Source organism: Pyrus communis, chromosome 13 (genome assembly GCF_963583255.1).
Source record: "Pyrus communis chromosome 13, drPyrComm1.1, whole genome shotgun sequence".
In the NCBI taxonomy this organism is placed as follows: domain Eukaryota; kingdom Viridiplantae; phylum Streptophyta; class Magnoliopsida; order Rosales; family Rosaceae; genus Pyrus; species Pyrus communis.
In genome coordinates this window covers 7879122-7951210 of record NC_084815.1, presented here as the reverse complement: position 1 = coordinate 7951210, position 72089 = coordinate 7879122, and the positions used below count along the sequence as shown (strand labels likewise).

Below are 72089 nucleotides of genomic sequence, written 5' to 3'. Positions count from 1 at the left end.
TTCCAAAAACGTACGGACCAACACACATACCCCTCAAACTGTGGTGGATCGAGGAAACCAAGGACACATTTGAGCTCGTGAGGTCGAGGGGAACACAACCGTAGCATTTTCAGGTGAGAAACACATCGTTTTCACGTCGATTCGACGATGTCCGTTTTGAGTACTGTTCATGCAAAATTTATACATTAAGTTTTTGGGTTTTCTGAGCTCGTAGTTGTGTTTGTGAGGTTCCCAGGAGCCTCGGAGTACTTCGTTGGACGAATTTGGACGTCGGGATCGTCCTGCTCGAAGTTGGCCGGTTTTGGAGAATTTGCACAGGTATAATCTCTTAGTTTTAGCCCTTAAAACTTGTTGGGACATGTTCTACTAGTCTAGGGCTTTCATTTGGTCCAAGAATCACGAAAAACGGTCGAGAAACGAGCGAGAAAACCCTAGTTGCAGGTTTTCCCAGTTTCCGGCGCCGGCGACGTCGCCGGCTTTCGAATGAAGAAGGCGACAGAATATTCCGTCAATTCTGACGGAATATTCCTAACGCCGTTAACGGATCCGGTTAGTTTTAACGGAATATTCTGTCAGTTTGACGGAATATTCCTGACGGCGTCTGTTGACACCGTCAGTGTGCCTGGCACGTGGCCGCGCGTGGGGGGCGCGTAGGTCCGTGCCTGTGCTGGCGCGTGGGGGCGCGTGCGGGGTCCAAAATTTTTTCTAAAAATATGGTTGTGACCCTGAGGTTGTGTAGAGCACGTGGGTATATTCATTTGTCCATTTTGAGCAATGTATGAGAAGTTATTACGAGAAACGGGTTATGTGCTTTAAAGTTAACGTTTTTATAGTTGTTTCGCATCTAGGTGACACGTACCCAGAGGACGAGCGTGCACACGCGAGACAGGGGGGCTACGACCCTTCTACATACCAGTGAGTGGGCTTTTGTTTTCCGTATATACCTATATACATTTATATTCCCAGAAATTGAATTAAAAAGGGTTATTTGCCTTATGCCATGCACTTTATTATTTATCGTTCATGCATCTTTGCATGCATTATTTGTGGCATACATATACATATGCATATGTCATATATATTTATATGTGGGTGCTGTGGAGGCATAGGTAAGTGCCAGGTAAGCGTTAATTAACGATTGCATTGCATAGTGTTTAGAGGTGCTTAGAGAGCTCATAACCTGCACCCCCGGTGTTAGTGCTCCCGCCCAGAGTAGGGCACAGTCCTTCACGTGTTGTTCACCTCCCGCACCATACGCTCAGCTTGGATCCAAGTTAGGTGCATAGGCCTGTCGTACAGACCACATTAGGTGGTTCCGACTCGTAGGTGACCCGCGATTATTCGCACAGCCTTCACGTGATCGTAGCACTAGAGCGTATATATGTATTACACCCAGGCCTGTCGTACAGACCACCTAGAGTGGTTCCGACTCGTGGGCAGGTTCAGTTGTTGAGTTTGAGATTGAGCTCTATATGCAGCCGTACAGGTCACGTTAGGTGACTCCGGCTGCCAGATGTTATGTTATTGATATGATTCATACCTGAGCACATACATTTCATTACGAGGTTTTGACATGGCATATCTTGAGCATGATTGGCATACCCTTGAGCATGTTGGGCATATCTATACATACGTACATATGTTTATTTCCTGGGAAGTATACAGGTTTTACGGTGAGGGGTTAGAATGTATTTTATGAAATGGTTTTCAAAGAGCTTTGTTTTTGCCCACTCACGCTTTTGTTTTGCGCCCCTCCAGGTTCTAGTTGCTTAGCCGTTGCGGTGGTTTCCCTTGAGAGCTTTCCGGCGTTCTGACAGACACTCCACATTGTAGGGTCGCCTTCGGGCGTACTACTGTTGTCGTTTTATTTGGACTGCTATAGACCTGCTCTGAATTTGTATAGCACTAACTAGCACTTATTCTAGTACTTGTATGCTAGTTTTTTTTTAATTATTCGTGCCTTTATATTACTACTTACTAGCTTCCGCACGTGCACATGGCTACGTCACCTTTGAGTGACGGCCAGCACGCTCCGATCTCGGTCGGGGTGTGTCAATTTATTTCACCAGATTATTTCAGATTAAACTAATTTTAGAGACTAAGCTAAATTGATTTTGAATAGACTCAAACTTGTAAAAAGAAATCATCAGACCATTTCCAAAAGAGATATCAAATTTTAAATATAAAATTTAAATTTGAAGCCTTATGTGGCAAATTGATCTTTTTTAAAATTTTATTCTCCAATCGATATATCAAATTTTTGTTACATTATTTACTTTTTATAGTTGTTTAGTATTTTTAAACAAAAGATAAGTATAAAAATTATGAAAAGCATTTATTAATTACTAAAAATAGATTTGAAGATGTTGTTAAATTTGACAGCAACTTCCTTTGCCTTTTCATGTCATGTCACATAAGAATTAACATTTAGGTTGGAAAACACTAATAATGTCTTCTTTTTTTTTTTTACCGTTATTACTGATGTAGACTTTTTAACATCTCCTATGAAGATGCTTTTGGATCACAGATTTGGAGGCAGCAGATTTTGATTTCCTTCTTCACGGCCTCACCAATTATTTGTGAAACTAGGGCTTCGCCGTAGAAGGCTTTGAGCCTTAAGCGGAACCAAGGCGGATCGGCGGCGGAGGCATCGTAAAGAGCTGTTACTTTCAGTCCCACAAGGTTTGCTTCGCCGCCTTGTTCGACTTGATGAGCGACGCCTTCTCCACCTTCAGCGATTCGATGTCATTTTGCTGCTTAATCGATCTTATGCTTAGTGCAACGAGCACACCCATCAAGGCCATGTTTATCACCGTATTGTTGCACACCGGGTTGTGGAGGGGGTTTGGGGAGGGGCTTTATGAGCTTTTGCCTGGGAAGCGAAGTAGATTTTGGTGAAGCGAAGCAGCGATGGTCTTAGCAATTCTTTGTTTTTTGGGGGTGGGTTTCGTTAAGACCGTCTAGCTAGTTGTTTAGTCAAAGCAAGTTTCTTCTAATGCCATTAAAGCTAGTTCATGCAAATAATAAACATGAAATTACATTAACATTTAGTCCAATCTATTAAATTAAGATTAGTTATTGCAAAGAAGCACACCTTAAAACACTTGTTTATCTTAACAAACAATATAAACGAGCCCTTTTGATTACCCAGATAGATTTGGAACAATTATCGGGAGCAATTTGTATTTTTTATTTTTAGGGACACTTTCAACTGATAATTTGAAGAATTAATTAATACAGAGAGGAAAACTTAAAATAATAAAAATAGTTGGAAGTGCAGCCAGCGCGTGTCAAATATAAGCATACACGAGCCTACAGCGAGTTTACTGCATATTCCACGTGCATATGCAGCTGTGTCGCATGGACGGAGACCTTATTTTTCTTCTTATTCATGGTTTACGGATTTGAATTATGTTTGAATTTAAATTGTGGGGATTTTAAAGATCTTTACATTCTAATTATTCGTCGTATATCGTATAGTTAAAAATTATTTGAATTTTTTATTTAAAATTCAACACAAATATTGTTGGAAAAAAACTGCTATATATTGTTGGAATTTAGTAGAGAGGTGTGTTTTTTCTGAGTGATGAATGCAATGCAAATGCATGTATATATAGTATGCATATGCATGTTCACAACAGCTATAAGATTGGGAGGTGACAGTTCGTTCAATAGGGATGTAGGACTTCATCTTTTTCTCAGTGTTTTACAACATTCTCAAACTTTACCCGAAATGAGTCTTTTAAACATAAAAAGGTTAATTAAATCCAAAATAATAATAATAATAAATTAAAAAATTAATTATTGAATTTCATTATTAGAGCCTGAGCCCCAAGATCCATCTTTTGATAACTAAATAAATATTAAAAGCAAAAGCCCAAACTCAAGACTCAAGCCCAATTTTCTTCTTAATAGTTCATCTTTCAAATCACTTGTTGGACTCGATGTTAGAAGATGTGTGAAACTTCACAACTTAACCAATGTAGGACAAATGAGATGAAAGGAAATTTCCACTAAAAAACTCCAACAATACATCGGATTTGAGGTGAAATTCCATTCAAACACTAACAAGTCGTTCTCGCACAACATAGTGCAATATATATACCTAAGTCCTTCATATCAAACTTCTTGTGAAGAAATGACTTTGCAAAACATAAAAACTCTTTTATTATTTTAAGGATCAAGTATCAAAAACCTCTAAACTTTTTAATATTATCTAAATCGGTCTAAACCTTTTGAAACAATCCAAATAAATGTTTAACCTATTGAAAATGTGACATCTGTTAAGCCCCGGTTAAATTTTTGTTAGATTAACTTGAGCTCACTTTGTCTCCAAAATCAATAGAACGTCATGGAAGCATAATAGCTTCCATCAACTAACAGTCACCACCAATCCTATCAAGCCATCACCTCCAAACGCAACACACTACCATCAACTACACGCTACTAACATTGAGAAGAAAGTCATGGAGGTTACTGAAATGGTATGGACTGCCATGATGCTGCCACTACCATCTTCACTACCCACAAAGAAGAATTGGAAGCTTTACCGGCCAAGAATTGTCAAATGAAGAACTTACATGAATAGAAACTTACATGAATAGAAACAAGCTGCTTGAAACCCTATCTGAATTCTTAACCCTTTTCTCTGTTAGGAAATTGCCCTCGTTGTATAATCTATGTTTGAAATTTAAATTAATTTTGCAGCAATTAATATTAATGTTGAGCATGACATACCCAGTTGGTGGATTTTGAATATAAAAATTGGGATGGGGTTTCAGTGGTCGTAAATTGAGTTTGGACATGATGGGGGCTTGATATTTCCCGATTTCATTTCATTTTTGTTTTCTATTTTATTTGTGAATTTATGTATTTATTCTTATTTTTTATCTTCATGTCTTTTTTGAAGTTAATTTAGTGTTCAACTAAGCTAAAAAGTGGGATCCATTGTTGTCACATGTATATTAATTGCCAAAAATAACTATTTTCTTAATCTTAGGGCTGAAATAGGACAAACCGGGCATGCACACCATTCGCAAAAGTGAAATGACAAAAATACCCACATATAAAATGTACAAACTCACAGGTGATGATGCCATTTTTCTTAAAGAGAGAGCCATGAACTCTGGATTTTTGGGTTAGCTTAAATTTGTAAGCATATCATGTTGAATATTTCAATATATATATCTATATATCTATATATATATATATATATATATATATATATATATATATGCGTGCGTTTTGCATTGGCAAAGAATAGAGTTGGGTTATTGCCCAACAATCATATCTCTTCAAATTTAAACATTGTATCTTTTTCATGTTTCCCGAAAAGACATGATTTATGGTCAACAAGTGTATTCCTTCTCCTAGCAAATATGACCATTAGGTAATTGGTGCTCTCCATTAGGTATACCCATTGAAATGCCTTATGGATAATGCTTTGTATATATTCAAATAGACATGACCTATTTGAACCAATATGACTTCAAAAGTTACGTACTTTCAATTAACTTGAATAGGTGCAATTCTCTCTATATATTAAAAACATTGGTAGAAGAGAAGATTCATTCAGAAATTTGTTATCTACACAATTTCCTTGCTCTCTTTACTCTCCATCACATTCATACAATTTCTTTCTAATTATTTCTAAGAGAATATAATTCGGTTTTGTTAATCGAATATTCCATACTTTGTTGTATCCTGGAACCGATTTGCCAAGAACCCTTTAGCAAATTCGTTCAAGTGGGAGCAAGTAACACTTTAAGGAAACGATTCAAGTCGTACCTCAAAGTCATCCTTCAGTTTATGTTGGAAGGACCATTGCTACAATTGAGATCCCTCAACTCATCAAAACATGTAGCGATGATCCTTTTCGTTAATTTTGTTAGTTTTGTCAAAATGCGTTATGTTAGAAGGACTATTACTACAATTGAGTTAAAGTTGAGGGACCATTGCTCCAATTGGGTTAAAATTGAGGGACCATTTCTTCAGTTGGATTAAAGTTGAGGGGCTATAGTTGCACATTTTGATGAGTTGAGGGACTGATGGTAATTAATTTTTAGTTGAGGGAACATTGCTCCAATTGAGTTAAAGTTAAGGGACCATTGCTACAATTTACTATAATCTCAACTGGGTCTCCATTATTTTCAAGTTTCTAATTGGAGGTGAAAAAACCAAAGAGAACCCATGAATCTTCTTCTGTTAGAGCTCGGTTTGCTGCCATTTCTGGAACTAGGTTCTTCATCTCATTGAAGATTAGCAACTAGGTTGGTGTGTTTTTGTCAGTGATGTTTCTTTCTCTCTCTCTCTCTCTCTCTCTCTCCCCCCTCTATGTTTCTCTTTCTACAAAATGAGAAATGAGGGTTGGAATTTCTAGTAACCATTTATATGGGAGGGCAATTTGGTAATTGTAAGTTTTAGAAAAATTCTATTTTTGTCCTATTGTTGCATATGGCGTGTGCATAGCCGGTTTGTCCTATTTCAGTCCTAAGATTATGAAAATGGATCATTTTTGGCAATTTTCCAAAATTAATTGGGGCTTAATGGATGTGACATTTTCAATAAGTTGGGTACTTGTTTGGAATGTTTAAAAAAAGTTATGACCATTTTTGAATGCACTAAAAGGTTGGGGAATTTTTAGGTACTTAATCCTTATTTTAATTAAGACTTAAATGTCAAAACGGTCCATATGTATGGCATTTGGCCAATTTAGTCCCCATGTTTTCAATTTGGCCAATTTAGTTCTCATGTTTATCTCTGTTAACCAATTAAGGACATTTCATTCGACCTTAGTTAAAAATAACCAATTAAGGACATTTCATCCGTCCTTAGTTAAAATTTATAAAAAAATTTGTAACCTATTACAAAAAAATATTTTCAATTAAAATATAAAGAAATATAATTTCAAAATGAAAAAAAAAAAAAAAAAAAAAAACCCAACCCACCTTGGCTTCTGTTTTGTCCTTGAAATTGAGAAACAAACTATGATTGAGAGCCATACATTACCATTTTTCTTCAAATTTACAGAAAAATGCAAATCAATGAGAAATAACAGATAAAACTTTCAATCTGTTTATTAAGGTGTGATATAGGAAAGAAAGGAGGAATTAGGAGAGGATAGAGCGTTAGGAAGGAGATTAATTTATCTTTTAATTTTTAATTTTATTTCATTTTTAAAGCAAATAGATAAAATTGTACATAAGTTTATAATAATTTATAATTTTTTTAATAGAGATTGGATGAAATGTCCTTAATTGACCAACAAAGATAAATACGAGAATCAAATAGTCCAAATTAAAAATAAGAGGACCGAATTAACCCAAAGATTAAAACACATGGACCATTGTGACATATAAGTCTTTAATTAATTATTGGGCCAGTTGGTTTGGGCTGGGTCTCTCTCTTTGTGGGCTCGGATCAAAACTCTGCATCCATCCGTTGTGGCCCGGCAAATCGAAAGGTCATAGTTCCCGCTCGTTCAAAAATTTCAAGTTTCACATTTCAAATCTGTACGGGGAGAAAAGGAAATAGTAAGAAAGCAGACAACCTCTCTCTCTCTCTCTCTCTCTCTCTCTGTCTCACTGTGAATCTGTGAACCAGTGAATGTGGTGAAATGGCTTCCGTCTTTGTGTTCCCCCCGAGCCTGAGAGCCTTGGAAGAAGAACAGGAAGACAACCGTATCCGCGCCCAGAACCCGATAGACATCGCCGCTCTTCGTCCCTCCGAATTCGAAGAGTTCGTCAAAGGTACCTCCCTTCCTCCCCCTCCCTCACGAAATTCAACTAAATCCATAGCATTTTCCAATTCCAACGCTCTCTTTTTGGTTCCCGAGAAAATTCACTAAATCTACAGTAAAGAAAAATTCCGAGTTCCAAATTATACTATTTCACTGTTGAATACATCTAAGTACTGTAGCCAAATCCTAAATTGAAATGCACAAGAAGGTGATTCCTCCCCTACACTTCTCTGGTTCAGTTAAGTTCGAATATTTAGCATTTGTTTGCCTCATTGGCGTAGAGGTTGACTTTACTGTTATGGAAACCCTAGAAAAACTAAAAATTTAGCTTTGGTGGCGATTGGTATTATTGAAATGGCAGAAATTGTAAAAATCTAAACTGTGTTTAAGAATGTTGAGCCAACGGTAATGGATTTTAGCATCTAAACTAACAAATTTACCGTTTGACAAAAAAAAAAAGGGGCAATGGATTTTAGCTGAATTCTGTGTTCATGAGCTGATTTATTTTTCGAGCACATATATTTTCTCTTGATTTTTAAGGAAAAAAAAAATAATCATTCTGTGTATCGTCTTACGGGATTTGAATTTTGTTTCTATTAGCTTTTTTTTTTTTTTTTTCCTTTCTTTTATTTATTGTTCTAAACTTTAAGTGCAATAGGGAAGTAGGACTGAAAATGTGCATATTTTGATCCCAACAAGTAATTTCATCTTATATGAAATAAATACTGTAATTACAAGAACAATTGAATACGAAAATATTAAACTTCTGGCATCCTCGGCTTTTGAAATTCATCTGTTAGTCGCAATTTTTTAATTTGTCTTTTGTTTTTGGTACCAACAGGCACATCTTTTGATCTCTCTGATAAAGAGCTATTTTGTATTGAAGAGCAAGATGTGTTCGACCGTGTGTACTCACTGATTCGGGGTTACAATATTCTACCCCCATCTTGTAAAGTTAATCTTCTAGAGAGTCTTCGGTCCAATCTCAGTGTTCTCCTCCCAAATGTTGATTCACTCTCGCGGGTTTCTCAAGGCCAGGATGATGTCACTCAAATGCCAGATCGGGTTGCATCACATCGCAATGCTTTTAAAATCTACACATTCTTTCTCCTTACTGTTGTTCTCAGTGAGGAGTCCAACATCACTTCCAACAACAATGTGAAGGTGTCACATTTCTCTGTATGTTATGCATACATAAAATTAAAATGTTATAGATATGTATCTTTGTAATTACAGTGGGTGTGATAGTACCAGTTTTTCGCCCAACAATATTCTGAAACCTTGTGCTCGGATTTAGGTGACAGCTAGTACCAGGAAGAAGCATCCTAAAAACACATGGAATTGGGAGCCACAAAGAGGTCGCATACTTAATTTGATTGCTAATTCATTAGAGATCAAGATTTCCTTGCTCTTTGGCTCATCAGGCCTGGAAGAAAATTATATTTCTTTCATTGCCAAGTAAGTTGGGTTACTACTACAATTCAATCAGGTTCAGTTTATCTCTTTTCTTTAGTGTTAACTATAAACTGATCTTTTCTGATTTGTGGTCTTGTAGAAATGCATTTTTGCTGTTTGAGAACGGCACACTTTTAAAAGACTCTGACACAAAAGATGCTCTGTGCCGTATAATTGGGGCTTGTGCAACGAAATACCAGTACATGGCACAATCATGTGCATCAATCATGCATCTACTTCACAAATATGATTTTGCTGCTACCCACATTGCCGATGCAGTGGCTAGGGCTGAGAAGAAGTATGCTGACGGAAGTCTAGCCAGCTCTCTTATAAGAGAGATAGGGAGGACAAATCCAAAAGACTACATCAAGGATACTGTTGGGGCTGAAAATGTTGGTCGGTTTTTGGTGGAACTTTCTGATCGGCTGCCTAAACTGATGTCTACCAACATTGGCCTTCTTGTCCCACATTTTGGTGGGGAATCTTATAAGATAAGGAATGCTCTTGCTGGTGTCTTGGGCAAGCTGGTTGCAAAGGCTTTTAAGGATGTTGAAGGTGAAATAAGTTCTAAATGTGTTCGTCTTAGAACCAAGCAAGCCATGTTGGATATTTTGCTTGAGCGGTGTCGAGATGTTTCAGCATATACTAGGAGTCGTGTTCTTCAGGTTTGGGCTGAACTATGCGAGGAACACTCTGTTTCAATTGGCTTGTGGAATGAGCTTGCAGAAGTTGCTGCTGGGAGGTTGGAGGATAAGAGTGCAATGGTTAGAAAATCTGCTCTAAATCTACTTATCATGATGTTGCAACATAACCCATTCGGCCCACAACTTCGAATAGCTTCCTTTGAAGCAACCTTACATCAGTACAAGAAAAAGCTGAAAGAGCTTGATCCAGATACCTCTTCAGAAGGTGATAAGAATAGGGTGCCATCTGATGATAATACCTCTGCGGATAGTGAGGTTGATGATGCAAATGCAGGTGTGAATAAGGTGCAGCAGGAGAGTTTATCTGATAGTTGCTTGCCTCATATGGAAGAAAATATAGTTCAAAAGGATGGCTCTGTGCCGGATGTAGGTAACATAGAGCAGACCAGGGCCTTGGTAGCCTCACTTGAGGCTGGGTTAAGATTTTCAAAGGGTATATCTGCCACAATCCCAACACTTGTTCAATTGATGGCATCATCTTCTGTCACTGATGTTGAGAATACAATACATTTGCTGATGAGGTGCAAACAGTTTCAAATTGATGCCTCAGAGGCATGTCTTCATAAGATGTTGCCACTGGTATGTTTTTCTTTTCCTTCATGCTCTAAAACTAACGATGCAATGTTTCATTTGGGTCAAAACTTTTCCTATCTGTTCAATCTTGAGTAATAACTCTGGATTTCATTGTTGACTAGTACATGAGCTAAATGTGTCTCGGCTCTTGTAGGTATTTTCTCAGGACAAATCCATCTATGAAGCTGTCGAAAATGCCTTCATCACAATTTACATAAAGAAAAACCCAGTAGAAACAGCCAAGAATCTTATGAATCTTGCGGTAGAATCAAATATTGGAGATCTAGCTGCTCTTGAGTTTATAGTTTCTGCCTTGGTGTCCAAAGGTGATATATCCACTGGTGTGGTACGTCCATCTTTCGACTCTCACTGTAGTCTTTTGTTTAAGTTTGTTGAAAGCTCCTAATTTTGTGAGTCAATGGAACATATTTCATATTTTGCATGCAAAGATCAGTTTGCCAAAATGGACTCTACTATGGATCTTAATTTATTGGTTTAAAGTTGAGAGTTGAGAGATGAGGTTTCCTTTCCCCCTCGCCATGTGGGTTTCTATAAACAGTTTGTAGTATGCTTGATATCATGATTGGTTCAGCTACATTTTCCCTGCCCGTATAAGTCTAAAAAAGCAAGCATATAAAGTTGAATCTGATTGTGATTACCACAGTTACAAGGTGTTTGTTTTTGCAGATATCAGCCTTATGGGATTTCTTTTGCTTCAACATAAGTGGAACTACTGCAGAGCAAAGCCGTGGTGCGTTGTCCGTCGTTTGCATGGCTGCAAAATCATCCACCGCAGTTCTTGGCTCTCATTTACAGGATATTATTGATATTGGGTTTGGTCGTTGGGCTAAAATGGAACCTCTGCTTGCTAGGACGGCGTGTATTGCTCTTCAGAGATTGTCCGTGGAAGATAGGAAAAAATTGTTGTCTAATAATGGACGGCGGGTTTTTGGTATTTTAGAGAGTTTGGTTACTGGGTTTGGGCTTCCAGCAAACATATGGTATGCTGCTGCTGATAAAGCCATAGCTGCTATATATGCAATTCATCCAACCCCGGAAACTTTAGCTTCCAATCTAGTGAAAAAATCCCTGAGTTCTGTTTTTGATTTTAGTGGAGGTGAGGAGTTGCAGGATCAAATCACTAGTGTTAGTACTGGCATGCTTACCACTGTTCAGGTCGGAAAACTTAGTAGATATCTCTTTGTCGTAAGCCATGTTGCCATGAACCAACTGGTATATATTGAATCCTGCCTTAAGAAGGTTCAGAAACAAAAAATTTGGAAAGAGAAGATGGATTCTGACCAGAATGCTAACAATACCCCAAAGGTGAGATTGGATATTAGATAAGCAACCGTCAATGACATTGGGTAGTTTATTATAAATCTTTCCGTATGTTTACTAATTGATCTGTGTTTAAAACTTTAAATATATTGTAATATTTTTCTTCTGTAATGCTATGATGCAGGAAAATGGTATCAATGCTGAGCTTGGCCTTGCAGCCTCTGAAGATGCAGTACTTGATACACTCTCTGAAAAGGCAGAAAAAGAAATAGTTGGTGGCGGTTCCACTGAAAAGAACTTGATAGGACACTGTGCACCATTCTTGTCAAAACTTTGTAGAAATTTTAGTTTGATGCAGAAGGTAATTCCCCTAATTTGAGTGATGAAATCCTTTATAATTCGGACAACAGCCTTCCCACCCAAAAAGAGAAAAATAAAAAGGTGGAATTAGCTTCTAGACCTTTCTTGAGGTGATTGAAAATATTAAATCATATATACATATATATATATATATTATGTTATATTTGAATTCCAAAAACTTAGGAGTGATGTCATGCATAAAGTTACAATAGTAATGTATGTGTGTACCCTGATATATCAACAGAAAAATTATTAAAAACTAATTCAGTAGATTGACTGACTACCATATCCTTTCAGTACCCGGAGCTACAAGTGTCTGCAATGCTTGCTTTATGTCGGTTTATGATTATTGATGCAAGTTTCTGGTGAGATCTGTCTCTCTGTCTCTATCTCTCCGTATGTGTGCAAGCATGTATTTAGAACATTTGAACATGGTCACTGACTTTCTGTGTAACTTGCAGTGATGCCAATCTCCAGCTTCTCTTTACAGTTGTGGAGAGTGCACCATCAGAAATCGTTCGTTCTAATTGTACTATTAGTCTTGGAGACTTGGCAGTTCGGTTCCCCAATCTGCTAGAACCATGGACAGAGAATATGTATTCCAGGTTAAAGGACGCTTCAGCTTCGGTTAGGAAGAATGCTGTTCTGGTGCTCTCACACCTTATACTAAATGACATGATGAAGGTTTGAGAGGCTGGGAAATGCTGCTTGTTCCCTTTTATTTTGTTATGATACAGGGCCTCTAATTATGTTTATTGTGTGTTCAGGTTAAAGGTTACATAAATGAAATGGCTATACGACTAGAAGATGAGGATGAGAGGATTTCAAATCTGGCTAAACTTTTTTTTAATGAGTTATCTAAGAAAGGTAAACTTTGGTATCCATCCGGTTACTTTGTTTTGGTACTATCATTTTTCTTCTAGTCTTCCTTCTTAATGAAATTAAACTTTTTTCTTCCCAAATATGCCTACAGGGAGCAATCCGATATATAATTTGCTTCCAGATATACTTGGAAAGTTATCCAACCAGAATTTGAAGAGAGAGTCTTTTTGCAACATCATGCAGTTTTTAATTGGTTCCATCAAGAAGGTACAATATATTTCAATTTGGTTCCTTTAGCAATTATTCATTTCCTATTAAGCTCTTATGTTATTTGCATACGCAGGACAAACAAATGGAAGCCCTTGTTGAAAAGCTTTGCAATAGGTTTAGTGGAGATACAGGTAACAATTCCTTTAATTTTCTCTTGTTGTCTCTGAAAAATATTATGGTTTGATAGATGTTTTATTTTGTCAATTCTGAATTTATGGCAGTCATGCAATTCATAGAGTCCCAATGACGTTTATTTGGGTTAAGCATTTACCATAGAGTAAAGTGTTACCTGATCATTACAAGTTTTCAGATTGACCTCATTGAGTGTTTTTGGTGAGACGGTTGTTTTCTGTTTATTGCTATAGTGATTTGTGAACCTGCTTTTGGTGTTTCTCCTTTGAGTAGTTTGCTTTGTTTAACAGAGCCATTGTTACTTACATATTGGTTCATCATCTATTGTGAGTTAATGGGAGAACACTGTTATAAGTTCATGTCTATTTGAGTCTTATTTCCACATGTTAAAAGTGATCCACGAAGGCTATTATCATTTATTTCCTAGTTTAGCTGATGCAGTTTGTTAAATGCAACATCATGCCTGGGATACAGAAGCTTTTTATCTGCCTTAAATCATGTTTGTGAATTTTCAGAGTCAATTTGTTCCTAATGTTGTCTTAAGAAAACAAGATTGGTTAATGCTTGATGTTTTCCATCTCTTAAATAATTCAAGTTAGAATCGGTCTTGAGCTAGTCTATTTCTGCAGATATCAGACAATGGGAATATATTTCTTATTGCCTCTCTCAGCTGACATTCACTGAAAAGGGAATGAAAAAGCTTATAGAGTCATTCAAGACGTATAAACAAGTCCTCTCGGAGGATTCTGTGATGGACCACTTTAGAAACATAATAAACAAGGTATCCGTTTATCCCCTCTTGTAGAAATTTTCAAATTTATATAGGCCAAAATGTGTATTCTGTTTTCTTACAGCTAATCTGAAACAGGCAAAGAAGTTTGCAAAACCAGAACTTAAATCGTGCATTGAGGAATTCGAGGATAAGCTGAATAAGTTACACTTGGAAAAGAAGGAACAAGAAGTGACAGCGAGAAATGCCGAAATTCATAAGCAAAAGATCAGCAGCATGGAAGGTTTTGGGGATACTGGGAAAGCTGGTGACGCTAGTTCAGAATCTGATATTACCGAAGGTTAGTGTAATCAACTTATGCTGAAGCCAGTTGTTAAAACCAATCAAATGTGGAAACATTACATGAGCTTGTGTTTACTAAAGAATTTTGTTTCACGCATGTGTTATGCTTCTGAGTTACTGTTAACCTTTTGGGTATTAGGTGTAGAAACCGACAGCGAAGTCATTGATTCATGTGTCGAAGGGATGACTGAGCATGTGAATGACGTCTCAAAATCTGTATCGTCTGAGTCAGAAGAACATTCTGGTGCTTCGAGTGAGTTGACAGAATCAGAACCAGGTGACGTTGAAGTTCAATCAGCAAAAACTAACATAAGAGGTAGTTTAAGGCTTTAGGCACCACAGCTTTTTGTAACGTTAATTGTGTACTGTGCATTTGCGCTAAACTGCTGATATATCACAGGAGCGTCGAAATCGAAAGCCAAGAAAAGCAACATGAAAGAGAAGGATGAACAAAGTAAGATTTCTTCATCCACAAGAAAAAATATGAGGTCAAAGTAAAGGTAAGAGTTGTAAAGAGTGGGTTGGGGTTAATCACGTTTAGCGAGTAGAAGCAAGAATCTGTTTTGCGGCTGAGTTGCTTCAAGTGTTTGTAATGTTTAACGGTAATATTTTGACTGCTTTTTACCACAATCAAGAAGAAAAACTGAAACCAAATATTGTATTGGTTTAAGGAGAAGAGTTATCCAAGTGGAGACTTGATTTTTGTTACGACCCAAGCTTACATTTGTTTTGCTTGTAAAGCTTTTGTTTAGTTATATAGTCCTGTCTCAATTAACACTGCTAGTTCTACGCTTATTTAGATGATTTAATTGTAATGTGGCATTTGAGAATAGGAGGTGATTTTCACGCTCTGTTTTAACTTCTCTAGAGCTTAAATAGAAGTGTATGAAGGCTAAAAAGGGTGTATATTTATCATTCTCTAGAGAAATTAAAGGATGACAGAATTCTTTTTTTTTTTTTTTTGGGTGTGGGATACTCAATCTGATTGCAAAACTTCTCTTGATTTAACAAGCGCTGTTTAATAATCATTTTGTTTTCTCGTGTTTTTAAGAGTGGAAACTTGTTTAGTAATTATTTTCATTATTTTAGAAAATTTTGGCTTTGGAAAGTTCAATTTGAATTAAAAGTTTTGAAATATAAATTTGAAACCTCGTTTTGATTTGATTTGTCGGAACATCATCAATCATTCCACCACTAAATTGTAGTATTTTTTTCTTTTCTCAAACTACTAAATTGTACCATTAAGTGACAAATTGTTAGGATCTATTGTTGATTTTACGATATTTTAATACTAAAAGTGTGAATTGATCACAGTACCCCAAGAGGCAAAGATGTTGACTTACGTTGACCATCATTTTGTGACACGTATGAGCTACTATTTTACCTTCTTCGTGTAGTACTTGTTTCTATAAACGCGTATACGCAAACAGAATCGAATTCAGAATGAGAATGAAGATTTATGGAATACGAATTTGGAAGATACTTTTGTAAAGTTACTATTTCCTATATTTTACTCATTACCTATTTTATTACTTATTATTTATATTATAATTATTATATTATTTTTTTAATATTTTTGGAGATTTTTGTAACTCATCAGGCCCACACCCCACTTAACTCTCCTCTCCCTCTCTTCTGCTTGTCATCTTCTTTCCCATTAATTGGGGGACTCTCGAACTCTCTCTTAGTCTCACTTTCAACTCTCTTTCTCCCTGTCACTGTGCACGCACGGTGCACAAATTTTCCAACCACCTCTGCCCAAACCAAAAGCACCACGAGCTTTGTCTCGTTCTCATGTGCTTAGAACACCCAACCTCACCTCGAAATTCTTTTCGGATCGAAACTCAAATGGGCCGTAATTTTTTCCAGTTATTTTCTAGCCAAATCACGACGAGTTAGCTATCGAGAAAGGTACCATTCTTTTCGTCTCATCGAGAGGCATGATTTTCACTTTTGAATTACCCAATTTTGTTGAGTATTGAAGAAGTTATATCTATTATAACTTTCTCCAGTTTCTGGCGACCTCCAACATTTTGCAGGCTTTTTCCAGCCATCGCAGGCCACCGTTTGGCTTCTAAATAGGTATAATCTTGTTCTATTCTTCTCTACCTTCGTTTTGATATATTATGGGTTGAATTTGGATGAAAAATGACAAAGATATGACCATTTGAAAATTTCCCAAAAAAATCAACGAATTTATCCAGTTTTTGATGAGTTTTCTGGTAAATCGGGTCGACCCGACCCGATAACAAAAATCCAAATCCAAATCCAAATCCGACACCAACCCGTTGATCCGTTGACCCGACCCAGATTCAATTCTCCTAAACTAATTTCGATGCCCTGAATCCATTTTTAGCATTTTTTTAGCAAAATTTTGAAGTTTTAACGTTGTTACTGGCTTGGTGTCTCGGTTGACTTTTTTGGGTTGACCGTTGATTTTTTACAAAATTTGTCCGGGACCATTCTTAGCATATTTCGACACGCTGATTTCGTATCCACCATCCATTTTTTCAAATTCGAACATTTTATTTGTGTTTTACTAATGGGTTCTAATATTATGCTTAGGTGCGATTACGAACGGAGACTCTGACTTTCCTAGCTCGAATGGATGTGATATCGCAAGTAACTGTGAGTGTGTCTTTTCTTTTAAATATTATATATATTATACTTAGTTTCCATATAGATTTAATAATGCATTTTCCATGTGATGCCATAATTAAATTAAAGTTATAAGAAGTATTGTAATGATGAGAATTTTGAGATCATTATAAATCTTACGAGATGCACATGTATGCATATTATTGCGGGATACCTTAATTATATTTATAGTCAAGAACAGTATTATATGGACTATCGATTTACCGTGGCATGATTATACTTACTACTCATCATACTTGCTTACACTGGTGTTTGTACTCACCCAGGGCCAGGGCTAGCCTTCACGTGTATGTTCACATTGCACCGATACGCTCACCTTGGATCCATGGTAGGTGACAGTCTTGTCCTAGATTGCTATAGGCAATTAGGACTCGTATGTGATGCGCATAACACTAGTCTTCACGTAATCGTAGTACTAGAGAGTATATCATTATTGCACCTAATCATGTTCATGTTAGAATACCTCTGCATGCACTCATGTGTCGGCATATGTTGGTGAGCACCAGATGTTATATGTTTATTTACGAAATATTGTAAAGTATTGCATTCTTAAGATATTACTATAGTAAGTATTTTCATACTATACATAGTATGCTATTTTTGGAAACTATACTTGTTTTACGGTGATGGGTTATTACATTTTCGAAAAGGTTTTGTAAAGCTTTATTTTTAGGCCTACTCACTCTTGTTCTTCACCCCTCCAAGTTTTAGTGGCAAAGCTTTCGTGTCAACGAGGATTCTTGGTAATTATTGATATAGGAGAATACTTCCAATGATATAATTCTTATTGTACTTTACTGTACTTTACTTATGCTCTGACATCACGTGTGAAATGGGTTCAATCCAGTTCACATATGCACTGTTGCATTAGTCACTTTTAGGTTTAAATTTGCTCATATTTTTCACCTCACTACACTTTATGACTTCATCACCTTTCTGGTGTCGCCCAACACAGCTCTATTCAGAGTCCAGGTGGACATTCTGAGTTGGAATGTGTCACAAATATTACATATTCTTACAAAAACCCTAAAATGCTTAATAGTTTGTAATTTGAATCGGTGTTAACCACTCATTTCGACCCACTCCATAAAGTAATTTTATAATTCGAACCATTTATTTTTTAATTTTTCATTCATAGATTATCATTATAAAATTCACTCATATCGGAGAATCTTTTAGCCGTTTAATCATTATTGTGAACATTTCATTATTTACTGACAATGCAGTGTTTGTCTATTTCTAAACTCCCAGTTAGAGAAATAAACATCTACCAATTCCAATGAAGTTTTACAGGGATAAAATAATCGGTTTGGATTATAATGTTGTGAAACAGGTCTAAATGAGTGATTAGAGCCATGTTAAATTACTAATTAATTAGCATTTGAGTGTTCTTGACTATTCTTATATATATGTATTAAATTACTAACCATTATTTTTATTGTTTTTATTTTTGTTTAAAATATTGTTTTCATTTTTATTTTTATTGTTTTCAATTATTAACTACATTTTTTCTTGATATTCCGGACCATTGATAGAGTTCGAGGTTAAACAATTTTGAGACTCGGTCATTTTTCTAGAGTCTGCAGATTTTTTTCAGACTCAATCTCTGCGTCTTGATCCGAACCAATTATTATTGTTTGCTGAGTCCAGCTTTTCACTTTTGGTTTTAGAATCAGAAGCATATCAGTTTTATCATGATGAAGAGGTTCCTCAGATCCATTTTTCTTTTCAGGATCAACATCATTGATAAAGGAGGCAGATTCTCTGGCCTCTCATTTCTTGTGTCCTCCTGTTTTATGTGATCACGATTAAGCCACATTAACATTTTATATTATTTTTTTTTATAGAGATAATAAGACAAAAATGAATAGTAATAAATATTGACATGGCTTAACCGTGACCATACAAACATGAGGGTATGGGAAGTGGGAGGGCAGAGAATCTGCCTCCATTGATAAAACCCATGTCTTGTTCTGCTCACAAATTTCTTGTTCTTACGTGGGAGGGCAGAGAATCTGCCTCCATTGATAAAACCCATGTCTTGTTCAGCTCACAAATTTCTTGTTCTTACTTCTTCACCATGTCATTCAGAGACATTTATCCTCTACCTTTAGAGTATTTCCAATGGGAGTCCCTACCACTATTTTTGAGTACTCGTTTAAAGACTTAAATGGAATCTTCGTCTCCTTAAGAAATTTTTTATTTTATTTTATAGTTTTATATGATAATTTGATTAGGTGCTGGAACTTTTTTTTTATTAATTTAACATTATGTTGTCGTAAAATATTTTGCGAACATTTTGACCAAAAAAAAAAAATTTCATATTTTGACGCCAAATTTTTTCTTAAAAAAAAGTAATTAGAATGGCTTCATTATTGGATTACGTCATGCCTATGCCATGACTTCATTATTAGATTATGTCATGCTTGTGTCATGATCAATTATTTCTGATCTAGATAAGATTTCAACTATTTGGAATCATTAGATTGGATTTTCTTATCTCAATCTCATCTGTTGGATTGTTATCTATTTTTTTATCCTCTCACTATACAAGTGAGGTCTCTCTCTTTCACATTTATGCTATTTTCTACATACATCTTTTAAACACTCAAATTACTCTTCCCAATTACCAAACTACAATGGCACAACAAGGGTATGATAGCTCATCCTCCAACGATGACAACCAAGCTATGGTGATGATGACGGCTATGCACGAGGAATGACAAAAATTTTAGAGGAAGACAGTGACAAATGCTAAACATAGAGGTACATCATCAAGCCGAAGAAGCTGGTCATGAACTTCTTATACGTCATTATTTCGATAACCCTCCTATGTATCCACCTGTTCATTTTTGAAGACGATTTCGCATGAGGCCATCACTGTTTAATATGACCCTTGAAGGAGCCGTTCAGTTCGACAATTTCTTTGATCAAAAACCTGATGCAGTGGGGAAACTTGGGTTCTCACCACAAGTAAAGTCGACAGCTGCTCTCCACCAGCTTTGGGGACGGGAGACCCGCCGATCTAAACTACGAATATTTAAATATTGCAGAAAGCACAGGTGCAGAGGCATTGGAACGGGCCTAAATACCTCCGCACACTAACGCCTGCTGACCTTTACAGGCTATTGGGGAAAGGACAACGACGAGGTTTCCTGACATGCTTAGAAGCTTAGATTGCATGTATTGGGAGTGGAAAATTTGTCTTGTGGCCCACCACGGTGCATACACTGGCGGCCACCATGGTTGCGCAACGATCATTCTCGAGGCTATGGCATCATTCGATACTTGGATATGGCATGCTAACTTTGGAATGCCAAGTTTACATAATGATATCAACGTACTTTACTCTTCACCTTTATTTAATAATATACTAGAGGGACATGCTCCAAGGGTTCTATTTTATGTTAACGGAAAAGAATATAGTCAGGGATGCTTCTATTTTATGTTAATGCAAAAGAATATAATCAGGAATACTATCTTCCAGATGGTATTTATCTGAAGTGGACCACCATGATCCAATCAATCACAGCCTATTGAGGAAAAGAAAAAATATGTTTCCATGAAACAAGAGACTAATTTATTATCGTTCATACGCCTAGGGCTCATTCATTCACTAAAAGAGCAGAAGAAGAATACACTTAATTTCATGCCTTGCCGCTTGTTGTGGCATTCATATATGTTATTTTTGACAGAAAATGAAAAAATTTACTAAAAAAAAGTTTCTCCGAAAGGATGTTGAGCGAGCATTCGACATCATTCAGACTCGTTTTGCAATTGTTAAGGGCCCTGGGTGAAAATGCCATTTGAATATGATATTTGAAATTATGCAAGCTTGTATTATTCCTCATAGTATGATCGTGGAGGAAGAGTGTGACGAAGATGGCCTTGATGATGAATATATTGTGAATGGTGCCCTAATTGAAATTGAACAAGATCGTTTAACTATTTATGAATATCTGCGTCGTCACAACGCTATCACAAATCCAGTTTGCCACATTGCTCTTTTAAATGATCTAGTTGAACACTTGTAGAACAGATGAGGAGTGGAGAATTAAATAATTTGCAAATCAATTTTTTATGCTTTCAATAAGTTACTAGAAATATCATTGTAATGTTATTAGTTAACTCTTGTTGATTAAGTAAATAGTTGATGTGTTTGTAATTTAAAATGAATAAAATAATTAGTAAATGCATCTGAATTGAGTTTGGTTGTTTGTTTGTTTCCCGAGAAAAAGAGGGAGGATAACAATGTGTGAGAAATGAAACAAGTAATTTACCTATCCATGATTTTATTTTTTATTTTTATTTAGAAAAATGGATAGTTGTGGACGTTCACATAGTAAAGCGTTTGGTTTCTTGCTTTGTTTTTTGGTTTCTCAATTTGATTAACATATTGGAAGATAAGAATGTGGGTTAATCAGAATCATATCCTTTTCTTTTATTGGAATTTGAAAATCATATATAAATATAAGGAAAATGGAAGATAACATGACATTAGCGTACTATTAATTAAAAGAAATACATTGATTTAATACCTAACTAATAAAACATTAAATTCATACTTAGCTTAAAAGAAATACATCATTACATAATTTAAGATGGCGGTGGTGCAGGGTGGTAGTCATCATCAAGTTTATAGTACGAGCTGCCCATTTTTCTTTTATTTCTGTTTTTGAGTATGCAATCCACACCTTTGAATCTAGACTCCTATGAGAAGTATCAGCCAACATCGTCTTCAAGTCAACCTTTTTCTCAAAACATTTTCTGAATTCTCTCATTTATTTAGCTACTTCGCTACCCTCATCCAGCTCATTTGCTTTTCTTTTTTGTTCTTTAGCCTTTTTGTGAGGTTTTGGATTTCGAGAGCAGTCTCTGATTCATCATCATCCCCGACAATATATGGAAACGCTTGAGATGGGGAGAATTGGGAACCATTTTGTTCGGCCACTTTGGTAAAGTTTCTGTAATCTCCCAACAATAATCCATGCGAAAATGATGGCCTACCTTCTCATGATACTTTTTTTTTTCATCATTTATCTATGCATGATTAAAAAAAAAAAAGTTTAAGTTAGTTCACAAAAACTGAAACAAGTAATTTGTGCAAGTAACTATTAAAAATATAATTTAATAAAAATATCACCTTATCGAAATCACTTATCCCACTTCTAGGTCTTTGATATATATTCGTGACATACTCGTTGAATTTGGTACACTTTGGATTGATTGTATTATACCATCAAGATCTAAGACTTTTACCACTTCGTTTTCCTCCTTTGCCAACCATGATCTCATTGAATACCTCGAAAATGCGTTCCCAAAAATTTATCAAGGCTTGGTCATTCCCAATAATAGGATCTTCACTAATGGCTATAAAAGCATGACATAAAGCAAATTTGAGCCTCACTTGAACCCGCCATTGATGAATAAAATAAATCAACAAACTAAGCAAAATAAATTATATAGAATTAGTGAATTGAACATAAAAGATGAAGTTGTGGTAAGTTTTGATTAAATGATTTGTTATTTATAGGGGTGAGAGAACAATATGAGAGTGACGGCTATTTAATTGGAGTCATGTTGCATAGCAGCACTCAGTTTGGTGGGTCACCTTTCCAATTAAATTGTACAATGGGTTCACCATTTTAGCCCCTATACAATCCCTATGTATGGGTACATATACCAAGTATCTGGTGAGTCCCTATACTTTAAGGACTCACATTCCGACTCATTGGAGATTCATTTTGTCTTAATATTTGTTTTATAATCACTTTATATGGTGATTGTCCCTATTTAGAGACTTCACTGGAGATGCTCTAAGGACTTCCAGTCTCTCTTTCAATTTATCAATTTTTTCTTTGTAGATTGCATTGGTTCCGCACATCTTATAGAACTTTTCCTGATTCCATTCCAGTTCATTCTTCTCCTTCTACAATCCCTTATTATGTTCTTACAATTCATTATTCTTCTCTTCCAAATGATTCTTCTGTTGTTCCAATTGATTAATCTTTTCCTTCAATTCGTTCTTCTCTTTTTTTCAATTGCTTATTCTCTTTTTCCAACTGCTTCTGCTTTTTCAAGTCTTACTTTTCCATTTTCAAAGTATCATTATCTTGAACAATTTTCCTACTTTCTTACGATTACGAGGTTCATTTGAATATGAAATCCACTCTTGGAAATACAAGTGTTCTGGAAGTGGTAAGTGTTGATTGCATTATTCAACATTTGAAGACAAAGTTTTGTCCTCATTTTCTAATACTCTGCAGTATTAGTTTGGCTTTGAGTCATCACTTATTGTCTTAATTCTCCTTCAGAATTCTCACATTCCTATTTTTTTTTTTTCACCCAGAAGTGGCTCAACAATCCATTCATAGAATGTTTGATGCCTTATTGTCTTGATCACCGACTCCTTGAGCTGAACTGGGACTCATTTGGTGTCTTTCTTAGTTGTATTTGTTTCTGGTTCCTAAGGTTGAACAGGCAATTGTGGAACTAATTATGCATTTGTTATACTTGGAGTAATTGTATATACTTCGTCTTCTTTTATGAAATTAGCAGCATCATTTATCCTTCTATCAATTTGTTGCGAAAATTAGATAACAAAAATTAAACTCATTAAGTCTTGAATTTTAGTGGTCACAAGTATACGAATCGGATGATTGTATAGCATATAAGCATGGATATCGTCCCACAGAGATCGAATTGCTTCTAAAATCTTAATAACTAAATCGAAACAAATTATAGTGGAGAAGCTCAAATTGAGCATTTTGTTTCACCAGTGGAATGGCTGCTGTTGCTCATCATGTAGGAACAGGTGTTATTTTCAACTATAGTACCATATAATACCGTACAGATTAGTTTAGTTACTAGATTCGAGTAAGAGTCTCGGTTAAGATGCTAAACACTTGCTCCCGTAATACGCCCCAACATGCATCAGATACAACTTGGATTAGTGAGTGGAACATGATAACTAATTAAACATGTAAGGGATGCTTTGAGGCCTTTTGAAATGTTAAGTGTAAATATGAAAACAGAAATCAAATATATATATGAAAAAAAAAAACAAAGGAAAAACCTGAATACAGACAGTTCGGATGATTGAAATAAAATCTGCAGATGAGCCCATAATAGGACTGGTCCTTATACAGCCCAAAATCATCCTGAACATGGAACTCATAAAGCGCAGCTCCCAAAGTTTTGGGCGATGTATAGAACTTTGAGCTGGCTAGGCCGGATTGAGAGTCCTAATTTAACTTGCAATCTGCCTACATTCATCACATGATCTGGACTACAGTTTGTTGTAAGTCCTTTCTCTGAGCAAGTTAGTTTTGTACACGAGTACTCAAATAAATTTTACTTCTTGGAAGCTATCTGAATATTGTCAATTGGAAATGATGCCATTTTAGGTGAGGAGATTGTTGCTGGAGATGACATTTATGGAGGTTCCAATCGGTTGCTATCACAAATAATTCCAAAGACTGGAGTTGTGGTGAAGTTGGTATGATTTTCTTCTGTTCTTATGTTCATTCAGTTTGAGTGAACTCTGAATTATAATGCTTTATCACACAGATGAGGGAACACAAGTGATTTAGATGAGGTTGCATCTGCTATTGGCCCCTCGACGAAGCTTGTGTGGCTGGAGAGTCCTACCAATCCTCGACAAATCATTTCTGATATTCGTGTAAGATATTTATATACTAGCATTAGACAAGCTCATAAGTGCTTGATTGCTGGTATGATTTGGGAATGAATTTCCATTCGCTAAAGATGGTCTCGGAAGTACCCTTTGAGGTTGTAATGTAAAATATCTTGCGAAGCAATAAAATATTTGTCATTTGACTAGAAGTTGATATAGAAGTTCAATATGCACTTGTCTTTGCCTTAGAAGTTGATGTGCGATTGTCTTTGCCTTGTGAAAATTATTGTTCTTATTGTGTTTCAAAATTTCTGTACTATTTAATCCAAGCACTTAGAGCTTCATACTGTTTTTCCATTCCAATAGTTTATGTGCTTGCTTTTCTGTAGATCAAAGTTCATGGCCAAATCTGCAGTATGGTGGCTTCTAATTTTTCCTTTTTGTACCTGACTCTTTCACTTTTTGTGCTATGTTGCTCATTGATCCCACCAGTGACGTAGTAGAGCAAATTGTAACTTTCTTTGCATACTTAAACCCAGGTTCCATGTTCTACAATCTATAGATAAGAGTACCCAAATTAGTTGTAAATGGTTAGGAGATATGTAAGCTAGTCATTTAGTAGTTAGAAAAGCTATTGAAATATACCGTGAACAACAAAGGCATTATATAACTTGAGTGGGTAGCATATTGCATAAAATTTTGATTTGTAGGTATAGATGTTTCTAGTGGCAAGTATGTTAGAGTAATTCAGGGATTCTATGGTACAGCAGCAGGGTTATGTAACACTATGGTTTTAATTCTTCATCTACTAAAGGAAAGTAATCTGTGGGTTAAATAGAAAGTTTGAAAGGCACATGGGTTGCCATGACCACCCAAATGCAAAGTTCAATAAATAATTAGTTCCGACTCTTTACACTACTTTTGCATTGATGCTGGGTTATATTGCTGATAGATGAAGCAAGCACTGTTCTAAAAATCCCCGCCTAGGCCCCACCTAGGCGTTAGGCAGCTGGCCACCGCCCCAGTTAATCCCTAGGCTTTTGAAAATTAAGAAAGGGCGCCTAGGTCCCCTAGACCCGCCTAGGCCGCGACTTTTATTTAGACAGAAAATAGATAACTTTCATTTTGCATTTTATTTTTTCAATAAATTATAGGAGACTTGTTAAATACTTAGATGGACACTCATTATATGCTTGTTCCTCATGTTTTCAATGTCCTAATACTTTATAATTTATATGTCATTCTATTTAGATTTATATCCCAATACAATTATGTATTTTTTAAGTATAAGTAAACACTAGACATTAGGCCCTGGTCCATCGTCCGACTAGCGCCTAGTGTCTTTTAGAATCTTGAAAGCAATAGATAAGTGTTGCTCACTTCTTTCTGTTTAGTGATTTTTGTCAGTGATTCGATATCATAAAGTTTGTTGATCTTTTCCGGTAATAACTTTGAGTTCTGTATCTTATTTAGTTTCTTTAGTTAACAAAATTATGATGAGTACACCAGGGTGCTATTTTCTAAAGACAAATTTATTTCATGTCCTTGACAGAAAATAGCAGAGATGGCTCATGCACATGGCGCTATTGTGTTAGTGGATAACAGTATAATGTCTCCCGTATTGTCACAGCCACTGGATCTAGGAGCAAGCAAAGAAAATAACCTGCTGACTTCCAAGCTTTTGCAAATTACAAATCCTTTTAAATTGTTATTATTTTTTGCTCGTCCATCATTCTTTCATACATTGTTATGCACTCGGCCACAAAGTTTATTGCTGGACACAGTGATGCCATGGCAGGTTTAGCTGTTAAAGGCTATAGGTTAAGCTTCTTACTCTTATCTTTACCATTGGTTTTATGTCTTATATCCATACCTGACTTCCTAATTGTTTCCACTATTAACAGCTTGGCGAAACAGTTATATTTCCTACGAAGTGCAGAAGGCTCTGGGTTAGCTCCATTTGACTGTTGGATCTGTTTACGAGGAATGAAGACAATGGCATTGCATGTTGAGAAGCAACAGGTGTGGTTTCAACTGCGCTTGTAACTTTGTCGTTTCAGATATCAATCTATCATATATTTTAAAACATTATCTCATTCCAGACACTGCATATGCTCTCAACTATCGGCTTTTCCTGTTTTGTGAGTTGTAGAGATTGATTACCGTGGCCTGTGTTTTATGAGTAGAGGGATGGAAGGGGGAGTTTCCCTAAGAAAACTGATTTCGAAAGCAGATAGGGTTCTCAATTAGTGCACGTGTTATGCCTAAATGTATCATGCTGTAGGCTATAAGACGCAGTCTGCAGTTAATAACTTACAGAAATACTGTTGATTTGCCTCGTTTTGATTCGAAACATATCATTTTGTCATCTTTTATTATTTACAGGGAGTGTGAAGTCCCTTATAAGCCTGCCCTGCTTCACGTCTCATGCAAGCATACCATCTGCAGTGCGTGAGGCCAGAGGTCTATCAGAGGACCTTATTCGTATTTCTGTGGGGATCGAGGACGCAAATGATCTCATTGCTGATTTGGACCATGCACTTAAAACCGGCCCTCTCTAGTTGCCCAAGGGTTATGACTGGCATAATGATATCCGCCTGCCGTGAACGTCGGCGATGCAGTTATTAGTTGAGAATGCATGCTCGTTTAAATATAAAGACGCAGGTTTCGTACAGTTGTTGGTGAATCTATGAAATTGTGTTTGAGATGAGGAACCAAAAGTTGTGATTATTTATATGAATTTCAGACAGAGTTTTAGAAGCGGCATAACTGGAACAGTTGTTGAACCATTCAATCTCTGCATGCCTCCTTTTTTTTTTTTATTTTTTTTTTATATAAATTGAAAACTAAAATCTTGTTTGCTAATTAGTTGTAGTTTTTATTTTCAAAAACCAAAAACTAAAAGTACTTCAAAACCTAGCATTGAACAGGTTTTCAATTTTCATTTTTTTAAAAACTAAAAATGAAAACTGAAAACCAAATGGTTATTAATGCAAACATGGATCGTTGACACATCCGTTCTTTTAGGTATCGTTTGGTATGCAGATGGGACGGGACGGAACGGAATGGGACGGGACAGGACGGAACGGAACGAAGCGGGAGCAAAGATGCCCTCGGATGGAAACAAGGAGGAAGAAGAAGGAGATGGAGAGGTTATAATTTTGTGTTCCACGGATGTGGAACGAGTCGTTCCAGGGGGGTGAGGTGGAACGAAAATTCACCCAAAACTCTTCCCGTGGAACAGCTCGTTCCACCCGTTTTAGGCGCACCAAACGTGGGACGGAACGCCTTGTCCCATTCTGTTCCATCCCGTCCCACGTACCAAACGGTACCTTAAAGAACACACGTTCTAAACACAACAAATCTGGTAATCATATGGCCACTTAAGAAAATTGTGCATGAGACATGTACAAATAATAATCTCCCACGCACTGATTTTTGTCCCTCTAAATCTGATATTCGACTACATTTCTTCTGTCTGACAAATACATTTCTTCCAGACCAAGATAAGAAAAACAAAACTACATTTCTTCATTAGATCAACCAACCAAAACAGCCAAATTTCTTTATCAACTGTCAATAATTCTAACTGAAGCATTGGTTTTCCTTTTCCTCCTCTTTTTTTTTTAACATCACATCACGACCGTCATTGTCATTAGAACAAACGACATACGTTTCTACAATTAATATACCTCCAAAACCAACTGAAAATAAAACCTGCAGCTAGCAGAATATCCAAGATAACAAAAAAAAGGCTTCCACAGCGGTGTCCAGCGTTGCTGTCCACTTGTTGTACGGAACCACTCTAACTGTCATTCTCACTACCATCAGTGAATTTTACACACCAGCCAAAATCTTAAATGGTGTATGTACAAACCCTTCTGTCCTAGGTTTGAAAATTTCCCTGTACACAACACAGACGAAAGTCAGTGCCTTTAGTAAATTTAACGGCATTATTTGGGCTAAAACTCTTGCCCTAACAAAATTTGCATTTCTTCAAATGTGATTTTCCGAGTAAGCAGCTACGGAACATGTCATAAGATTCATTTACTCTAAATCACGTCATTACAAAGGTGAAGCTACTGATATAGTAAGTTATCGTGGCCTCTGACAGAGAAACTGAGGACAAATGTATCCACAGAATGAAGATCCAATAATTAGATCTTATAAATGTTAAACTCAATTTCTATGTATGGAGAAACATAAAACAATTTGACATAAGAGGTAAAATGTGTAGGAGGAAGCAAAGGTATGTTAAACATTGGATAACAGAAAAGGTATATAATGGGTAACTTACTTTTGGATTTTAATGTTATAACTATTCACTGCCAAAATCTTCATAACTTACACCTTCTGAAATGGTGTCCAATCTGTTATTGTCTCCTGTAAGAGTGACGGATCAAAATCAGAAAGCCCCTTGCAGTGTAATGAGGAAAAGATATGTCAAGTCCTCACCTTGATGTTCTCTATCACGAGAATCCAGAAAGTTGTCATTATCTGTAGCCAAGAAGGGTGATCTAGGATAGCTCTCCAGTATGTCTAAAACATTTAGAACAGGGATTATTAAATAATAAACATGAGTGTAATGACTCCTCATGTTTAGTGTTTAGATAGCAATTTCTAGAGACAGAGAGATAGAGAGCACCTGAACTCTGAGAAAAGTCAGCTGTCAGATCCGACAGGCTGAAATTTCGAGGAATCTGACCTAAAAAACCAAATGACGAACAGTCTGCATCAAGCAGTGATTCATTTAGGGGCTGTGAGGTCGACTCTACGCTATTGAATGCTGCAACAGAAGCATCTCCAATAGCAGGCCGCGTTTCCAGGATGTTTCCATCAGCACTAAACATGTATGAACTGCCTGAATATCCAACTTCTGATTTGACAATTCCCCCATTCATTCCTTGCATCAGACCTATGTTGGAGCTCTGGTTCGGAAGCATGTTTGGTTGGACATCAATCCTATTGGTATGAGCAGACATTTTAACAGCATTGTGCATAGTAGTGTGCAATGTCGACCCACCATTAGTAAATGCATTAGGTAGGCAGGAAGCAACTTGGTGGTGTATATTTTCTGTCTTCAGCGCTGGTCCTAACTGCTCTGGTGCGTAGCAAGTCGAGTTTTGGTGCACTGTGACATTGTCATGGTTTTTTTTTCAAATTATTACTGTTATACCCGCAGTTAGAGCATGGATGACATATAAAAGCAAGGATAAGAATTGAAATGAAATGTGATCAGATGAATTTAAGGAGACAAATAGCAGTCGTTATGTCTTGGTATTTAGTTTGTGTGCATCACTGTTGCCAAGTTAAGTAACACCAAGAGAAATATTTTTAAATGGCTGATTTATTTATACTGAGGACCTACAATTTTAGAGACACGAAATCAGGTTACGGGTACAGATCTCTTGGTCCTGTGAATCTGTAATTTTAAGAGAAAAATCTGTAACCTTGATGTGATATATTTCTAAATGCCAACTATTATTCCTCCATGCAAAATGAAAACTTAATCGAAAAGTTGTTTCTGGTGAAAAAGACAGACTGACAAAGAGAAGGCGGCAGTGGGGGTTGGGGGGTGTTGGAGTGGAGAGAGTATCCAAAAAATAATTTCAAAGAGAGTAAATCACACTGATCAGCCCCTAACCACTTTCTTCTTTTCCCATCTATTACATTGCTTATTTTAAGTGCCATACCATTAACGTGAATTGTGAAATAACCAAAATGACATACGTTTACAGATCAAAATCCACATGAATCTATAAAGCTTCATTTGGACGGATACAAAAGAAGCCCAAAGCTTAAGCATCATAAACTTTCCATCAAAGTGAGAAGAACTCTTACTTGATGAAATTTGAGATCCATTGGAACTAGATATTGAAGCAACTTTACTTGAGTGTAACTGACTCATCAACTCCACCTGTTGCTTAAGCAAGTTGTTATATTCTATTATTTGATGCTTCACCATCAGTCTTAAATAATAAGCCCTGAAGAATTCCCGATTCTCTTCCTCAAGTTTCTGCCAAACTGGAAGTGCAGCCAGAATTAATGACAAGATAAGCATAAAAACACACAGAACAGGACCCTAAATTTCCCTAATTATTGACAGAGCAGATATTTTTATAAGTTAATGTTGGAGATTAACATTTCATAGTCACTGCAATATAACTAAAAATTTCATTATATGGGACAGTTCAGGATACAAAGTTTCCTACATTGGAAATTAATCATTTCTAAATTGCTGCAGAACAAATTCAGATTCGAAGGCTTATAAGTTAGGTTTCTCATCACCATTGACCACTGAAGAAAAAGAATAAATCTACAAGTTACAACAGCTATGATGGCTAATACACGACCCCAAAATCAAAGTCCACCAGACTGGCTAATAAAATGAAACACCGTAAGCAAGAAGATATAACTTCCAATTCAGAACAGTAGGTGTATGTAAAAGGTTGGCTCAATACAAGCCAAGATGGATGTGAAGGGAATCCGACATCGGAGAAGTACAACAATAATCTAAAGTTTAATTATAGATGTTCCACTTCTAATTGCACCGAGGCCTTTTGAGATCAAACCCCACATTTGAGGTCCATTGGGCTTGATACCACCCATGGAGTTGGGCCTAGGTGGTTGAGTGGGGACAATAACGGTGCATGGTGGCCTTAGTAGCTTATGGAGGCCATGACAGCAGAAGGCAATAGAAGTTGATGGCCCCATCAAGAAGAATACAAGCACTGTACAAAAGTAAACTGCTGAAAAAATACCCCAAGGGAACAACCATTCTGGCATGCACAATAAGGTATGCCTAAGGGGCCATAAAAAGGAGCAAACCAATTCTCACAATGTTCAGTTTGCTGAATGAAATAAACACTTTGGTGAGCGAGGGGAGAAACAAACAGAAAGAGACACAACGAAAAAGAATTTCAGATTAAAGGAAAACATAAAGAGGATAACAAACTACAACTAAAATAAGAAAGAAAACCTATAGAATAGTACAGGATATCATCTTACCAAGTTCTGTGAAACCAGGCTCTATTTTTGCCTGATCCAGTAAGGTATCTACCACTTCCTTCTGGTTCATGTAAAGCTGGAGACATCGCTCGATAAGGTTTTGCACCTGAAAATAAACAAGCATTTTGCATGTTAAACTTGAATGAAGGGAATACAATAAAAAGAAAGAAATTATAGAAATTTCTACATATAGTTGAGTGAAAAAACCAAGCGTGTAGCCATTACTTGCTTTATCCTCCCTTGACTCCAACTCATTAGTCAACTTAATTAGTGACCATCCTTTCATTATTGTTTTAATTCACTAAAGTAGTGGATGAATTTATAATGAAAAATTTGCTTGAGATTATAATTTTATCTTTTCATCACATTTATTCCTGTAATAGCTTAACTTTTTCTGGTTAGTTTGGTGCTCTAATTAATCTTAATCTTATCTTGGGCTTGTGTTATTATTTTATGTATTAGATGACAGAAGCAGTACTTGGCTTGTTCAATTTCGTAAGAATATAAACTTTGCACACTTAGCAGTATGCTAAGATTTGCATTTTAAAGCATCTCGTTTGTAGTCCCATATCAGATTTGATGAGCTAGTTAGAAGTGGGGAATACATGTCATATATGATATTGGAGATAAAAGTGGATTTTATCTAGTTCATTTAACCAAATTTTTTTTTATATAAATGCACTAAACATCACTTAGCTTTGACGGTAGAACATTCATAATTAATCTTATATCTAACTCTCGAATACCAGGGTTCTAAAAGACGCTAGGTGCTAGTCGGGCGGCGGGCTGGGGCCTAGCGCCTAAGTGATTAGGCGGGGCCTAGGCAGACTTGGCGGATTTAAGTAAATCTATCATATTTCATGTAAATAAGTGTCTACTTAGACTTAAAATATATATAATTTCATCATAAACTACAAAATAGAATGCATATAGATTATGAAGTATTGGAACATAATGAAAACATGTAAAATAAGAATATAATGTGTGTTCATTTAAGTATGCAACAAGTCTTTTACAATTTATTGGAAAAAAATAAAATGCAAAATGAAAGTCATCTATTTTCTGTCTAAGTGAGTTGCGACCTAGGCAAGGCGGGTCTGGGCGGGCTAGGCCATCTAGGTGGCTACCTTAGCAGGTCTAAGCGCCCCTTCTTAATTTTCAAACACCTAGGCATTAATCGAGGTGGTGGCCAGCCGCCTAGCGCCTAGGAGGGGCCTAGGCGGCGCTAGGCGGGGATTTTTAGAACAATGCTGAACGTATTTCAAAATCCTAGAAATTGATAAAACTTAAGAGTTGATTTAGCAGGTCATGCCTACTTTTTAATAAAAGAATTGAAAACAATATATAGCTATTATAAGAAAGGTTTGATACTGAATGTATTTTAAAATCCTAGAAATTGTCAAACTTTAGAGTTGACCTAGTTTTGTATTCTATTTTGGATTAGGATTTATTTCCTAGAATAGGCCTACTTTGCTGCGTTCATTATGTTTAAGTCATTACAAATATCCTTCTAATTCCCAATCTTTAGAATGATGAAGAGTTGATATACAGAAAAGTTTTGTTTTCCAGAGATTGGATCTAATCCTGCGATGGGATTACGATGGGATTACTTTGGTGAGATGCCAAAAGTCTTGGTGAGAGGCCAAGAACGAGTGTGATGCCCCTGGAGAGATTCCAGTTTTCTATAATATTCATTTAATTTCAGTTTTATGTGTTTATCGCTTCCACTAAACTACTCTCAACCCTTCTGCCCAGTTCTGCCAAACACCAATAGAAACAATATAAAGCTACTATAAAGGTCATGAAAATTCACTTGGTTACTTTGCACTTTTTTGCAAATAGAATTGAAAAAATATGTCAACTACGTACATTTCACTTCCCAATAAATCATTTCACAGAAGAACTAAGATAAATTATGCTTGGGCACTTAGGGGAAGAACAAGGAATAGAAAATAAAAGATGTATTATAACAAAGCACTGTGTTGTTATCTTCCTATTTCATTTTGCAACTTTACATCAGAAAAAAATCTCACGGTCAAAGTTCCACTGCTATAGCCTAGTTTAAATGGTTTATAATTTTTTCTTTTTGTATTTTTAAACAAAGAAAAACAAGCATAAGTGGATAATCAATGATATAGGTCATCAACAAAAATCCAGTTGAACAACTTACCAGTTGTATATCTTCACGTGAGACCCGTCTAACGGATCCACTCGACATATTGCAAGGTTCCAGTTGGAAGATTCTTGCGTAAGAAAGCTACGCTGATTGATTTTTAAACTTATAAACGAATCTTCCTTGTTAGTAAAACAAATGCCACAAATGACCAGTGAACTTCGAGACTGATGGATTCTTCACTTCAGATTTAGATATATCATATACATATAAATGTGATGCACCAACCTGATGACAAAAGAAAGGACTTGAACTAGCTCTTCAAACTTATTGGTTCAAAACTATGAGCGTTAACAATAATAGCAATTAAGTAAATGGGCCCAGGCATTCGTATGGTATCAAATACCTTATAATATGTACTTCAAAGAGAGAGAGACATTTAACAAATAACTAAAATGGCAAGCTACACCTTCGTTGACACTTCAAAACAAAAAAAATCTTGAATTATCCGTTTCAAAATGGTACTTGCTGAAGAGTACACTGAATTCCACACCCAATTTAACATGTCAGAATCATACTGAATTGGAATATTTAAGTAGTATCTATTTCTCCAGCCTTCCCAAAAATCAACAAAATCAAAGAACCAAAAGAAAACACCGACTGAAACATCCCGCTGTACTAACTACTTTTTTTGTTTTTTTACACACATCAAACATGAATAAATGCTTAGCACCGCGACACCAAATAAAATATTATTCAATACTAGGATTGTATTGATTGCTCCGTTCACAAGAATGCCGCGAAAAATCACATATTCCTCAAATGCTTGTACAGAATAATCTATATGGGATGAAAATTGAAATTTGGGTCGAATCAGAGAAACAAAAAGCATTTACCAAAAGAGGATTCAAAATATGGTATGGGAGTAAACCAAAACGAATTCGAGTTTTAAATTCTCAAAAAATTCCCGCTACTCGGAACCACAGAGAAACTCAGTGCGGTTTTCTCTTCAACCAGACACAGCATTAGGTTATGGTTTGATCAATTTACATCACCGAATCGATCACAATCAGAAAATGAAATTTTGTTCCATGATCACATGAAATTACCAAAGCAAAACCCTAGACAAATCGCCCCAATTACAGAGACAGATAGATACAGACCGATACATACACAATCACACACATGCAACACAATCACAATTCAGAAATCAAAGTACGAAAAATCAAACCACAAAAAAGGGGAATCTCTTGGAACAAGAAGCTGGTTTCCAGCTGATCTTACCTGAATTCAATCGAGCTTTTGGAAATTTCCAGGGCTTTTACTGGGAGAAAAGCTTCGAGATATAAAGCGCCTGATCAGAGAGAGAGAGAAGAGAGAGAGAGAATTGGAAGGCGTAAGGTGACGAAGCTTTTAATGGGGAACTCCTCCTCTCGGTCCCCAAAGCTTTTTAGTTAATTTGTCTTTTTTATTATTATTATTTTTTATTTATTGGGGATAAAATAGACTGATCGAAGCGGGGAATTCGCGCCACGTGGCGCTAGCGGAGGGTGGTGGGGGGGCCTACGGTGGGAGATCAGGTTGAATGATTTTTTTTTTTTTTTTTTGAACAAACGATATTATCTACTTAACAGAAAATGAATGAGTTTAGCCTCATAATTAGCTAGCAATAATATGATTTAAAGTCGCTTTTGATGAGAATCGAACCTACGACCATTCATTTACAAATGAAGAAAAATACTACTAGATCGCAATATTAAGTGGCTTATCATATCGAAAAAGAAAAGAGGGTTTCATAAAGAATGATTACCAACGAGGATTAGTGTTTGACTGCTTTGACCAAGAGTTAATTATCGGTTCATCATATCGTTGTCTATGAAGAAATGAGGACAAGCCAAAGCTGCCTAGTGTGTTTTTAACAAATGCTTGGACTCTACCGTATTGTTATGGAGCACTGCCCATTTTAAAAAAAAAACGAGAAATTGAGCCTTCATCTTGATATTTGACTCTTGATCTTTTTTAGTAAATTATATTTAATTTAGGGAAATTTAATCACAAAATGAATTTTAGCCAAATTTTTTAAACTCTTATATTTCTAACCAAAAACTAAGATAAAAAGTCTTAGTTGCACTTAGTAATACTAATTCTTTCTATCTTCTCTTCATTGCGTAGGGAGAGAGGGAAGCAATAAAGAACCTTCAATCATCGAAAATGGTGGCCCCAAAGACAAAGTAGACCCACAAGAGCATCAACACTAGGCTCACTCCCGTCACGAAGAGTGGCAAGTACACTCTTTGCTACAAGACCGTCATCGATGCCCTTTGCAACTCCAAAGGGAAGCTAACTATCATTTCCAACAATTGCCCACCTTTGCGGAAATCTAAAATCGAGTACTATGCTATGCTCGCCAAGGTTGGCGTTCACCACTACAATGGAAACAATGTTGAGCTTAGGACAACATGTGGAAAGTACTTGCTGGTGTCTTGTCTTAGCATCATTGATGCAAGTGATTCGGATATTATCAAGACGCTGCCTGGTGGTCAGTGAAAGAAAGTAGAATGATGATACCTCTATGTTGAGTCTAGTGTTTTGTTTAGAGACTTGTCTTTTCTTTTCTTTGAATGAACTCAATTTTTTTTTTTTACGAAAAAAAAAAATTGAAAACTAACAAAAATGGCTCGAAAACTTTGAGTTTTAATCAAAATGACAAAAAGGTGTTGTAAGTGAATAGTACCAGAGTGATTTTTTAGAGTAAAAATGTCATTTACGTTAAATGTAAACAGTACCGAAAATGTTTCTTTAGAACTCCCAAAAAAAAAAAAAAAAAAAAAAAGGGATGAAAGAATATGTAAAGTCATCTCATTTCTATAACACACCAATCTGCTATTATTGAATGAATTTGATCAAACTACTAAACTCTTTTTATATAACTCTTGGGAAGGCTTTTTTTTTTTTATTTTTTTCCAATGTTCAAGTAACCAAATAAAATATCGAATTCAAAATAAAGAATTGTCAACCAAAATTTCAAGAATTTAATTTTTCACTCATTTTCTCACGAATCAATCCATGGGTAGTTTAATTGACCAACCAAATCAGTGGATAGTTTGATACAAGAAAAAAAAATTCCAGGAAAAACGAAGAGCAAATTAAAGAAAAAGAATCAAGAAAACAAATGGTGAAGGAAAGAAATAATGAATTTGAATTCTTCCAAAAAGAACTGTTATTAGCACTTCAAAAATCTCATTCTACATGTCTCACCTCACAAGTGTAATTTTCTTACTAATTATAGAAAAATTGAAGTGTAAAATGAGATTTTTTGAGTGCCAATAACAATTCCCCTTCCAAAATGCATTTTATTTTGTTGTGAGAGCATAATAAATTTAGTTGGAATTATAAAATTTATGAAAACTAGGCTACCATTCAATTTAAGGATTAAAAATTTGTTACTAATCCAAATTTCCCTTTAATTTAGGGTAATACTAGGCAGACTAATTATTTGAACCATCTTTTTAAAACACATCTTCAAAGGAAATGTCAACTTATAAGAGTCAAATTACAATTGATGGTTCATATGGCAATCTGAATTCTTATGTCAAATTTTGTACTTCTTCAACTATAACAACCCGTCCTTAATTTTACGATTTTATTAATTTTTAAAAGAGTGAATTGACGAAAATGCCCTAGAGACGAGATTGTTGACTTTCATTGACCGTCATTTTGTGACACGTGTAAGCTACTATTTTAGCATATTTGTGTAGTACTCAACATTACAAACACGTAGGCATAATCGAAATCGAATTCGGAATTACGACAAAAATTTTACAAAGCCATGAATGTGATGGGCATTTCGGTAATTTCATGTCGCGAGAGATATTTTTCGGTTTTATCTTTTATGGGATTGGAGTGTGAGCAAAGTGGGACCCACAACCCACTCTTCCGTTGCTGTCGTGTCCCCTTTCAGATCTATTGGACCTCTCCTTGCTGCCACCTCACTTTGTCTCTCTCACATCTCACGTCTATCCTATCTCTCTCTCACTCTAAACATTTCTCCCTCAGCAACCACTGGCATCGAGACCCAAAAACCACCTTGCCTTGACACTACAGGTGCATTGCCACCACACCTAACCCACCAACTCGTTCTATCTCTTTCCCTGAAATTATAATTGAGGACAAAATTGTGGAAACCCTCGAATCGATGAGCTCTGACATCAAACGGGATGTTCGACTAGTTCACGATGTTATTCCGACTTGAGTAAGGATCGAGAACGCTCAAAACCCCTTTTTATTGACTTTTTAATATGATTTCTGAGTTCTCTGTGTGTTTTGACGATGAATTGATACTAAGATAACTCGAGGAAGTTGTTTTCCCAGATTCCGACGGAGCCCGAGATTTTTGCAAGTCATTTTCGGCCAACTCCAGCAATGGCAGGAGACCACGATGGTACATTCTTGATCCTGGCATCCATAATTTCATTTTGGTTCTTGAATCATTAAAAATGGTTGAGTTTTAGACCCCTAACGGAGCTCGGGAAGTTTCCCAGCCAAATCCTACGATATCTAGCCTTCTTCTTCGTTGGGTCCGACAGGTACAACCCGCGAGCCCAAATGGGTCAACCAGAAAAAAAAAATAAAAATAAAAATAATAAAAATAAAAAAAGAAAGGCCTAAGCCTAAACCCGGCCCAAACCTTTGGCTCATTGTTCCAGCTCGGCCCATTTTCAAATGGGCTTAGAATATTCCTTGTGTTGACTTTTTTGGAATTTTTTCGAAAACCCTGCTTGGCTAATTCGACGCCCTAAATCCGTTTTTGACATCCATTTAGTGAAATTCCAAATTTTTAACTTAGTTGACCGCTGAGACGGCTTGATTGACTTTTTACGAAAATTATCTAGGACCCTTCTTAACGTATTTTAACACACTGATTCCAAATCTGCACTCCCAAATTTCATCATTTTAGTTGAGTTTTACCAACGGATCCCAATATTATGCTTAGGTGTAATTACAATTGGAGACTCTAGCTTCCCTTATTCGAAAGGCTACGACTTCACAAGTATCTATGAGTAGGTCTTTTCTTTTATAGTATATATATTATTTGAGTTTCCATTCATATATTAATGATGCATTTTCTACGTGATGCCATAATTAAATTAACATTATAGGAAATGTCGTAATGATGAGAATTATGAGATCGTTATAAATCCTATGGAATGCCCTAGTCATATTTACAACCATGAGTAATATTGTGACGACTAAAATTATCGATTTACAGTGCATATTTATATTTACGTTATATGCTCATCGTGTGCTACACTAGTGGTAGTAGTCGCCCGGGCCAAGGCTAGTCTTCACATGTATGTTCACCTCACACTGTACGCTCACTTTGGATCCATTGTAGGTGCCAATCTTGTTCTAGATTGTGAAAGGCAATTAGGACTCGTATGTGATGCGCATAACGCCAGTCTTCACATGATTGTAGTACTAGAACGTAAATCATTATTACACCTAATTTTGTTCATGTCAGAATACCTTTGCATGAACTCGTGTGTTAGCATATGTCGATGAGCACTTGATATAATATGTTTGTTCATGCGAGAATATATGATTACCAGACGTTAGATGTTTATTTACGAAATATTGTGACATACTGATTTCATGAGATATTGTAGGCTAGGGTAAGTATTTTCATACTATACATAGCATGTATAGTTTGGAAACCATACTTGTTTTATGGTGAGTGGTTATTAAGTTTTTGAAAAGGTTTTTACAAAACTTTATTTTTAGGCTCACTCATCCTTATTTTTCACCCCTCTAGGTTTTAGTAGATGAGCTTTCGTGTCGACGAGGATTCTTGGCAAATCTTGATATAGGTGATTACCTTCAATGGTATAATTCTTATCCTACCTCTATTGTACTTTACTTATGCTCTGCATCACGTGTGAATTAGGTTCAATCCCACTCACATGCGCACTTATTATATTTAGGCACTTTTAGGTTTAAATTTATTCACTTTTTTTCCACATGACTACACTTTATGGTTTCATCACCCTTCCTAGGGTCGGCTAGCATAGCTCAATTCGAAGTTCAGGTGGACATTCTAGGTCAGGGTGTGTCATCAACCGAATTGTCAAATGTTATTTTCTTATTAAAATAAAGCTTTAAATTATTGTAGCTATTAAAAAATGTTGAAATAAAATTTTTATTGGTTGAAATAAGGGACCCACCATTAAAATGAATTAAAAATAATGTTCGCATTGATGTCAAATTTGACTCTTAATTACAAAGTCTTCAAATTCAATCAGTAAATAACACTTCTATTACAAAGAATTTTTATTTCAAATATGGCATTTCACCTAGGATTTTGACATCTCATTTAGAGACGCTATGTGTCACATCCCAATCTTAACCCTGTCGTAGCACGATATTGTCCGTTTTGGGCCCTAGCCATGCCCTCACGATTTTGTTTCTGGGAACTCACACGAGAACTTCCTAGTGGGTCACCCATCCTGGGAATGCTCTCGTCCGAACTCGCTTAACTTCAGAGTTCCGATGGAATCCGAAGCTAGTGAGTTCCCAAAATGCCTCGTGCTATATGAAGCTGGGCATGTACATATAAGGCATATCACCTCCTCTCCGTTGGTCAATGTGGGATGTTACAATCCACCCCCCTTAGGGGCCAAACGTCCTTGTCGGCACACTGGCACCACACATCAGAGTGGCTCTGATACCAAATTGTCATATCCCAGTTTTGACTCCGCCGTAGCACGATATTGTCCACTTTGGGGTCCCAGCCACGCCCTCACAGTTTTGTTTTTGGGAACTCGCACGAGAACTTCCTAGTAGGTCACCCATCTTAGGAATGCTCTCGCCTGAACTCGCTTAACTTCGAAGTTCGGATTGAATCCGAAGCCAATTAGTTCCCAAAAGGCCTCGTGTTATATAGAGGTGGGCATGTACATATAAGACACATCACCTCTCCGTTGGTCGATGTGGGATGTTACACTATGTAACAACTGATATTTACATATCACATCACTTAATTAATCAATCATTTTAATTCTATAATTAAAATTGATTATTCCAAAAATATTAACTTCTAGCCTTTTCACATGCATCCCCATCTTCCCTTGTCTCCATTCTCCCTCCCTCTTTCCTTCTCCCTTACCCCCTCTTGACCACCCAATTTCACTGGCAACAATCTTCTCACTACTCATATCTTGTCATCGACTGCAACAAAACTCTCTGTCTACTGCCCTTCCCCAGTTCGCAACGTATCAGTCACCACCACTCGATCTCTGTCTCCACTAATACCCAACTGTCACATCTCTTTCTGAATATCTAATTCTCTACCACGTGGCAACTTATGGGCCATCATTAAGGTTTAAGGTACTATTTCATAACTTGCCATGAGTGATCATCCAAAAAATGCCAGTTTCACTTCAATGAAGGTAGTACCATAATTTCTCACTACCCGAACAGGTGGCGCCTTTTGGTTAGTCCAAACTCTTACACAACCCATGTGGCAGCACCTGATAAGGCCATGTGATATTTTTATTTTTCCTACAAAATATCAAAAACACATTTAAAAAATTCATAATAATTCATTTACAAGTGAGAAAAAAGTAAAGAAAAAAAAATGCAAATGCTTGTGATCACGTCCTCTACGCTTTGACTATAGGTACATCGTCATTTGGATTTTTAAAACCATAGGTACCCACTAATGTATAGTTTGCATTTGAGTTTAAAACAAATAAAAAATATTTTAAAAAATTCAAAAAATATTTCGTCAATTAGTACGTGACAGGGAACATTGTGGCGTCACATCCCGAATTTAATATTATTTTATTCTCTAACCTTTAAAATTACAAAAATGCCCTTGTTGGACTATATTCGTGGATTTTTGAATCCTTATCCTTATCACTTTTTATCACCTTGCACAATAATGGGCAAAATGGTAATTTTGTACTGTTGGGAATTTATTACTTGTTTATCAAGACAATAGTGAGTCGTCAGTATTGCAGGCTGGATACCATAATATCGATGACTTATTCATTCAGTTCATTAAGCAAATGGGTAAGGAGGCCCGTTTACGTTAGTATTTTATTAAGAGAGATTATAGTCACACACCCCAAATTACTTCTCTCACACCTTTCTAATTTTTTAATATTTTCTGCACACCACTAACACTTGATAGAAAAAATATTAAAAAATTAAAATTGAATGGGAGAAGTAATTTGGGGTATGTGAATATAATCTCCTTTTATTAATTAGGTCTCGTACCTAATTAATTATTATTTGGGCTGAACCCAAAGACACACACATATATTCTTGGAGTACTCAACGATGCAAACATATGGGCACAAGCAAAATTGAATTTGGAGTTATGATAAAGATTTTACGAATTATTGAGCGTGAAGGGTGTTTTGGTAAATTCATGTTTACAAAAGATATTTTTTTGTATTGTCTTTTGTGACTTTGAGCTGTCTGCCAAGTGGAGCCCACATCACTCATTCCCCTCATTCTCGTATCTCCATCACTATCTCAATCTCTCACTCTTTCTCTAACTCTCTCAGATCCTTCTCTCTCTCATTTCACCTTACCCTTCTCTCACTCAAACTCTTTTAATCTCTCTCATTCTCATCTTTGTAATACAAAAAGGTCGAGCACCATACACAATTCACTTACCACCACTAGCGAGCTCTCTTACCTCACACTCTCTCGTCTCTCTCCTTCTCATCTCAAATCCTTTGCTCACTGCACAAATTGCACAACATCAAACTAGACGATGGCTCACCATCATTTTCTCTAATGAGTTCCACCATCCCCGACGTTGGTAAGCCTTGATATCCCTAAGATTCTCCTTTTAAACATGATCTGGTACTGCTTTTAACCTTTATACTGGATTTGAGGGAAGGTTGATACAGAAATGATGAATGGGGAGACTTCCCTAGATTTTTGGAAACCCAGAACCGAGGTCGTCGATCCACTTTCAAACCTTTTTTCCGACCAACTCCGACCATGACACGACCTCAAATGGGTATAGATTTATTCCCTACATTTCTAACTTCATTTAGGTTTTTGAAACATTGATTTTGGTTGAGTATCGAGCTCGGAATAAGCTCTGGAAGTTGGAGAAAAACCTACAAAAATCTGGAAATCAAGAAGAAAGTGCATGGGCACGTGTGGTGGCCAGCGCATGGCTACCAATACAGCCACCTTGCAGTGGTGCGTGGACGAACTCGAGATCCCTCCTTAGGTTTCTCGTCGTGCCGAATCCGAATCCCCCCTTCGTTTTTCGAAATTCGATGGTTTTAAAATAGTTCCTTTATTAGTCATACTTTGTACAAATACACAAATTTATGTTAGTTGGTTATATATTTACATAAATGGTTTCGTTTCTAGGTGAAACGCATCGCAAGGATCTTCGATGCCCGTGACGCAGGTTCGACTCGATGACATGATTTGCGAGTGGGTCTTTGCTTTTAAATATTATATATTTAGTTATTTTCCATTTAAATATTTAATAAAAAAATTTCTACATTACGCCTAGATTAGACTAACCTTTTTAAGAATTAGCGTATTGACGGAATTTTTGGAATTCTCATAAATTCTATGAGATGCACGTTTATGCATATTTTGATGTGATGCCATGAATATAGTTGCGATCACAAATATTATTATTTTATTGTTGTGGATTACGAAATTTTCGTAGCATCATCATATTTATATTACTGCTCATCATGCATGTTACACTAGTGTTAGTACTCGATTGGGTCAGGACCGGTCTTCATATGTATGTTCACATCGCACCGTATGCTCATTTTGGATCCACTGTATGTGTCAGTCCTATCCTAGATTGCTATAGGCAATTAGGACTTGTATGTGATGCACATAGCCCCAGTCTTCACGTGATTGTAGTACTAGAGCGTAAATCATTGTTACACCTAGTCTTGTTCATGTCAGGAAACCTCTGCATGAACTCATTTGTCAGCATATGTCGATAAGCACCCGATATTATATGTTCATTTATGCGAGATATTGTGATTACTGGTTGTTATATGTTTTATAGGTGAAATATTGTTTTTTGCGGTAAGTGTTTTCATACTATATGTAGTATATATATTTGGAAACTATACTTGTTTTATGGAAATGGAATATACGTTTTCGAAAAGGTTTTTACACAACTTGATTTTTAGGCCCACTCACCCTTGTTTTTCGCCCATCTAAGTTTTAGTGGAGAGCTCTTGTGTCGACAAGGATTCTTGGCAAAAGTTGGTATCAGAGATCACTTCCATTGGTACATTTCTTATTCTAATTTCAATATACTTTATTTATGCTCTAACATCATGAGTGACATGAATTCAATCTCGCTCACATGCGTGCTCTTATATTTAGTCACTTTTAGGTTTTAATTTATTCACATTTTCCACATCACCACATTTTATGGCTTGGTCATTTTCCCAATGTCAGCCAGCACAACTCGATTCGGAATTCAGGTAGACATTCCGGGTAGGGGTGTGTTAAACGCGATATCTTTGATCTGGTACGTTCAATATACCAAATTAGTGTCATGAACAATTGAACATGGTAGTTGGTCAAGGAGTTGATATTAAGCACCAAATCATGAAACTTGTTCAAGTGTATAATGTAACATGACAAACACCAAGTATCCAGTTAACATTTGTGAAATTCTTCAATTTGATTTCAACACACAATCGAGGTTTATGCTCATTTCTCGATGAGCACGATTCAAGGAGCTGTGACAACTTCGAAATATTTTTTCGATTTTTCTATGATTTTATTAAAAGTTATACCGTATATAATATTTTATTCAATATGTGCCATATGGCACCTTATGATTAGTTTGATATAATTTTCTCGAGTTTTTTGTGTCAAAACTGACACACCCCGACCGAGATCAAGGCATGTTAGTCGTCACGTGGAAGTGACGTGACCATGTGCATAGTGTGGAAGCTAAGAAATAATTATAAAAGTATGAATAAATAAAAACCAAGCTATACACAAAAGTAAATAACATACATGGGCAAGCGTAAGTTTGAAAAACAATGTACAGAGCACGGAAGACCTAGTGCAGTCCGGGAGAAACAACACTAAATAAACACACCCAAAGGTGGTCCTACACTGGTGATAATCTGTCAGAGAAGGTGAGGAGCCACCAAAAGTGCTAGCCAAACTGGAACCTGGAGAGGCGCAAAACAGAAAGCGTGAGTGGGCAAAAACAAAGCTTTTCAAAAATCATTTCATAAACAAAGTTCTAACCCTCGCCGTAAAACCTGTATACTTCCCAGAAAATAGAATATATACGTATATATAAGTCATGCTCAGAAATATGCCATGTCGTATGCCTCTAAATAAAATGCAAGTGCTCAGGTAATGTTAAATCAATGCCATATAATCTGTCAGCCGGAGTCACCTAACGTGACCTATATGGCTGAATCTAGAGCTCAAATCTCCAACTCACTAACTATACCTACACACGGGTCGGAACCACCTAAAGTGGTCTGTACGACAGGACTGGGTGTAAAGTAAGTACGCTCAAATGCTACAATCACGTGAAGACTGGGTGAATAATCACGCGTCACCTACGAGTCGGAACCACTTATAATGGTCTGTATAACAGGACTGTGCACCTAACTTGGATCCAAGCTGAGCGTGTGGTGCGGGAGGTGAACATCACGTGAAGGACTGTGCCCTACTCAGGGCGGGAGCCCTAACACCGGGGGTGCAGGTTATGAGCTCTCTATGCATCTCATATCACCACTAAGCATAAACATAAACCATAACTTACCTGACACTTACCTGTGCGTCTACAGCACCAACATATGTATATATGCAACTAATAATGCATAATTAACTGGGCAAACATAATGCATGGCATATAAACCATATAAACGTTTAATTTCATTTTCTGGGAAAAATCACAAGTATATAGGTATATACGGAAAACCAAAAGCCCAGTCACTGGTATGTAGAAGGGTCGTAACCCCCTTGCCTCAAGTGACTGCGCTTGTCCTCGGGATAGGTCTCACCTAAATGCGAAACAACTATAAAAACGTTAATTTTAAAGCACATTACCAACATTACGAAATAACTTCTCATACAATGCTCAAATGGGGTGTATGAATACACCAACGTGATCTACTCAACCTCACGAACATCCCCATATTTTTAAAATAATTTTCTGACACCGCACGCGCCCCCACGCGCAGGCCAAGGCACGGCCACACGCGCCGCCCACAAGCAGGCACGTGCCTGGCACACTGACGGCATCAGTTAATGCTGTCAGGAATATTCCTTTAAGTCTAACAGATTCCGTTAACGCCGTTAGGAATATTCCATCCAAACTGACGGAATATTCCGTCATCTTCTCTGGCCAAACTCCGGCGCTGTCGCCGTCGTCGAAAAACTTCCAAACTTTGTATCTCACTCGTTTTTCATCCAAATTTCACAAAATTGGTACCAAAATGAAGCTTACAACTAGAGGAACAAATTCTTACCACTTTCAAGCACTAAAACCAACGGAATATCACCGGGAAAACACCACCAACTCCGGCCAAACCTGCAACTCACGATCCCGACGTCCAAAACCTTCAAACGAACCATCCCGAGCCTCCTAAGGACCTCACCAAGCTTCCTACAAACTTGAAATTCCCAAAAACACAAGAATTAACGTGTGCATGAACAGTACCCCGATTTACACCTCTCGGGTTCGACGTGAAAATGAAGGTTCCCTTACCTGAAATGGGTATGGTTGAACTCCTAAGGACCTCACGAGCACAAATATGTAGTTTGTTTCCTCGATCTACCACGTTTCCAATGGTTTTGGTGTTGTCCGTACATATGGTGAAGAAGAGAGAGAAAGAGAGAGAGAGAGAGACAGACAGACAGATAGAATGACAAGCACCAAGTACCCAATGTAACATTTGTGAAATTCTCCTATTTGATTACAACCACTGTTCTAAAAATCTCCACCTAGCGCTGCCTAGGCCCCTGCCTAAACGCTAAGCGGCTGGCCACAATTCCAATTAATCCCTAGGTGTTTGAAAATTAAGAAAGGGCACATAGATATGCTTAGGCACCCGCCTAGCCCGTGTTGGTCGCGACTCTCACTTAGACAAAAAATAAATAATTTTCATTTTCATTATGTTCTAATACTTTATAATCTATTTATCATTTTATTTTTCAATTTATATATTCCAAGGCACCACTTAGTGAGAAAAGGCTTTGTTGTTGTTGTATATATTCCAAGGCAATTATGTATTTTTTTTTAAATATAAGCAGACCCTTATTTATCCTATAGATAATAAATTTACTTAAATTTACCTAGTCCGCCTAGGCTCCGCCTAATAGCCTAGGTGCTAGGCATCAGCTACCGCCTGATTAGCGCCAGGCACCAACCACCGCCCGATTGACACTTAGTGTCTTTTAGAACCTTGATTTCAAATCGTAATAGAGGTTTTATGTTCATTTCTCAATAAGTCGGTTCAAGAAATTTGTGGGAACATTCGAATTATTTTTTCGATTTTTCTTGATTTTACCCGAACACCTTATATAATATTTTACTCATTATGTACCACATGCACCTTGTGATTTGTTTGATATAGTTTTTCTCCATTTTCTTGAAAACGGCGAGCACCCTGCAATGAGTCAGCAGCAACTTCCGAAATATTTTTCCAATTTTTCTCCTATTTTATATAAATGATTCAACTTATATTATATTTTATTCAAAATTTGCCAATTTATTAACATGTCATTTATGATCAGGTTCCACCAATGAGTTCAATTTTATTGTGAGACATCCAGATGAAATCCAACGGTTTAAGTTGGTCCACGTGGATGGTCTGCAAAAAATATTCCGCACCAGAAAATTTGCGAAGAGTATTAAAGCATAACATCACAATGGACTTTTAAGTACTCAAAATGGCCTGCTTGGGTCCATTAATATACTGAGATCTCGTTTGGCAGCTCGGACTGTACTGACTATTTCAGTCAGATAGGATAATTTATCATCGGATAGTACTGACTAATTAATCGGGCGTTTGGTACAATATCAAACTAATAGTCGTATTATTTATAGGGGTGTTTTGATATAAGCGTCTGAGTTTTCAACTCTATAGACTAAACATTTGTTGGTTTTAGAGATTTACTTAAACATTTTTCCTACAAATTTGCAGTTTCATCTATCATAACTATCCTTTATTTGTACTAAAATTACAGATCTTACCACTGCCTAAATTCTTCACGTCATGAAAAAAACTGTAGAGATATTGAAACAAATTTCCTACAATCTAACTCCTTTGATTCCCTCTAAAGATAATTACACAAAAAAAAAATGATTATCTACAATTTATAAAGTAATAAAATACCCTGCCATTTGATTTTTTTCCCCCATTTCAATGAAGAAATAAAATACCATTTAAGATATCCATATATAAATTTTTGTAGTAATTCATATAAGAAAATAACATCGAGAATAATACAAACGTACCAATAAAAAATATGTATGAAAACAAGCCTACTAAAACCAGAAATAAACATAATTTGTGCTCCATTAATTTGATTAATTAATACTTTTTTCACATTTATGCTCCATTAATTTGATTAATTAATGTGGATAAGCCTATATAAGGTGATGGACTTTTAAAACTCAATTGTCATAGGGTATGGCTGTGATGACTCTCTCATTCATGTTGTGGGAGAGCAGTTTCATCCGCTCTAAAGGGCAAGAGCCATGTAAATTGCTCTTACCATTCACTCTCAATAGTATTTGTATTTGTGCAACTCTACTTGTTGAGTAAAGGCGATTACTATTTACAAATAATTTTTTTTTTTTTGGATTGTTTTGTTGCACGTAAATTACAAAATGTGGCTGACGTTAATCTTGCTCGATGGTGCAAAGCCAGGCTTAACTTGCTCGAGCTTTTGGATAGGCTTTGCATGACCCACCACTTACCCTTTTTGATTCGGCCCGCTGGGGTGGTTCTTCATGTTGAAGGTCATCTTTCAAGCCCTAGCCGTTGTCAGAATGACAAGGGTGAAGTTTTGGGGGCATGTCATGACAGGCTGGGGCAGGGACTCGGGTGTGCTCTAGCCCGCCGCAAATCAGAAAATGTTCTTGACGAAAATTCTAGGGGCTCCCCTCGCCACTTGCAAGGCACTCCGGCCGCCCCAACTCACATGAGAATAAAGACTAGAAAAACAAGGCGTATGCACCCGGTTTCATGAACGGTTGTAGAATATTGATATCGAGGAGGATGTGAAAGATATGCTGTTTTCTTTTGGTTTCAGGCTGAGGAGGCAAATCATGTGCTACATGCTTTTGCAATTAGGTGACTGGTTGAGCTTGACTTGATCTAGACATAAAACACAATAATTTTTATTTAACTGAGAATGAATGTCACATCGATGAGATGACGAACATATTTAAGTAAGTTAGACTACTTCTTATATTGCGAATTAGTTTTATGGTGGAACCTCAACTTTCTTCATGGTATCAGAGCAGATTGTCCAACATGTGAAGCTCAACAGCCACACGTGCGCCATGACACCTCGTTGTGTTATCCATATGTTTAGGATTGAAAATCACCACATGAGGGATGTGTTGAAAATAAATCTCACATTGATAAGAAGAGAAACCTTGCATAGAATTAGTAAGTTGAGCTATTTTTCATATTATCAATTAATTTTATATTAGAATCTCAATTTTCTTCAAAACTAATCTAATTTAAATTGAGAAGAGAGGCTTCAAACTTGAGTCAAGTAAGAGAGTCACACCGCTCTAACCAATTTAGTCAAAGCCCAAAACTTCGAGTCTTAAACCTTTTATATTCAGGCCAGTTATGAATTTTTTTTTTTTTTTGGTCAAATCAAAGATTTTGTTAGATTAAATATTTGATTCTCGCAAAGACTCAATTCATTTCCACCACTATGATTGCAGGCCAGTTATGAATTGGGATGCACCAATTGCAATTTTTTAGAAAAGCAAAAAGCGGAAATAAGGAAACACTCTGTTGATCAAAGTAACCCTGTTTCATTATACATCAATTTATTTATTTAATTTTTCTACTTTATGTCATTAATCAAAGTAGCACAACAAAATTGGAATGTAACTATTTTCATGTAAATTGTATACATGAAATAAAACCCTCTAAACTCATTTCGGCCAGTATCAACCAGCAGCTGAAATGAAAAAATAAAAATAAAATAAATAAAATAAAAAAGGAAAAAAAATAGAAAGGAGATAAAAGGTAGTAAAATTACATTGTTCAAATCATCAGGAAAAAAAAAAAAAAAAAAATGGAAATCAAACCAGAGTGGCGATCCCACTGTATCTGGGTCTAGTTCTATCAGGTGAAAGCCCCTCTTCCATTGCCTTCCTCTTGTTATTGTTGGGCGGCATCGTTTGCGGTTGTTGCTGTTCTAGTTCATGATCCTGCTCCTGTGATTGAGTCTCTGAGTTTTCAGATTCATCTTCTTGTTTTTCTTGGTTTTGATTGCTGGACTTGGATTTCATCAGATGGGGTCTAAGCCTACTCAAGTCTGATAGTCTCACTGGCTTTAAGAAAAACTCCTCAGCCCCTTCTTCCAAGCATCTGTTATTAACCAAATAGTTAATCAATTAAACTTCACAATTCAAATTTTCCTACCATTTTTTAAGGTAAGTGATTTCTGCACTCTTTTTTTTTTTTCTTTTTCCGTTCACTCTGTTCCTCCCTTTTTCATTTTTCTTTACGTTTGGATAAAGGAGAATCAAGAGACGGAAACCCAAGGAGTGCAGAAACAGAAAAGGACAGAAAAGGTACCTGCTGATTCTTGAAGGCACATTCTCAGATGACATGATCACAACAGGTATGTTCCTCAGAGATGAAGACTCCTGAAAAATCCACAAAAACAAAAAATCCTGTGAACTTTTTGGAATGTGACAGAGGAAATCTTGTGACTGACATCTGGAACCTGATTTATTTTTGGGTTGAAAATTTGGTGGGCAAATATTCCAGGGGATTTTAATTGATGGTTTAAACCCAAGTGGGCAATTGGACAATTGTAAAACTCCATTGGACAGATGGAAGAAAACTCAATAGGGAAAGATCGAGGAAAAGAAAACATGCACGGCAATATAAAAAAAATAAACAAATAAAAACTAAAAAAGTATACCTTGATTTTCTTGAGCAAATCATATCCTGTCATTCCAGGCATACAGTAGTCTGTAATTACAAGATTCACTCCCACTTCCTGCACAACCACAGAGAGAAAACCAATCAAATTTAGAAACCCATATTTTTTTTTATTAATATTTTTACAAAAAAAAAAAAAAAAAAAAAAGAGAAAGGAAAAAAAAAAGAAAAGTAATCAAAAGATTGGGAATTTGAGAGATTGAGAGAGGACCTGTTGATTGTTTGGGGAGACAGAAGGTGAATCTGAACTGCTTTGTTCATCCTCATACAAACCCAGAAACTCAAGAGCCTTGCTACCAGAATCAACTGTAGTAACTGCATTCAACGTCCAAAACCCAACGTTAATATAGTAAAACAATGAGAACCCAACACTTGAAATTTCATCAGGGGTTTATTCGGGAAAGGAAAAAATGGAACTCGAAACCTCGAGTGCAGGGGTTTATTTACCTTGGTACGATGAGGTCTTGAGGAGCCTCTCGATCAGCTTTCGATCGATGACGCTGTCATCAACAGCTAGAACGTGAAACTGTGAATCTGTGGCAGACATCCCCATTTCTCACTGATGAAGAAGAAAGCAAATACGAAAAGAAAAAGCTAAAATTGTTTTTGTGTTGGTGCTGTTTTTTCTATGGGAGGAGGAGGAAATGAGAAACAAGGCAGGTTTGTTGTATTGAAATAAGAAGAGGAAGACCCACCAATATCCACATCCCACAAAGCAAGACCCGACCAGATTTCAGTGTTTCACCCCAAATCTTGTTAATTTTTTCCAACTTTATTTTTTGAATTACAGGGCAAGCAATGTGAAAAGAAAAAGGAAATGACAAAATTAATTTAATAATCCCAATGAAATTAATATTTTTATTTTATTTTTGGTTCACAGCCGGGAGGGAGGGAGGAGTAGTGGTGGGTTGTATGTATTTTTATACAAATGACTAAAGGAGGGGGGTATCGACATTGCATTGGGATTCTCTTTTCTCTCTTTTTTTTTCCTCCTATTCTCTCTCCTTCTATTTGAACAGTCATACTTAAGTCACGTTAACATCTTATATTAATTTTTTATAGAAAGATAAAGATAAAATAGAGAATGTAAGAGGAAAGAATGGAAAGAAGAGAGAAGAAATCCTAGTCCATAGACATTTTGTGTGAAAATTGATTAGTAAGAATAATAGTATTTTTTTATTTAATTATGAATTTTTGTTTTTCGAACTACATATTAATTCAAATTATTGAAAGTTTTGGGTGGATTGAAGCAAATTAAAAGGTAGGGGTATTTGTTGTTCATTATATGGTTTATCCGAACTTTCTTTTTTTTTAGTGTAAAATATATTTGTACTCGAAAAAAGAATAAGGATATTAGAGTATTCACACATTATTTTTATTTTTTTAACATAATACATTATCAATACTAAAAAGTTGAAAAAATACAGATTAAACCTCACATTGACTTAATCATAATTTTGTTTAATTTATTTGATTCGATAACTTAAAATTAAAAAATATATATAAAAAAGATAAAATCATGTGTTAATAACATTACTCGAAATTAAATTAATAAAGGGTAAAGGGTCGGAGTAGAGAGAGAGAGAGAGAGAGAGAGAGAGAGAGAGAGAGAGAGAGAGAGAGAGAGAGAGAGGAGAGGGTGGGATGGTGGTGGAGGAGGTGGGCCCGTGAAAATCCCCAAGAGATACAGGTGACGTAAGCAGAGGAGCTTTTTCGCCGGGTGTGGAAGGAGAGAGGGCAATTTCTTTTGATTTCCTTTTAAGATTTGCTTCCCATGCCATGCATGCCAAATACATGATCATGGGCATACCCAACATGCCCATACCCATGCATACGTTCAACTTTCATTTCAATTCATGACCTGCTTGCCAAATTTGCTGAATGCTGTGCCTATTCAAATCTCAATCCATTTGATTCAACTTACCGCGTGTTTAGAGGACGGAAAAGCATCCGGATCATTTTCTTAGAGGTTTCGTAATTATAATCGTTTATCGTATATCGTGCGATTAAAAATTATTTCAAAATTTAAAATTTAAAATTAAATATAAATAATACCTAACAAAAACTAATCGCACGATATACGATGAACGGTCACGATTACGGAATCCTCAGGAAAATGATCCGATGAGGATCTTTTTCCTTCAGGGACACGTTGTACATATCCTAGCAATAATTAACCACTTATATTGTTCCACGTAAGGAGTTTAGAATGTAGCGTGATTATTAGCCACATAATATTATTAGTTTATATGAGTAAATTGGTAACACTATATAACGATTATTAGTTTATATGAGTAAACTGGTAACACTATATAACGATTTGATAATCTCAATAAAAAATTATGAGAAGATTTTTTAGTGCAAGTGAGGCTTATCATATTCGGGTCAATGAAAGACATATGAAGGGCGATACATCCTCGGCTGTTTGGTAGAATCTCTGTGCATTATGTGTCACTTGATGGGTTTTAGATTTGTACAAACAAGTAAACTAAATCAAGGCCATCAAAGTATTTGAAGATGATCAAAATTGTTTGTTTTTTCTAGTTACATTGAATTTTACCATGCGTCAATTCATTTCGACTGCAAAATTAAACACACTCTAAACCGCATAAATTTCAAATCTCTTCTATAATTCTTCCATCATTTTGTATAAAGAGTGAGATCACTAGTGAATTATTTGCACCAAAAAAAAAAAAAAAGGAGAGTTCGAACTCAAAACACAATAATTAAAATGAAATGCTCTATCTACCAAGAAAATTCATCGCTTGTTCACCTTTTATTTTTTTATTTTTTGAACAAAACCTTTTATTTTTCTTGAGGCAAACCAGTTTCGTCTATTTAATTGGCTATTCAAACAGTCAAAGAACCTCTTGTAATTCAAGATTGATGAAGCCACTTAGTACTACGGTCTAGTGATATTCCTCTTTATTTGTAAGTGAGAAATCTTAAGTTCGATTCTCACCAATGACGAATTTGAACCACATTATTGCTAGTACATTGTGGGTGCGTTTGTTGCACCGGACTATCTCGGACTGGACTAGCTTTAGGGACTAAGCTGGATTGGCTTAGAATAGACTAAGGTGGACTAATTTAGTAAAGCGTTTGATGTTGTATCGGACTAAAACAGGACTCATATATTATATTATTAAATTTATATTTACAATATTTTATTATTAATTTAATCTATATATACTAATATTTTATTATTAAATTATCATTTTCCTTTCTAGAACTATCTTCCTTCTTTTTATTTTGATCAAGCTCTGATTCATATTCCTCTCTCATTTTTTTTGTCCGCCCACTGCATCCCTCCCCTGTGACGCCCCACATCGCCCAGGGGAGTGATCCTTATATGTATATTCCCATCTCTACCTAGCACGAGGCCTTTTGGGAGCTCACTGGCTTCGGGTTCCGTAGGAACTCCGAAGTTAAGCGAGAAGGGGGCTAGAGCAATCCCATGATAGGTGACCCACTGGGAAGTTGCTCGTGAGTTCCCAAAAACAAAACCGTGAGGGAATGGTAAGCCCAAAGCGGACAATATCGTGCTACGGTGGTGGAGCGGGCCCGGGAAGTGGTCCTGCTCGGGCCGGGATGTGACAAATTGGTATCAGAGCCTAACCCTGGTCGCGTGTGTGCCGACGAGGACGTCGGGCCCCTAAGGGGGGTGGATTGTGACGCCCCACATCGCCCAGGGGAGTGATCCTTATATGTATATTCCCATCTCTACCTAGCACGAGGCCTTTTGGGAGCTCACTGGCTTCGGGTTCCGTAGGAACTCCGAAGTTAAGCGAGAAGGGGGCTAGAGCAATCCCATGATGGGTGACCCACTGGGAAGTTGCTCGTGAGTTCCCAAAAACAAAACCGTGAGGGAATGGTAAGCCCAAAGCGGATAATATCGTGCTACGGTGGTGGAGCGGGCCCGGGAAGTGGTCCTGCCCGGGCCGGGATGTGACATCCCCTCTCCCATTTCTCTGCCATTTTATCTGTGGCACTTCAAATCTTTTTCTGCCTCTTTTATTCGAAGATTTTACAAATCTCTCTCTTCCTCTTCACTGCAAATCTATGTCTGCCTCTTCTATTCCTCTCACAAAATCCCTTGCAAATCTTAAAATCAAACCAAAGAGCAAGAACGAAAATGAAAATTTGGGAGTTGGAGGCGGGATGCATGCGTGAGTGGCTTGAAGGTGGGGAGATGGGGTTGAATCTGCTTTCGGTTTCTCAGTTTTCTGGGTTTTTGGCTTTTTGGATTTTTTGGTTTTCTGGGTTGAAATTTTGGGAGTTGGATTTGGTATTGAAAAGGGAAGGGCTGCAAATCCACGAAATGAATTTACAAAAACTCCATGAAATGGGTTTCTCAAAGAAGAGTTTCTGACCACAGATCCATGGTGGCTTCGCTGGAAGAGGAGTCTTACGGGAAAAAAATAGCAGTCGGGAGGGGAAAGGTAGAGAACTGACGAAGAGTGCAGCGGAAAGGGACGAAGGAGAGTTGGTCTTAGCAATCCGCCCAATTTCGGGGGGTCTCGCTAAGACCGCCTAGTGAGGCATTTAGTCTAGGCGAGTCCCCTTTAGTCTCATTAAAGATAATCCCGGCTGCTAACAAACATGGTATTTCACTCACTATTAATCCTAGCCAATCCAGTGAAACTTAAGGAGGTCAAACAAACACCCCCTGTGAGTTTATACTCACACCCTTATCGTAGATAATATCGTTTGTTAAAAAATTCAAAACTTTGTGAAAAGATTCCTTTTTATTTAGTCACTAAATTAAAAGTTTCTCTCAAAATTGTCATCATACAGTGGAATATAGTAATTAACCAACCATCCTGTGTATTTTGGCTATTTCAAAATATAATTTCCATGAGATTTTGAATTTAATGTGCTATCTTGTAACATTATTATCACGATTAATAGATAAAAGGTGGACCAATTAGAAGAAATCCAACACATGGAAAAGAACTAAGAAATGTGTAACAGTGTAGGAAGACCAGATTATGGGCTAGTTTGGGATTGTTATGTTGTTTCTTTAAAAATGTTTCTACTGTGCTGTGAGAATAAACTGCGGTGAAAAAAAGCAACCAAGTGTTCGATAAATTATAGTGCTAAAAGTGTTTTTAGCAAAAAAAAAACGAAAAAAAAAGGGTAGTATTGTCAATATGAAAGTTTTATTAAAGGTTACTGTTTGTGCGCCTCCTATAAAAAAAAAACAAAAAGTTTTTTTGAGAAGTATAGTTAAAGCTGCTTCATTTTCTACTGTTTTAGACCCATGATTTTGAAAAAAAAAAAAAAAAACTATTTTTTTTCTTTTACCAACACAATTTTTAACTCCAATTTTTAAAGAAGTTGCTTTTAAAAAAATTGAAAAACCCCAAACTAGCCTTAAATCAAGATCGTCTTCTTAGAGTCTGTTTGGAAGTGTTTTTAAAATGACTGAAACCGCTTTTGGTGAAAATATTTTTTAAAACAATTATTTGTAAAAATGCAAGTAAATTCTGAAAAAGCACTTAAAGTGTTTCCTGGAAGAAGCACATAACCGGTGCTTCTTGTATATAGCAATTCAAGTGCTTTTGGAACCCAAAAACATTTCCTCCAAAAGCGTTTTCAGTCATTTTAAAAGCACATCCAAATGAGCTCTTATTTTTCTTGATCCAAAAGACTTCTTATATTCGTGTAAAAGTCGTAAAGCACAATAATTTGGTATTGTATTTGAGTCGAGTTATCCTAACAATATCCACATTAGCATTCCTAAAACGAAGAATGGGCACAACCATAAAAAAGCCAACTAGTGTTATTGTCTTAATCTCATTTTATGAATTTACAAAGGAGCTGGTGTTTTTAATTATCTTCATGTTTACTAAAAAAGTTGGGGCAATTAGTAAAATCAGAAATCTGTTTGAAAATTATTTCAATTTTTAATTTTATGTTTTTCAACTTTTTAAAAGATGAAAAATGAAAGCAAAATTTTGAATAATCACAAAAGTAGCTTTCAATTTTTTTTTTTTTGTCCTGTTTTTTTGGGAGGGGGGGGATCACCTTTTTGTTGTCGTCAAAAGGTAGAATATAGTAAACTCTAAAGGGATGTTTGTTTGCCTTCATTAGTTGTCATTGAACTAGGCTAGAATAACTATTAGTTTAATCTTGTGTTTGTTATCATGCCGGACTAATGTTAATGAGATGAGTCCAGACCACCTACACTAAAAACTTCGTTAGAGGTTCTTAGCCAGAATCTCCGAAAACCATGAGAAAGAAAAACAAAAAATTATAGAAAATAAAAAGAAGCTTCTGTTCTGTTTTTAAAGTGGAACGCCACATTTGGCCAGCATGCAATGCAACAGATAATTTGGCAGCCATTTTGCTTCTATTTTTTGTAGAAAAGATTCCCAGACACACTTTTATTTTCTGTTGTACAACCTGTCACACACAATCCACCCTTGTTAAACTTGCACGGTAGATGATAAAGGTTTGTTTTGGTGGGGCCAGTACCACATCCATTGTCATGCCAGACATGATTGTTGATCCAATGATCCCATGTTGCTCAGCTCTACCACATGATTTTTCTAGTTTTATCATGTTGTATTGTGAAACATTATAGGGCCAAGGATACTCCACCACAAATATATTGATATTATCTCAATTTAACTATCAATTACCATGTGTTAAGTTCTTTTTTACTTTTATCATGTTGTATTGTGAAACATTATAGGGCCAAAGATGCTCCATCACCAATATATTTATATTATCTTAATTTAACCACCAATTACTATGTGTTAAGTTCTATCACAAAAGATCTCGATAATATTAAGGGTAAAAACTCTCATATATTAATTGTATATAATTGTTATTTTGTCATATGATCGATGTGAGAACTTATTCTCCAATCTTACAATCATCATACCATAAAATAATTTAAAAATTATTACAATATTAGAAAGGCTTTTTAGCTAAAATAGTCTATGAGATTGACACAGCTCCTCATTTTGGTCTCTAAGATATAAAATCGATAGAAATGTCCCTAAGTTTATCCACAATCAATCATTTTGGTCATTTCGTGAGAAATTCCCATTAAATAAGGAGAAAAGGATAAAATACCGTCAATTTTTTGTCAAATCATTTTGGCTCAATGTTTATTAAACTGAGAATATTTTTGTCATTTTGGCCCTTATGAAACACAAAGATTTTTCATGAAATGACTAAAATGATTGACAATGAACAAAATCAAGACCACTTCTATTAATTTCAAATATCAGGAACTAAAATGAAGAGTTATGCCATCAGAGATTATTTTGGCTAAAATGCCTATTAGAAACTATATATGATACAACAAATACCCTATTTGGTTCAATCAAAATTTAATTATAAACTTATATTTTAAAACTGAACTGTATGTAATCGTGTGTCTTCAGACCAACCAAACTGTTATTACTTTGGGTTATGAAACGATAAACACCCCATTTTTAACTTCTCACATATTATTATTTATGAATTATTTGATGAGATGAATGGGCAAAAATAAAGAAAAGTGTATGCAAACAAAAAATAATGTGAGAAATCACCGCCTTTTTGAATTGTCATGTGTAGGATTTTAAGAATCAGCGGCATTGTCGTTATTGAGCTTTTGCTCAAGGGTTTTGAATCTCCATGCCTCTTTCTTCAATTTCTTAGGTTTTTTTTTTATGTTCGTTCACCTCCAAATCTTCTTACATACGAGAAAATCATTCATCTTTTCCCAAAAATTGTCGATGTTTTCTTACCTAGGGTGAGATTTTTCTGTTGTCGTGGTTCTTTGGGGTCTACGTCTTAATTTGTTAATTTAATGTGTCCAAATAATTTTTTTTTTTTTTTTTTTTTTTGTAAAATAAATATGGCTAGGAAACTTCTTCTAAAGTGATGAGTTTGATTTTTCCTGTATAAGTTTCAAGGCAAGTGGTCTGCAAATTCCTTCGTACGACCTCTCTTTTCAATGCTCATGTGCAACATTTTTTAATTATTCTCATCTAATTTTTTATGATTCATTTTTTTTTTTTACTTAAATGCCTTGAAATTTAAAAGTCTCACATCCAAACATATTTTTAGTTTCTTCGTTCAAAACGTTCAAGCTATTTCATAATATATATATATATATATATATATATATATATATTCTCTTTAAAAGAGGGACAACTGGTAGTAAACCACAGTTATCGATCACTTTCGGAAGACGAAAGATTCATAGAAACATTTCAACTTATTCCTGACCACAATTCTAACTTCCGCACTATATTAGGAAGATCACTTCGGTCAAGAAGTTCTTTGCTCAGCAAAAGAGTCTCCGCATTACCTTTTAGAACTAAGCATATATAATTAAATATTTATTTTATCCCATTTTTCACACATGCTGCAGCACCCAGTCGATTGCGAAACATCTGCCTAGTGAGTTTACAGGAAGCACTTAGGAATTTTCAAAAAATAATATATATGCCTTTAAGTTCTAACCAAAGTGCTATATATATTGGCAAACCATATATTCTTCCTACGTAAGCACTTCTAAGCTGAACGTTCTCAGTAACCCTAATAACTTTACTATGGATCTGAAATATATGACAACCGAACATGCATGCAAGCTTAAGCCACCAACCAATCACTTTGCACGAAAATTGGCCAGACCTCACTAAAAGCTCCCTCACAATTATACAAGATGACCACAGATAGATTTTCTAGTATACTCGGGGAATATTTTATTAGGAACTTTAACGAAAAGTTTCTGATATTGTTCATTTTAATGAAAACCACATTTTTACACTAAAAAGTCAATCATGGTATTATTCACTTTACCTTTTATTTTGTCCTTATCGTTAAAACTCAAAATTTTCAAACCATTTTCATTAATTTTCTTTATTTTATTTGTAGTTTTTAGTCGTTAAAATACTTCAAAGAACTGTAAAGTTTTCCTCAAGCTAACATATTCAACACTAGCTGGTAAGAGTAAGAGATGGATGGACAGAAGTAGGCCAAATATTCGAAAATTTGGCCATGTTCGATCATTTGTAACAGTACCCGTTGTCCACCACGGCAGGACTGCAGGAACCTTGCATGTTCTTATTTCATGTATTTCATCATATCACATCCTAACCCTACCAACCTCTGTAGGGCATAATTGGTTGCGCTCAAAATCATGGACCAATATATATCGATCCCGGGATCCTGTCGCATGCATTGTTGTTGATTTGTTGTGCAGTTCTTACTTCTTATTAGCAGCTCATTTTGTTCATTAATAATTGTCACAAAATATATAATCGCGATCAACAGATTATTACAGATGATTTTGTCCCCATGTATAATAGCTGGATATCTATTTACAAGAGTTAGTTAGGAGGTTATTGATATTGATTTTGCAGTAACTTTTTGAATCAAATTGGAAGAAATATTCTTGAACTATAGCGTTAGAACACTCATCATTATCTTCATTGGGATACATGAATATGTCACAACATGGGTTGTCAATATACGCACCAAATAAGATCGATATGTATGTCTATATATATATATATATATATATATATGCTTGATTAGTTACGACTACGCGTGCGATTACAGATTAAACCATACGCATCAAATAAATTAAAATGATCTAGCTTGAAAGAGTGAATGTTTGAGTTTTGCAATCCTTTCTCTCTTTCGTCTTCAATGAGAGCAACTCCAGCCCATGGAGATAGGCTAGTACAAAGCATGGAAAATAGGCTGGCACCATCAAAATCCACTCCAGCCGAGCCAAATAGGCTAGCACCCAGACCAAGCCAGTTTGTAGGCTGGCCCAAAATGTGCTGAGCAATGTCCCGGCTTATGTGACGTCACACTCGCTTCAACATGATGTCAGCGAGGCCTACTCCTTTTTTTTTGCATCAGGCGCGTGGGAAACACACGTACGTGGGCACATGTTCCCGACAAAAAATAGGCGGTGGGGCTCGCCAGTGCAAGCACAATAATCCGGAGCAAGGAGAAGCCACATGGCGAGTCTTCGGCAGTTGGATTTCCAACAACTAATTTTCTAGACCGTTGGATTTCCAACAATAAAAAAAAATTTGAAATTCAAACCCAACGGCTAGTGACATGGCGCATTCTAGGCCGTCTGATTCCTAGATCAACGGTCCACGATTTTCGGTCAAAAAACATAAATAAATAAATTAGAAAACGGTTAGAATTATGACCATTGGCCACGTGTCAAAATCTAGGCTGTTAGATTTCAATCTTTTTCAAATCCAACGGTACATATTAATTAACTTAATAAAAATGGTTTAAAAATACAAAAAAATAAAAATAAAACAAAAATTTATTATTTTTTTCTATAAATACCTAACCATCATCTTCCACCTTACATCACATTTCAATATTTTCAACACTTTCAACCAAAGCTTTCATAAATTTTTGTGTGCAAAAAATGGCTACATGGAAGATCATTGAAGATGTTACGTTGTGTGAATGTTGGGTTCAAATTACTCATGATCCAATTACGGGTAATGAGATGCAGTTACGAGAACTGTGGAGTAGAATTAATGCAGTGTTTTGTGATATGCTCGGAAAAGACGCAAGAAGTAGTCAATGTCTTCAAGGTCGTTGAAAGAAACTCAACAATTCGCTTACTTGTTGGAAAAATGCTCCCTCTCATGCTTCCACTAATCTGAGTAGTGGAAGAAGTTTAGCGGATCTGTAACATCCCACATCAACCAACGGAGAGGGGGTGATGTGCCTTATATATACATGCCCACCTCCATATAGCACGAGGCCTTTTGGGGACTCACTGGCTTCGGATTCCATTGGAACTCCAAAGTTAAGCGAGTTCGGGCGAGAGCATTCCCATAATGGGTGACCTTCTAGGAAGTTCTCGTGTGAGTTCCTAGAAACAAAACCGTGAAGGCGTGGCCGGGGCCCAAAGTGGACAATATCGTGCCACGACGGAGTCAAGACTAGGATGTGACAGGATCAAGTGACAATATATTTATTTATTTATATGTATTCCACCCGCATCAATATTTTAATTTATTTATTTGTATTACACCCACATTTTATAATATTGTCTTATCCTACATTTTATATGCACTACAAGCACAAGCATTCTACAACGCGAACAACAACAACAAATCATTCACCAGATGGGAATGTTGGGATGTTGTCAAAGATTGTCCTAGATACAAACTTGTGCCAACCGGTCCATAAGTTGTCATGCACGGCATCCATCTACATAGTTCGCCAGAAAGTAGACCTGGTCCAACAGGAAGGTGACACATTTGAAGAGCGGGAAGGGACGCCTGAAGAAGTGACGTCCCTAAGGCCTCAAGGTAAAAGGCGACAAAGAAAAAAGGGAGTTCTTCCAAGAATGACTACACAAAATATATGGACGAACTTGCTCGCCAAGGTGAACTGAGCATGGTGCAGGAAGCGGCTAGAGATGAGGCAAAAGTTACGACTATGCAAGTAATCTTAGTAGCTACTGAGAGACGTGATGTAGGTAATGAGAGACAAAGAGAAATACTTAATCGAGAAATGGAGATGCTTAGAGAAGAAAGGATGGCTTAAGCAGATCGTGACACTATGAACAAACCTTTAGAAGGAATGTCTCCAAATTCTAAATTTTTTTGGACATCGGAAAAAGAAGATGTGGTGCGAAGGAGGCGTGCAAGAAACGAGGGAACAAATGGAGGGGGTTCTAGCTACACAAATCCTGGCAACCAAGATCCTAACACCACATGTCCAAGCCCCTCAGACTTTTTATATAATTTCTAATTTATGTTTGTACTTGACGTAAGTTCATATTTATTTTTAGTACTTTATGTAATTTCTTATTTATTTGTAGTACTTTATGTAATTTCACATTTATTTTTAGTACTTTATGTAATTTCTTATTTCTTTCTAGTACTTTATGTAATTTCGTATTTATTTTAGTTCTTTATGTAATTTCTTATTTATTTTTAGTACTTTATTTAAACACACCTAATAAAATTACATAAACACATCAAAATAAAATTACATAAACACACCAAATAAAATTGCATAAACACACCAAATAAACTTACATAAACACACCAAATAAAATTACATAAACTCACCAAATAAACTTAAAAGAAAACCCAAATAAACTTAAAAAAACAAACCAAATACAATTACATAAACTCACTAAATAAAACTTACAAAAACACGCCAAATAAGGTCATTTTGAGCTCCTGGAACACCAAAAAAAGCATGTCAAATCCATGTATCAAATGAAGCCACCACTTCCAAAATGATACTTTTCGCTCATTTTCTGTTGCCATAAGCTCCTTGCCAAACACTTGGATAGTTTTTCCAGGTCCAATGCATAGAGTCGATGCTTCCAATCATGCCAGGAAAGCCTCGCATCTCACCCTTCTTAAAAAACCTTCGCATATCCATTGTTGTGGGTTTCCGAAGGTACTCATTGCTGTACAAGGCTTTGATTGCGGAGCAAAACCTCATCAGGGACTCCAAAATAGTTGATTTTCCCATTCTCACTATCTCATCCACTTGATATGCAGATGCTCCATATGCAAGCATCCGCAAGGCAGAATTAGTTTTTTGCTCAGGAAGAAGACCTAGAACATGAAAAACATCTTCTTCTTTTTTGTACAAAGTATGGATCATGGTTGCAAATAACAATCCACAAAATAGTACCTTCGTTGCATTCTAAAACGACATCTAAATCTATCCACAAAATAGTACCTTCGAATAATGACACATGGCGTGACAAGATTGGTTGAAAATCTTGGCTAAATTATTGTAAACAGATAGTGACATAGGGTGCGTCGGGATTGGTTGAAAATCTTTTAGGAAATCTATCCCCAAAATAGTACTTTCAGAAAATGACACGTGGCAAGATTGATTAAAAATCCTATCCGAAATTAAAACTAAAATTTTAAAATTATTTTGTAAAAAATTAATAATCTTTTAATAGGCTGGGTGCCAGTGCATTTTTTGGGGTAGAGATGCATTTGGCCAATTACTGTTCATTGAGGTCAATCACTATTCATTTGAGTGGATTAAATGGGCTCGATGCCAACGTATTTTTAGAGGTGGACTTGCTCTTTTGCACAAAGTATGGATCATGGTTGCAAATAACAATCATGATTTTGTCGAACAAACTTCGTTGCATTCTAAAATGACGTCTAAATCTATCCACAAAATAGTACCTTCGAATAATGACACATGGCGTGACAAGATTGGTTGAAAATCTTGGGTAAATTATTGTAAACAGATAGTGACATATGGTGCGTCGGGATTGGTTGAAAATCTTTTAGGAAATCTATCCCCAAAATAGTATTTTCAGAAAATGACACGTGGCAAGATTGATTAAAAATCCTATCCGAAATTAAAACTAAATTTTTAAAATTATTTTGTAAAAAATTAATAATCTTTTAATAGGCTGGGTGCTAGTGCATTTTTTAGGGTAGAGATGCATTTGGCCAATTACTGTTCATTGAGGTCAATCACTATTCATTTGAGTGGATTAAATGGGCTCGATGCCAACGTATTTTTAGGGGTGGACTTGCTCTTTTGCACAAAATATGGATCATGGTTGCAAATAACAATCATGATTTTGTCGAACAAACTTCGTTGCATTCTAAAACGACGTCTAAATCTATCCACAAAATAGTACCTTCGAATAATGACACGTGGCGTGACAAGATTGGTTGAAAATCTTGGCCAAATTATTGTAAACAGATAGTGACATGTGGTGCGTCGGGATTGGTTGAAAATCTTTTAGGAAATCTATCCCCAAAATATCACTTTCAGAAAATGACACATGGCAAGATTGATTAAAAATCCTATCCGAAATTAAAACTAAATTTTTTAAATTATTTTACAAAAAATTAATAATCTTTTAATAGGCTAGATGCCAGTGCATTTTTTGGGGTAGAAATGCATTTGGCCAATTATTGTTCATTGAGGTCAATCACTATTCATTTGAGTGGATTAAATGGGCTCGGTGCCAACGTATTTTTAGGGGTGGACTTGCTCTTATGTACTGAAGATGTATTATGTTATTTTAATGAATTCATTGTTATATATATATGGATCGTTGGTGGCATCACATTTTTTAAACGTGTTCTAAGCCATTAAATTTGTATACTTTTGATGGTTGAGATGTAATCTAATAAATTTAATTAATTTTCTTTATTAAATCCAAATTGATTTAAACAAATTATGAAGGGCAAACATTTCTCTCTCCTCCCCTCCTCATCACATTTTCTCTCTTTCTCTTTACCCTTGTCTCTTTCGTTTCAAGTTTCTGCAAGCCAAAATAATTTCTGCAGTGCAAACATTCATCAAGTCCTTTCTTCCTAGACCAGATCAGAATATGACTTATGGATGCAAATTTCCGCCGTCTTCTCCTTTGACAAAAATACACCTGAAAATTAATAACACCTAAGATTAAGGCCAATAGCTCAATCGCCCACGATGAATTGGGGGGGGGGGGCGGGGAAGGCTTTGGCCGAAGAATCTCCGATGCCAAAATTAGAATTTGAGAGAGAAACTGTTTAGGAATATTTGGGGTGAGGCTACCTATAGGGGAGTGGCTGACCCTATATGGAGAATAGGGTCCCGTCATAAATGGTGGGAATATGAGTACAATTGCAAGATATTATGTGAAATAATATCTTGCAATTAATTTGGCAATTAATCCTAAATTGAATAGGAAAATTGAGAGTTACCTTTTGAGTGAGGATTTGATAAGGAGTGATAAGAGGGATTTGAATAAATATCATTTTGATCACCTTTGACTCATCCTTGATTTGAGCCGTCATTGTCCGTTGCATGTGCATGAGAATCCCAGTGTGTCTTGAGGGTAATTTTGTTATTTTACCCAAAATTACACCTGTCACCTCCATAATTTTCTTGATTATTTTTTGCTCCACATGACTTATGTCGATCTCTTTTGAAAAAAAAAAAAAAAATAGACGTGAATATGATTATAAACAGAAGATTAATAACTAAAATTCTAGTGAATTTGAAAAGGAAAATAAACTCAAGATGAACTTTACAAAGAAAGAAAAGAGAATAAATTTCTTGTTCTGCCCAAACCGTAGGAACAAATTTATACGGAATGGAATTCTGTTTGTGGTAAAAAAATTCCAAGGGATATGGATCGGATCTGAAGAGATTTATAAAAATTTTACGGTGGAAATTTAAAAACAAAACCAAAAACTTGGAAAAGAGCATGGCCACTTGCGGAAAGACCGATCATTGTTTTTTTTTATCGGACGGTGTATGTAGTTGGAACCAACGATCCAAATTCAATGTTTTGTTTAAAAAAAAATATATCAAATTTATAAATACATTAATCCAACGTTGAGATCGAATATAAGCAAATCTAATGCTAAAAAAAAAAAAAAAAAAAAAAAAAAAAATCTAACAACTCAAAATTAAATCCAGCAGCGTAAAAAATTAAAATTTTTATTTAAATCAAAATTCACTCAAAAACTCTATAAATACCTATATATTTGTTTAGACATTCATACAAAATTTATTTTCGTCAAATAATTCTTCCTTTCTTTTTGTACTTACCTATGTATTTGTGTTTAAGGACAGGGTAGGTTTAGGTTGTGTGGTTTTTCATGTGGTGCATATGTGTTAGAATGAGGTAGGTTTAGGGGTGGTATTGGCACGATTACCGTACCAAAATCCATGTATCAATTACCATATCAAACTTTTAGTATGACAAAATTTATTACCATTACCATGCCAAACTTTCGGTATACAGAATTTCGGCATGCCAAATAGTTCAGTTGGCATGGTATGATAATGGTAATTGCCACTTTATTTTGGGCCAAAATTTCATTTTTTTTTCAATCCAATTTCAATTTTTTTTTTCAATCCAATTCAAGGTCCAAACGTGTTTTGCCACTCTCTTTAAGTTTCTAAAACTTTTTTATTTAATTATGAGAATTTTATAGAGATTCATTTAAGAAACAAGAAGTAAATAGATGGAACAATTGCTGAAAGAACCCAACATGACACACCCCGACCAAAATCTGGGCGTGCTGGCCGTCACGTGAGGGTGACGTAGCCATGTGCACAGTGCGGAAGCAAAATATAATAGTAAAAGTACGAAAAAATAAAACTCACTACAAAACAGAGTAGTTAACATACAAGTGCAAGTGTAAGGGTGAAAACAATATTCAGAGCATAGAAAGCCTAGTGCAGTCCAGAGGAACAACACTAACTAAACACACCCAGAAGTGGTCCTACACTGGTGATAATCTGTCAGATATGCTGTGGATTCCTCGTAAGCCACCAAAAGAGCAACCCAAACTAGAACCTAGAGGGGCGCAAAACAGAAAGTGTGAGTGGGCAAAAATAAAGCTTTTCTAAATCATTTCATTATCAAAAATTCTAACCTCTCGCCGTAAAACCTGTATAGTTCAAAGAAAATAGAATATACACATATATCGAAAACATGCTCAGAAATATACCATGTCGAATGCCTCCACATAAATTGTAAGTAACCCAGGTAATGTCAATCAATGCAAGTAACATGTCAGCCGGAGTTACCTAACGTGACCTGTACGGCTGAATCTAGAGCTTAAATCCCCAACTCACTAACTATACCTGCACACGAGTCGGAACCACCTAAAGTGGTTTGTACGACAGGAATGAGTGTAAATAAATACGCTCAAGTGCTACGATCACGTGAAGACTGGGCGAATAATCATGGGTCACCTACGAGTCGAAACCACCTAAAGTGGTCTGTACGACAGGACTATGTACCTAACTTGGATCCAAGATGAGTGTGTGGTGCGGAAGGTGAACATCACGTGAATGACTGTGCCCTACTCTGGGCGGGAGCACTAACACCGAGGGTGCAGGTTATGAGTTCTCTATGCATCTTACATAACTACTAATTACAATCATAAACCATAACTTACCTGACACTTACCTGTGCGTTCGCAGCACCAAGCATACATATATATGCAACCACTAATGCATAAATAAATAGGCAAACACTATGCATGACATTTAAAACATATAAACATTCCATTTCATTTTCTAGGAAAAACCACAAGTATATAGGTATATACGGAAAACCAAAAGCCCACTCACTGATATGTGGAAGGGTCGTAACCCCCCTGCCTCGAGTGACTGCGCTCGTCCTCGGGATAGGTCTCACCTATATGAGAAACAACTATAAAAACGTTAATTTAAAGCATATAACCAAAACTAGGTAATAACTTCTCATACAATGCTTAAATGAGGTGTGTGAATACACCAATGTGATCTACTCAACCTCATGAACATCCCCATATTTTTAAAATAATTTTCTGACGTCTCACGTGCCCCCACGCGCCAGCCAAGGCACGGCCAGACGCGCCGGCCAGGCGCAGGCACGTGCCTGGCACACGGATAGAATCCCTAACAGAGTTGGGGAATATTACGTCTAAAAGCAAGCATATTCCGTTAAAACTAACCTGACGCTGTTAAGAATATTCCATTAACTTAACGGAATATTCCCTTTTCTTCTCCAGTGAGTCTCGTCGGCCGTCGCCGTCTGCATTGCCGGAAAGTGGAAAATTTTTCAAAACTTCAAAACTTCTTCATTTCTCAACCAAATACCATGAAATTGGTACCAAATTGAAGCTCACAACAAGTAGAACAAAACTTTACCACTTTAAAGCCCTAAAACCAACGGAATCTTGCCGAAAAAACCTATGATATTCCGGCCAAACCTGCAACTCACTGAAACTGGGCTTCCTGACGTCCAATTCCTTCCAACTTTCTTCCCCGAGCTTCGTAAAGACCTTCTAAAGCTCCCCGTGATCTTAGAAACTCCTAAAAACATCATGATCATGTGTGCATGAACAGTGCATGAAAACATGGATTAGGATTCTCGAGGTTTTCAAAGTTTTCAAGTTTCACAAATGGTATGGATGAACTCAGGAGCTTGCAAGGAGTTCGAATCTTACATTCTAGACGTCGATCCATGCATGGAAGATTGAAGTTGAAGTTCGTCCGTACACCTTGTAAAGAAAATGGAAGAAGTTCGAGAGAGAAAAGAGAAAGAAAGGTCACGGGAGTGTGGTATGGGTGTGTGTGTGTGTGTCCTGTAGAGTTAACCACCAAACATAACAAAACAACACCCCACAACACCAATTACATCCAAAGGCATTTTATTCTTTTCGCACCTACAGTACAAATAATTCGGGACGGACTGTCACAACCTACCCACCTTAATAAAATTTCGTCCTGAAATTCAAAACAACTCAAATTAACCACTAGTAACCATAGAACAATCGAGGATACAAATCTCTCATCCGGTCTTCCGTCTCCTAAGTAGCCTCCTCAACTGAGTGATTCCTCCACAAAACTTCCACTAAACTCACAGTCTTGTTCCTCAAAACCTTTTCCTTCCAATCCAGAATCGTTATTGGTTCCTCGTCATATGACAAATCCGGGTTAATCTGTAATGGTTAAGGAGGTATCACATGTGACGAATCCGTAACGTAATGATGAAGCATGGACACATGAAAAACATTATGCACTTTAGCCAGCTCAGAAGGCAACTCAAGCCTGTAAGCCACATCACCAACTCACTCGGTGATCATATATGGTTCGATATACCTGGGACTTAACTTGCCTTTCTTCCCAAACCGTATTACACCTCTCCACGGTGAAAGCTTCAGAAACACCCAATCACCCACTTTATACACTCTGTCAGTAGCATGTCGGTCCGCTAAACTCTTTTGTAGATCCTGGGCCGCTTTCAGGTTAGACTTAATTACCTGAACATTTTGAGTAGTCTCCTCAACAATTTCTAGACCCACCAAAACTCTTTCTTCGACCTCAGACCAACACAAGGGTGTACGACAAGATTTACCATACAGTGCCTCAAATGGTGACATGCCGATACTCGAATAAAAGCTGTTGTTGTAGGAAAATTCCATTAAATCCAACCGTTTGTGCCAAGCATCGCCAAACTGCAACACCAAAGATCTCAACATATCCTCCAACGTCTGAATGGTCTTCTCTGATTGTCCGTCTATCTGAGGATGATATGTTGTACTATAGAGTAATCTCGTACCCAAAGCTTCCTGAAAGGCCACCCAAAATTTAGAAGTAAATCTTGGGTCACGATCTGAGACAATACTCACTGGAACACCATGGTACTTCACGATCTTCGATATGAATAATTCAGCTAATCGGCCCAAAGAATACTTCTCCCTCACTGGAATAAAATGCGCTGACTTAGTAAGCCGATTAACTATCACCCAAATGCCGTCAAAACCATAATGTGTATGCGGAAGCTTGTACACAAAATCCATCATAATGTTTTCCCATTTCCACTCTGGAATGGGAAGCGGCTGCAACAACCCAAACGGCTTCTTCCTTTCAGCTTTAACTTGTTGGCAAATGGCACACCTACTCACATACTCAGCTATCTTTCTTTTCATACCCGGCCAATAATAAAATGGTCGAATGGTATGATACATTTTAGTAGCTCCTAGATGCATCGCATAAGCTGAGATATGCGCTTTATCAAGAATTGCTTTCTTTAATTCCAAAATATTTGGCACAAACATTCTACTCTCCTGCATAAGCATGCCATCCGATTCTCGAACTCTAAAGTCTTTCTTTTTCTCCTGATTCTTTGCTTGAATTATTTCCTGAGTCTTTTCATCAACCATCTGGGCTTCAAGTACACGATCAATTAAAATCAGCCTAACTTGAAAATTAGCAAGTAAGCTACCTCCTGATCTTCTACCTCTAACCTCACTTCAATTGATCTCAAGTCTACAAGAAGAGGAACACAACTAGCGTACAACGCATTAATACGGCCCTGAGATTTTCTGCTGAGTGCATCAGCTACCACATTCACACGACCAGGGTGATAATCAATCATGCAATCATAATCACTAAGCAGTTCCAACCATCTCCGCCGACGAAGATTAAGATCCCTCTGCGTGAAAAGATATTGAACACTCTTATGATCCGTAAAGATCTTGCATTTTTCTCCATAAAGATAATGTGTCCACATCTTCACAGCAAAGATAATGGCTGCTAACTCCAAATCATGCGTAGGGTAATTCAACTCATGAGGCTTCAATTGTCGTGAAGCATAAACAATCACCCTACCATGCTGCATCAGCACACATCCCATACCATTTAAGGAAGCATCACTGTAGACTTCAAAATTACCACTATCGTCTGGAAGTGCCAAAACATGTGCATGAGTGAGACAATACTTCAATTGCTGGAAACTCTGCTCATAATTATCATCCCAGTTAAATTTAACATCCTTCCTCATTAACTTCATCAGTGGTAAAGCAATCACGGAAAAATCCTTTACAAACCGTCGGTAATACCCTGCTAAACCAAGAAAACTCCTCACCTCAGTGACGGTTCGTGGTTGCTCCCACTTCTCCACTACTGCTACCTTTTGAAGATCCACCAAAATACCTTGAGCGGATATGACGTGTCCCAAAAATGCCACTTGATCTAACCAAAATTGGCACTTGCTAAACTTAGCATACAGTTGGTGTTCCCTCAACCTTTTCAACACCAAAGTAAGATGTCAAACATGCTCAGATTTAGACTTAGAGTATACCAGAATATCGTCAATGAAGACAATGAAAAACCTATCCAAATACGGCTGGAATACTCGGTTAATCAAATCCATAAAAGCAGCTGGTGCATTTGTCAATCCAAATGGCATTACCAGAAACTCATAATGACCATAACGAGTCCTGAAAGCTGTCTTAAGGACATCCTCACTATTGATCTTTAATTGATAATAACCAAACCTTAAATCAATCTTAGAAAATACACAAGCACCTCGAAGCTGGTCAAACAAATCATCTATACGCTGCAATGGATAACGATTTTTAATTGTTACCCGATTCAATTGCCGGTAATCAATGCATAGCCTCAAAGTCCCGTCCTTCTTCCTCACAAACAACATTGGAGCTCCCTAGGGTGAAGTACTAGGCTGAATAAAACCTTTATCCACTAATTCCTGCAACTGGATTTTCAATTCCCTCAACTCAGTAAGAGCCATTCGATAAAGAGTCAAGGATATAGGATTAATACCTGGAAGCA

At 36.5% G+C, this 72089-nt stretch overlaps 3 protein-coding genes and 2 pseudogenes across 4 annotated transcripts; 3 read left to right on the top strand and 2 right to left on the bottom strand.

Moving 5' to 3' along the window:
• The first annotated feature begins 7597 nt into the window (after positions 1-7597).
• Positions 7598-15223, top strand: LOC137713215 (condensin-1 complex subunit CAP-D2-like). The gene is made up of 16 exons (XM_068452493.1): positions 7598-7748; positions 8580-8902; positions 9036-9196; positions 9294-10476; positions 10625-10816; positions 11158-11796; positions 11936-12112; positions 12409-12476; positions 12573-12795; positions 12879-12978; positions 13085-13200; positions 13277-13334; positions 13965-14116; positions 14204-14405; positions 14547-14723; positions 14808-15223. The coding sequence occupies exons 1-16, from the start codon at positions 7616-7618 to the stop codon at positions 14903-14905; spliced, it is 4002 nt and encodes a 1333-aa protein (XP_068308594.1). The 5' UTR covers positions 7598-7615; the 3' UTR covers positions 14906-15223.
• An 8001-nt stretch (positions 15224-23224) lies between these two features.
• On the top strand, positions 23225-27262 carry LOC137712184 (cystathionine beta-lyase, chloroplastic-like; annotated as a pseudogene).
• Positions 27263-28214: 952 nt separating this feature from the next.
• LOC137713202 (uncharacterized) lies at positions 28215-35266 on the bottom strand. Of its 2 annotated transcripts, none has more exons than XM_068452474.1 (8): positions 35107-35266; positions 33880-34110; positions 31710-31815; positions 30543-30725; positions 29347-29832; positions 29157-29240; positions 28999-29084; positions 28215-28605 (listed from the first exon to the last, which is right to left on the bottom strand). In XM_068452474.1, the coding sequence occupies exons 2-7, from the start codon at positions 33925-33927 to the stop codon at positions 29020-29022; spliced, it is 972 nt and encodes a 323-aa protein (XP_068308575.1). In that variant the 5' UTR covers positions 33928-34110; positions 35107-35266; the 3' UTR covers positions 28215-28605; positions 28999-29019. The 2 variants fall into 2 exon arrangements, with proteins under 2 accessions (XP_068308575.1, XP_068308576.1); XM_068452475.1 differs by having other exon boundaries at positions 33880-33966; positions 35107-35264.
• A 767-nt stretch (positions 35267-36033) lies between these two features.
• Positions 36034-36369, top strand: LOC137712031 (large ribosomal subunit protein eL30-like; annotated as a pseudogene).
• Positions 36370-50041: 13672 nt separating this feature from the next.
• On the bottom strand, positions 50042-51664 carry LOC137713703 (two-component response regulator ORR10-like). The gene is made up of 5 exons (XM_068453044.1): positions 51462-51664; positions 51226-51329; positions 50995-51072; positions 50643-50713; positions 50042-50432 (listed from the first exon to the last, which is right to left on the bottom strand). Exons 1-5 carry the CDS (start codon positions 51565-51567, stop codon positions 50144-50146), a joined length of 648 nt encoding a protein of 215 aa, XP_068309145.1. The 5' UTR covers positions 51568-51664; the 3' UTR covers positions 50042-50143.
• Positions 51665-72089: the final 20425 nt, after the last annotated feature.

Coding starts and splice junctions, on each gene's coding strand:
- LOC137713703 (XM_068453044.1), bottom strand. CDS start 51,567: ATGGGGATGTCTGCCACAGATTCACAGTTTCACGTTCTAGCTGTTGAT. Junction 51,330..51,461: donor CAAGACCTCATCGTACCAAG/GTAAATAAACCC, acceptor CGTTGAATGCAG/TTACTACAGTTGATTCTGGT. Junction 50,714..50,994: donor ATTTGCTCAAGAAAATCAAG/GTATACTTTTTT, acceptor TGGATTTTTCAG/GAGTCTTCATCTCTGAGGAA.
- LOC137713202 (XM_068452474.1), bottom strand. CDS start 33,927: ATGTCGAGTGGATCCGTTAGACGGGTCTCACGTGAAGATATACAACTG. Junction 31,816..33,879: donor CACGTGAAGATATACAACTG/GTAAGTTGTTCA, acceptor GTTTATTTTCAG/GTGCAAAACCTTATCGAGCG. Junction 30,726..31,709: donor GCCTGGTTTCACAGAACTTG/GTAAGATGATAT, acceptor CTGCACTTCCAG/TTTGGCAGAAACTTGAGGAA.
- LOC137713215 (XM_068452493.1), top strand. CDS start 7,616: ATGGCTTCCGTCTTTGTGTTCCCCCCGAGCCTGAGAGCCTTGGAAGAA. Junction 11,797..11,935: donor ATGCTAACAATACCCCAAAG/GTGAGATTGGAT, acceptor GCTATGATGCAG/GAAAATGGTATCAATGCTGA. Junction 12,796..12,878: donor TACTAAATGACATGATGAAG/GTTTGAGAGGCT, acceptor TTGTGTGTTCAG/GTTAAAGGTTACATAAATGA.